Genomic DNA, 72,089 nt, shown 5'->3' with positions numbered 1-72,089 from the left:
TGAGAAGAAGGCTTTTCTGCCAAACGATATATGACGTTTGGAAAGAAGAAAGATGGTGAGGCACATGTTGTGACCTCCCATGCTAAACCTAGAAGACCCTCAGTGAGGAGGAAGACCGTGCGGCCTGCCGATAACCAGCATCAGGTGGCTCACATAGCACCTGTTTTCAGAGATAATCAATAATATCAGCATCACAATAATAATCAACAACAGCAACCTCCACAATATTAATAACAACAACACCGTCCTCAACAGCAAGCCTACCAGCCTCGAAACAATAATCAAGCCATTACAAGCTATGAGAGGAAGAGGGTCACCTTCGATCCTATTCCCATGACCTATGCCGAATTGTATCCCTCTTTGATAGAGAGGAAATTGATTACTCCACGAGACCCCTCAGCTATACTTACCAACCCTCAGTGGTGGTATAAGCCCGAACTACACTGTGTTTATCATTCTGGTGCTCCCGGACATGACGTGGAAAACTGCTACCCACTGAAGACCAAGGTTCAAGACCTTGTGAGATATGGTATCCTGTGTTTCGAGGACGTAGGTCCTAATGTGAAGAAGAACCCATTTCCCGAGCATGGGAAATCCTCTGTCAATATGGTCCAGAGTTGCCCTGGTAAATATAAAGTCAAATATGTCAGCCATATTCGACAATCTCTAGTCGAGATGCACAAACTGCTGTGTGAGTACAGTCATTACGAGCATGACCACGACAGATGTCGAGTTTGCACTGTCAATCAAAGAGTATGTCGCCGAGTCCGCAAAGACATTCAAGAAATGCTGGATGAAGGAGTCATTGAGATACTTCAGAATCGAAATGTTGATGAGGATGATGATGAAGTCAATGTAATATCTCCGATATTTCGGATCCCTGAGCTTGTTCTCATCAAGTATGATGGCAGCAAGCAGAATGATGAAGTCAATGTAATATCTCCCTCTTTGATCATTAAACCAGTTGGCCCTGTGCCATACTCTTCTGATAAGGCGGTTCCCTATCGCTACAATGTTGTGGCATTGAAGGATGGGAAGGAGGTGCCCCTGCCCTCTACTTCTGTTGTTACTATTGCTGATGTCAGCGGATTGACCCGTAGCGGTCGTGTTTTCTCGGATCCGCCGAAACCCCAAGCTGATGTCAGAAGGGCCGATGTTGTTGATTATGCTGAACGCCCGGTTGGGACTGCTGTGAATGCTCCGAATCCGGCACTTGCTGCCATTAAACCTACCTTTGTTATGAAAACTCCTGTCTCTACTGGCCAGAATGGCCATACGAAAGAAGACTGTGATGAGATGCTGAAGCTCATCAAAAGGAGTGAGTACAACGTTGTAGATCAGCTTCTACAGACGCCATCGAAGATCTCTGTATTGTCTTTATTGATGAATTCAGAACCACACCGAGAAGCTCTGCAGAAGGTGTTAGATGTGGCGTATGTAGATCATGACGTCACGATTGAATAATTTGACAGTATTGTTGCAAATATTACCGCTTGTAACAATTTGAGTTTTTGTGATGTTGATCTCCCCAAGGAGGGAAGAGACCATAATTTGGCACTACACATTTCTATGAGCTGTAAAGATGATGTCATGTCCAATGTGCTGGTGGACACTGGATCATTGTTAAATGTGTTGCCAAAATCTACTCTTGCTAAATTGTCATATCAGGGGCCTCCCATGAGGCAAAATGAAGTAGTGGCTAAAGCTTTCGATGGGTCCCGCAAAGCTGTGATAGGAGAGGTTGAGCTCTCAGTCAAGATTGGACCAAGTGATTTCCAGATCACCTTCTAGGTCATGGATATTCACCCATCATATAGATGTCTGTTGGGCAGACCATGGATTCACGAGGCAGGCGTCGTGACATCCACCCTACACCAAAAATTGAAGTTTGTCAAAAACAAGAAGCTGGTGGTGGTAGGGGGAGAAAAGGCTCTCCTGGTTAGTCATTTGTCTTCCTTTTCTTACATAGATGTTGAGGATGAAGTTGGAACGTCATTCCAAGCTTTATATATTGCTAAGCCTACTAAGAAAGGAACTTCTTCATTTGCGTCCTATAAAGATGCTAGGTTGGCCATTGAGCATGGTACAACTACTCGATTGAGGCAAATGATCAAGCTGAAAGACAACAAATCCCGGGCTGGCATATGGTATTCTTCTGGCGTTTTCAATAAGCAAGGGTTGTTCAAGAGTGGTGGATTCATCCACACTGTTCAAGATGAGGAAGCTGCTGCCATCGTAGAAGAGGATGCAGAGGAAGATTCTGGCAACTTTGTCATCCCTTGAGGGGTCTGCAATAATTGGGTCATTGTTGATGTTCCAACAGTTATCCATAAGTCAAAGTAATGTTCATTATGTTTAAAAACCCTTCTCCCATGCCAAAAGGAGGAGTGATGACATTGTTGGCTCATAAATACAATGATATTTTCATTCAATAAATTCATGTTAAATGTTTGTTTTTCCAATTATTTTCATTTTTTGCTTTTCTGCATGAAATTGGTGATCACATAAAACCCTAAAAAATAGAATAAGAACAATATTTTCATCTGCATAATGATTTGCCTTGTTTGAATTCTAAAATCTCTTTATATCCAAAATCATTATGTAGGTTGATCAAACCCATTGAACATAATGATCCAACACCATCTCCCAACTTTGAGTTCCCTGTATTTGAGGCGGAAGAAGATGATGTTGAAGAGATTCCTGACGAGATTACCCGTCTACTCGAGCATGAAGAGAAGATCATTCAGCCGTATCTTGAGAATCTGGAAACAGTCAACTTGGGGTCTGAAGATTGTGTGTGAAAAGTGAAGAATGTGCACCCCTAGAAGAATCTATTAAGAAGGAGTTGATAGAGTTGCTACGAGAATACGTCGATGTCTTTGCCTGGTCATATGAAGACATGCCTGGTCTGGATACTGATATCATGCAACATTTCCTGCCTTTGAAGCCTGAGTGTGTGCTTGTGAAGCAGAAGCTCAAAAGAACTCATCCTGACATGGCAGTGAAGATCAAAGAGGAAGTTCAGAAGCAAATTGATGTGGGGTTTCTGGTGACTTCTACGTATCCTCAATGGGTGGCCAATATTGTGCATGTGCCTAAGAAAGATGGAAAAGTCCGAATGTGTGGGGATTATAGAGACTTGAATAAATCTAGTCCGAAAGATGATTTCCCTCTACCACATATTGATATGTTGGTGGATAATACAGCTAAATTCAATGTTTTCTCATTTATGGACAGATTTTCCGGATATAACCAAATTAAGATGGCACCCGAGGATATGGAGAAGACAACATTCATCACACCTTGGGGAACATTCTATTATCGAGTGATGCCCTTCAGTTTGAAGAACGTTGGAGCCATGTATCAACGAGCTATGACTACCTTATTTCATGATATGATGCACAAGGAGATCGAAGTGTATGTTGATGATATGATTGCAAAGTCAAGAACGGAAGTTGAACATGTAGAGCACTTGTTGAAGCTTTTTCAGCGTTTGAGGAAGTATAAACTTCGCCTGAATCCTAACAAGTGCACATTTGGAGTCCGTTCCGGCAAGTTATTGGGCTTCATTGTCAGTGAAAGAGGTATTGAGGTTGATCCTACCAAGGTCAAAGCAATACAAGAGATGCCTGTGCCCAAAACTGAGAAGCAAGTCTGAGGTTTTCTTGGCCGCTTGATTATATTTCCAGATTTATATCCCACATGACTGCCACATTGTGCGCCGATATTCAAGCTCCTCTGGAAAGATCAATCTCATGATTGGACCAAGGATTGCCAAAAGGCCTTTGACAGTATTAAAGATTATTTGTTTGAGCCGCCAATTCTGTCTCCACCTGTGGAAGGAAGACCATTGATTATGTATTTGACAGTTCTTGAAGAGTCAATGGGTTGTGTCCTTGGTCAGCAAGACGAAACAGGGAAGAAAGAATATGTTATCTACTACCTGAGTAAGAAGTTCAGTGATTGTGAGTCTCGATACTAGATGCTTGAGAAGACATGTTGTGCTTTGGCTTGGGTTGCTAAGCGCTTACGCCAGTATATGTTAAATCATACGGCTTGGTTGATATCCAAAATGGATCCAATCAAGTATACCTTTGAGAAGCCTGTTTTAACTGGGAGGATTGCCCGTTGGCATGTGCTGTTGTCTGAGTATGATATTGAGTATCGAGCTCAGAAAGCTATTAAAGGTAGTATCTTGGCTGACCACTTGGCACATCAACCAATTGAGGATTATCAGTCAGTTCAATATGACTTCCCGGATGAGGAGATTCTGTATTTGAAAATGAAAGATTTCAATGAGCCTACGCTCGACAAAGGGCCAAAGCCTGGTTCCCAATGGAGTATGGTATTTGATGGCGCTGTAAATCAATATGGAAATGGTATTAGGGCAGTGATTATTACTCCTCAGGGGACACATTTTCCTTTTATAGCAAGGCTAACTTTCAAATGCACGAATAATATGGCTGAGTATGAGGCTTTTATTATGGGATTGGAAGAGTGTATTGATCTTAGGATCAAGCATCTTGATGTTTATGGTGATTTGGCCCTTGTTGTAAATCAGATTAAGGGTGAATGGGAGACGAATCAGCCTGGCCTCATCCCATATAGAGATTATGCGAGGAGGATTTCAACTTTCTTTATCGAGGTTGACTTCCATCATATTCCTCGAGTTGAGAATCGGATGGCAAATGCGCTTGCTACACTTGCTTCAATGATCGTGGTGAGACCCTGGAATGAAGTTCCCAATATCACTGTGATGCGCTTAGATAGACCAGCTCATGTATTTGCAGTAGAGGAGGTGCAAGATGATAAACCATGGTATTATGATATCAAGTGCTTTCTTCAGAGTCAGATTTACCCGCCTGGGGCATCTGTGAAAGATAGAAAGACTTTGAGAAGACTATCAGGCAGTTTCTACCTCAATGGCGATGTGCTCTACAAGAGGAATTTCGACATGGTTCTGCTCAGATGAGTGGATAGACATGAAGCAGGCATGTTAATGACTGAGGTCCATGAGGGTTCCTTTGGTACTCATTCCAATGGACATGCTATGGCTAGAAAGATGTTGAGAGCAGGCTACTATTGGCTGACAATGGAGTCTGACTGCTGCAAATATATGAAGAAATGCCATAAGTGTCAAATTTATACGGATAAGATTCATATTCCCCCGACACTTCTGAATGTTATTTCCTCACCATGGCCTTTCTCCATGTGGGGAATTGACATGATTTGCATGATAGAGCCAGAAGCATCCAACGGTCACAGATTTATTCTCGTAGCAATTGATTACTTCACCAAGTGGGTTGAAGTGGCATCATATGCAAACGTGACCAGGCAGGTGGTTTTGAAGTTTATCAAGAATCAACTCATATGTCGTTATGGTGTGCCAGATACGATTATTACTGACAATGGATCTAACTTGAACAACAAGATGATGAAAGAGCTGTGTAGCGAGTTCAAGATTGCACATCATAATTCTTCCCCTTATAGACCCAAAATGAATGGGGTTGTTGAAGCTGCTAATAACAATATCAAGAAGATTGTCCAGAAGATGGTTGTTACGTACAAAGATTGGCATGAGATGCTGCAATTAGCCTTACATGGGTATCGTACATTTGTCTGCACTTCAACAGGGGCAACCCCTTTCTCTCTTGTTTACGGCATGGAGGCTATGCTCCCAGTAGAGGTGGAAATCCCATGAATGAGAGTCTTGATGGAAGCGAAGTTGACTGATGCTGAATGGGTTCAGACTCGTTATGACCAACTGAATTTGATAGAAGAGAAGAGATTGACTGCCATGTGCCATGGTCAGTTATATCAGCAAAGGATGAAGAAAGCCTTTGATAAGAAGGTCAAGCCTCGTGTATTTCGAGAAGGTGACCTCGTGCTTAAGAAAGTTTTGTCTTTCGTGCCCGATTCCAGGGGCAAGTGGACTCCAAGATATGAAGGTCAATATGTTGTTAAGAGGGCCTTTTCAGGCGGTGCTTTGATACTTACAACTATGGATGGGGAGGATTTCACTCGTCCTGTGAATTCAGATGCAGTCAAGAAATACTTCGCCTAAAAATAAACACAGAATAGCTCGCTAAGTTTAAAACCCGAAAGGGCGGCTTAGGCAAAAATGAGCATCTCGGTGGATTGAAAACCCGAAAGGGCGATCCAGGAAAAAGTTAGAGACATAAAAATTAATATGTATCACGCTATATTGAGTACCTCACCCTGGGGAAATCTAGGCAAAAATTAGGGATTTGGCAAGTAACTGCATCCTGACAAGACTTTGTTCTACAAGCTGTCATCTGTCAAAGATTCTCGCTCAGTCATCGTCAACTGAAGCTTCAAATACATCGGATTTAGAGTTGGTGGAGAAATGGTCATTATGTTCAATATAGCCCTTTTCCAATATATATCACCAATTTCAAATTTGTAAAGATCTATGGAGTCTTTCCATTTTGCGGACTACCATTCCATCAAATAAATTTGAGCCTTTACCCAATCCTTTGTACTCTTATTTGTTTCTATTCAACAAATGTTTTGCATGTTTTAATTGAGAAATATCATTGTTTAAAATAAATAGAATTTTCATAAATGGTTTTTAAACAAAGTGAACATTCACAATGACAAAGGCATACTTGGGTTGTCTTCGGTGCTCTCCCAAGGATGGTATGATTCCCAAAAGGGTAAGACATTTGTTCATATTCCCAGCATACTTGTATCCTCTTTATTTGCCTTTCAGGTTGTTTCCTCCGTTGGCACAGAAGAAAGTTGTACCCCCACCAAATCCCAGGAGGTTTAGCATTTGTGCTATCAATTATATGGTTGTCATCCCTTATGTGGATTGACCTAAAATCCCTTATAGATCGATAAATTGAATATGCTAGTCTTTCTGAAGGAGTTGGTATTTCCTCACTTCAGGTGAGAAATTCCCCTCAGAGTGAGCAGGAAATCCCTGACGTAGGTGGAGTTTTCATCAAACTTAGTTTGTAGCTTTCCCTCTGGGGACTTGGCTACTTTTGATCTCCAGCAATTTCACTCCTCGACCATCCTCGGCAGGGTTGATCCCACTTCTACTCCCCAGTATGGTTACCATCAGGGTATCTCCAGCAGTTGCCTACGGATAATCCCCGATTCGGTCATCAACAGTGTTTCCCTAGCGGAATTGCCTGATCAGAGCCTATTTGTGGTTTCCTCCCGAGCAGGGTGGTTGATGAAGATGTTTATCTTTCCTTCCTCAACGGAGTAGTGTCCTTTTCTCCTCGGAGGATGTGATTTCTTCAGTAGTGCAATGGTGACACTGGAACTTTCTGATTGGTAGTTGTTCCCCACAGAGTTTCGTCTCCCCTTCGATAATTTCCCCAGTAGAGTTGCTTCTACGGCGGATTTTATTTGTGTATTGATCATGTCCCCAGCTGGAGTGGCGGATTCCCCTGACATGTAGACAACTTTGGTTCCTGGTATCTTTTGCCCCATCAGATTGGATGTTCTCTAGTGGGCCTGGCTTTCTCTCTCGAGATGTAGTACCGGATGTTTGTTCATTGATTTTTGGACCTGTTTGTGTTAGATATGTCTATTTTGTCAGCATTCATCATACATAAACCACACATATACATGCATAAGTTTGAAATCTAGATATTCATGTTGCATTCTTTTCCATATATCTTTGTTTCTTGTCTCCTGCTATTTGGTGATACATATTTCTCCAAGCAGATGTTTATGTCTAATCTCCCCATGTAGAGTCAGCCCCATAAGTAGAAAGTGTTTATCCTTTCCTCCATATTCCCCACTGAGCTATGCCCTCGTGGATGATTGTTGTTTCTGTTTCCTCCCAACACATATATTGGGATAGAATTCCCCCCTGAGTTATATCCTCACGGGGTTGAGTCTTGTTTCATTGTGTGTCTCTAGTTTGTTCCTAGATTGACTCCTTGTGATTTTCCCGGCACTTCCCCGGAGTCTAGATGAGTGATTTCTCAGTAACCAGTAATTGTCCATCTTTTTCCGGGCGAAGCTTCTGTGGCCTTCTACCCAGTAACTGGTAGTTATAAGTCCTATTTCGGTGGTTTTCTACCCTTATACTGGTAGTTGTAAACCCCCGTTTTATCCCTTTGCAGAGTTAACCTTATTTTGTTCATCCTAACCAATGACGGTTACTCTTCCGTGGTTTTCTACCTAATATTGGTATATGTAATCCCCTCTTTGACGGTTATCTTTATCCAATATTCGATATTGATATTCCTTCACCTTTTGAGTATATCTCCCAGTAATCGGCGATATATCTCCCGGATCATTGCCTTTGTCAATGTATCCCCAGAGGGTCATCTTTCATTTACCTTTGGTTGGCAATGATTGTTTCTCCCTTTGATTGGTCATCATTTTATACCTAGTATTCGGTATTTCGATGCCCTTTTCTTTCGGTCGGTTTATCCTTTATTAACCCAGTAACCGGTTGTGGATAATCTTCCATGCGAGTATGTTATCTACGTTCTGATGGTAATAGATAATATATCTCATGCGCTCTTCAGTCGAAGTCTTTGTTCTTCCTCAGTTGAGTAAGATTCGTATCCCCTTGTTGCGGGGTGGAATGTCCATCCTATAATCGAGTTTGCTTTCCAGCCCTCCTTTCGGATGATGAGTGTCTTGGAAATATTCCCCAATACACGCCTTGGTTGGTCACCTATTATATGCCCAGTAACCGGTATCCCTGGTGTTCCTTCCTTTATGCTCCCTACTATGACTTTTGTCCCATGTGGAGTCAGATTTCCTGAGTTGAAATATACCTTTTCAGGTCTTCCTCAGATGTTTTGGATGTTTGATATCTCTCACCCTCATACCGGTCTTAGATATTCATTCTTCCTGAGCGTGTTGTTCTCTCACCCTTATACCGGTGTTTCGATCACATGTCTCCTTGAGCTTATTACCCAGTAACCTGTAATACCTCATTCCTGTTGTTTCCTCATATGAGTCCTGTTTGGACATTCCCCAGCAAAGTCCCTTAATGGATTTTCCCCCCATCTGAGTCCGAATTTTCATCCGAAGCATCCTTTGTGGATGGTTTTTGCTGTATTGGCATATTCCCCCATACATGCATCTTTGAGTCAGCTCGAGTCCTTCCATTGATTTATTTTCATGGAATTCCTATCATGTCTCTCAGTAAGTCTTAAGTCGTGACCTGCTCATGCATTTTATTCCCTCTCCTATCCCCATAAGAATCCCCAGAGTCTCTGTCCCATTGAGTGTGTTACTCATATGGATTGTCAGTTTCTCCTTATTTCTTTTCTCTTTGTGGACATATATCCCCACAAAGTATTACCTTTTGCATACATACATTTGCATCATGAGGTCTCTTAGGGACCAAAATTTGTCTCTTTGTTATTACTTAAGCTCATTCTACCTCGTCGAGACGAAGAATTTAACCTTCATATCTTCGGCTAGAATGAAATTAAATAGGGGCATCTGTAAGACCCCAATTTTGACCCTAAGATCCCTCATGGCATCATAACATTGCATTTACATTGCCTCAAGGATCATAAGCATCTTGGCTCCTTACCCTTGGGGTGGGATCTCTTGTGAGTTGGTTTGAGATCACCAAGCATGCTTGAATTGTATATTATTGCTTTTCTCATTTTTTACTAACCAAAAGCACAAAAATATGTCACTAACATCTCTTGTTTGTAGCTTGAGCAGTCACAAGGTCTAAAGCCTCTAGGAGATCCTAGGTGCATTGATAAGGCCAATTGAAGATGAAAGCAAGCATGGCAATGGTTCCCAAATCTCTCATCCATCAAATATGCCTCCCAAGTGTCTCAATTCCTCATTTTTACCAAAGCAAATCAAGGGGTTTGAGGCTTGTTTCTCAAGGAAACCCTAATTCATCTGTTCATCAATTGTGCCTTGCTCATGAAGCAACCTCAACCCATGATCAAATACAATCAAGGTAAGTTATTTCACTCATAATTTCATACATATTTGAACTTATTTTAGTGTCCTCAATCATCAATTCATCAAGATATGAGTTTTGAAATTGAGAAGTTGATCAGTCAATTCATCTGACTATTTTGAAATACACTGAGACCTAACTTTTGATGTGTTTGTCAAATGGAGATGACCCAAAGAGAAAAAATATTCTTAAGAACCATATGAACAACTTTCATGTTCATAAAAAATTTATTTGAAGCTTATAAGTTCATCATCCATTCCAAGACATTATAGGTCATTTTGACTGAAACCCTAATTTTGGGTTAACTTCCCAAGAACATAACTCCTACATTTTTCATGATTTTGAGGTGGGATCAAATGCATTGGAAATCTTAAGATGTCTAATTCAAATGTATGTTGAACAAAATTTCAAAATCTCAAAATAAATACATGTGATAATGCAAAACATTATAGGTCACTTTGGACCAAATGCATTGAAATGTGAAAAAGTCCAACTTCAAGTGCTCATAACTTCTTCATCAAAAATCCAAATGATGCAAAATTTAGGTCCAAATTTATTTTCTTGAAAAGATATACAACTTTCATGTTGAAGATTTTGTCATTTAGAACTTGCATCACTGAGACAGAAGGGCTTGAACTTTGGCCAATTTTGAAAATCTCACATATGCATGTTTTGCACCCTACACTTCATGTCCAATTTTCATTAATTTCCAAGGCCCAAATGGAGTTTTGATCAACATAACAAATGATCCTTATGCAATAAGCTTTCCAACCATTACTCATGAAGTGGTGTTCCCATTTTTGGCATAGCATTTTCGAAAGCTTGAACATAATAGTGCATTTATGGAAAATCATTTAATTTGAATTGCATGAGCTACTACTATCCAATTTGCACGTCCATTTTGCTTTCATCATGCATCAGCTTTCAATTCCAGTTGGAATTGGTCCCTCTATGCGCCTGTACAGGCCCAGGCATGGAGGCCCTTTACATTCATGCAAATTTGAAATTGTGCATTCAGCATTGCATTGCCTATAAATACCATGCCATAGCTTCATAATTCTTCAACCTAAAGGCGCCCCAATTGCTGCTAAACTGAAACCACATCCCTCACTAAAGGAACTAGCTCATTTTGCTCTCAATTTTTCAGATCTGAACTTTGGTTTCATTGATCAATTTTCAGATCTTAAAATTCCTAAACCTTCTTCTCCTTGATCTATAGTGTGGACTGTAAGTAGTAGCATCCAAGAATTGTGACTCAAAGCCCTGCAAATTAGAGGTTTACCTCAACTGTTATTTTCTTCGAATCAACTTGTATAGTGCTTATTTCTCATTGTTATTGTGTGATCTGAAGTCCTCTACATAGAGGCAACATTGCTGTGTTTTTAATTTTCAAAAATCATGAAGTTCACATGAACACCACAGATCTTCCACTTCTGATTTCTCTCAATATAGAGATCTAGAATGGATTTGAGTGGTACAGGGGTGATGTACATCACCCCAGCTCTCGATTGATGCCTGGATCGTGCCTTTTGGTTACCATTTTAATCTCTGCAATTTTCGACTTGGTCGAAGCTTGGCCGGAGAAGACGGTGGCGCTGGCCACCGTCTGGTCTCCAGATTTGATCTGGATCGTTCATTCATTTTTCCAGATGCAATCACGTGTGTCCATTGTTATGACTTTTTTATTGGCAAGATGCGCTTCAGTTGACCAAGGCACATGGTAGGCGCACGCTTCATGACGTTATGATCTGCCAGCTCAATTAATGAGCTCAGATCAAACGGTCCATGCATTTTCCTATTTTCTAATTTCTGATTTTATTTCTTTTAATTCCATTTCTTTTTAAAAATTCACATCTCTCTCATTATTGGTCCAAAAATTATGGGACCAATTTCATTCTTCTCCTTTTAATTTCTACTTTCTAAAAATGATTTTTAATATTTTTTATTTTAGCATTTGATATTTTTTAGTAATTTTCTCTTTTCTGATTATTTTTAATTCATTTAAAATAGTTTTTGATATTCAAAAAATACAAAAATATTTTTCCAACCTCTTTGAATGATGATAGATCTATGAAAAATATTCTCATCAATTTATTAATTGATTTGAGATTTATTTGAGATTTTAGTTCAATTAGGTTATTTTTATGCATTTTTAATTGATTTAAAATAGTTTCTGACTTCTAAAAATGCTGAAATTTTTTGTCAAACTTTGTTTGACCTTGTTGAACTTGGGATAATTCACTTGGACTTTTCAAAGTTGATTTGAAGTGAGTTTGAAGTTTGACCTTTCTTTATTATTTTAATTCAAGTTTTATTTTAGTATTATAAAATGCCAAAAATATTTTATTTGTTTCTTGACTTCCAATCTTCATTTTGCTTCTGTTTTCTACTGTTTGACCTTGATCTTCTTTATCTTTGGTCAATGCTTGTTGATTATCTTATTCCATTCTCATTAATGCACTTTAATTTTCCATCTTCTTCTTCTTCTTCTTTTTTCTTTTTGATCAATGAGTTAAAGATTGGTGGTTAGCATTGATACATGGAGGTTTAATCTTCCTTGACTCAAATATAATTCATCTTGATCATGGATCAAGTGAATGGCTTTGCATTAAGGATAGGTTGCTTCCTAAATCATGCAAAGAACCTAAATCAGTACAAGATCATTTCTCATCTTCTTTTTTGGCATGGCAAGTTGTTGGAATTTGATTCACTAATCAAGACCTCTAACTTGTGTTGTTGCCTACATTATTATTGACCAGCCTCAAATGATTATGACTTCTATATAAGTCCAATTATGATTGCTTAACATAGCGCTAAATTGCCTTATGGCACACTAACTATAACACTAACCATTAACCATTAACATTTAATTCTTGCTCTTTACATTTATGCAATTTACTATTCTTGTACATATTATTCATTTGTTTTTCTCTTTGCTCACTTGAGCACATGTTTATGTTAATGCAATTTTCCTTTTGCTCAATTGAGCCCATAATTGTGTATATATTATTGTGCTTGTGTTTTGTTGTGATTGTTGTGGACCAAATGCAAAAATGGACAAATGGACTTAGTTTCTAGGATATTCCCTATGCAAAATTGGAGTAAAGGACCTAAATGTAGAAGATGGATTAGAAGGACCAACTCACTAAAACTCACTCTTGTCCATTCTTGATTTGCTTCATAGAACTTTTTGATGTTGTGTGCTCTTGTGCTAGGTGAATCCTATTTGAGCCAAATTGAAAAGCCATTGCCATGTTCATCCAAAGTGAAAGATACAAGAGACATTGGGGATCTTGTAAGAGCTTGTTTGATTATGTTGATTGCTTGAGCTTACACTTATTTTGCTTGCATATTCCAAAGGATGGGAGCTACTTGGATCATCAATATGATCTCAAGAGAGGAACTCCATTTGTGGTCTTGTTTCTTATCCTTCATCTCTTGTATGATTAGGACTTTAGCCATTCTTCTTCTTCCCTCCATTCCAACCCAAGCCAAAACTTTTGTGCAAACATTTAACACTTCTTTTCAAACATTAGAAACCTAAGTCTTATGCTTTTGATTTTTAAACTTTCTTTTCATAACACTCATTTTGAATTGAATCTTTAAGTCAACTTTGACCATATTTTGTAAATACTTTTCATTGGTAAATATAACTCATTCAAATATTTTTTTGTGGTTTCAATGACCACTCTCTTATTAAAAACTTTTCATAACCTTTAGCTATTAGGTTTGAGTTATCCTTGAGGTAGATGTAATACTCACCTATATCGTTAGTGATGGACAATGAGTCTTTCATGCTTATTATAGGGTTAACCCTTCACTAGCATGTTGAAGTTATCCTCACATGGTGGATTTATGATTTTAGGTTGAGTTTTCTCCCTTAGATAACAAAAGACCTTAAGGCTTTTGGACCAATTAATTCACCAACTTGTTTTGAGATTTTTACCCCGAACTACGAGGTTTTGATCCTAATCTTTTTCAAGATGGTACGTAGGCAATGGGTTTATCCATCCAAACACAAATTGTAAATAACTTGTATATTCTTTTCTCATCTCATCAATCATGTTTGCACAAACAAATTTTCACAAAATACCAACCTTACAACAAAATGTGAAAAGGGCTCCCTAGGAGTACCTAGGATGTTTTGGGTGTTTAAAACTTTCTCATTGCATAACCAACCCCCTTGCCCCGATCTCTGACATTTTTACTAGTTTTTGATTCGATAAAACTTTTAGGTTTTTTTCGCTTTCTAACCATTCCTTTCGATAAATAGAAGTGCGGTAGCGACTCGACTTGTATGGTTTACCTTGGATTTAGTCAATATCTCTAATGATAATGAATACCCCGCTACAGACACTTAAGTAAAGCTTCTCTCAAATCTTACATTTGAGTTTTAATATCTTTGACACTATCTACATGACTCCCCCAACGAGTGGATGACAATGATTTTGGAGTCAACCATTTCATATTATCTTTCAGTCTCTTAGAAGAATGATCAAAAATAGTATAAATATGTTGAACAACTCCAAAAAAATCTCCAACTTTAGGACAATAGTTAGTCATATCACACAATGTCAAATTAAGACTATGACAAGAACAAGGAGTATAAAAGGTTCTTGGATTTATATCTAAAAAAATCTTTTGTACACCTTGATATTTTCCTTTCATATTTGACTCATTATCATAACCTTGTCCCCGCACATCAAATATGTCAAGATCAAGATTTTTTAATTCATCTTATAAAACATCAAAAAGTCATTGACCAGTTGTATCATTCACATTCAAAAATCCTAAAAAAAGATTCTTCAACACTAACATAATTTAAAGAACATCCACACATCCTATTATCAAAGATATTTGCTCTTGGTGACTAACATCGGGAGTACAATCAGGTATCATTGAGAAATACTTTGCTTGTTTGATTTTTCTAATGATTTCATTTTTAATTGCAGAAGCAAGAAAAAGTATTAACTCGTTTTGAATTTTATGCCCGAGAAAGTGAACATGAACATTATCAAATGTAATACGTCTAACATGTTCTTGGACAATTGGGTCAAACTCAGCTAACATTTCAATTAAGCCTAAAAAATTCCCATTGTTATTTTGGTACAATCTCTCATTCGAATCACCAAAGGCCAAATTATGTTTAGCAAGAAATTTCACTATTTAAATAATTCTTTTTAAAATATTTTTTCAGTGCTCCTTTTCTTTCTCAATCAACATTTAAGTTGGTTTATCAATAGTTTGAAAATTTTGCATTCCTTTACGAAACTCATACCATGTAGTTATATTATGAACATATTCCATGCCCACCTCATGCTCTCTAAGTCTTTCACTAACATGTTTCCAAGTATAAAAACCCTCATTTGCTAATTGACCTATACCAATCCCTCTTTTAAAAAATTTACAACAAAAACAAAAAACTCTATCAAACATTTTTGAATTAACAAGCCAATCTCTATCGCATTTCTCTCCATTTGATAAAACTCTAGTATACAAATTAGCTGTAAAACGTCTAGAGGATTTATCTTTAGGACCCTTCACAATAGACACATCTTTTTTAGGATCTTTTGTTGCTAAAATATCAATCATTCTAGACTCAAGAGAATCTCATATTGTTGGATCAAATATAACTATATCTTCATCATTTTCATTAGCATTATCAATATTTGCATCATCTAAATTATCATTTTCGGTAACATTAACATTAGCATTTTCCTCCATTTTTTCAGCATCTAAATTATCATTTTCGGTAGCATTAACATTAGTATTTTTCTCCATATTTTCAACAATTCCAACATCAACATTCTAATTTTCAACGGAATTTGATTCTTTTATAATAAATTTATCAAGAGCTCCTGATTGAGATTGAGTTAACCCATCAAGTCTTGATATCAAGACTTGATATTTGAGTTAACTCATCAAGTCTTTTCTTTTTCTTACGCTTCTCACCTAAGGAATTAAAATTTCTAATCTTAGGAGGCATAGAGGAATAATGAAAATAAATTTAGACCCTGAAATTGAAATTAATCAATCCCACAACGTTGAAGTTGAATCGATAAATTTTGCATCATTGAAATTGAACCGATAAATAAAAAAATTAAGAAATAACTTATAAATAAAATTAAAATTTACACAACAAATAAAATTAACAAATAATTTTTTTTTGTAATATTTAATTAATTAAATTTAGAAAGATCAAATGAACATTTTTTAGACTAAGTTGTTTCTTAATCCGAATCGGTTATTTTAAATTTAACACCATCCAATGAAAATAAAATATCACATAGAAAATAAAAAGATAGTAACATTCTTATTTTATAGTATGAGTAATGATTTTAAAAACTCTAAAAGTGCAAAAGATAGGTTAAAGTAAACTAGTTTATGATAGCAAAATTTTAATATTGTTTTCTTAATTGACATAAAACAAGCACATACTAACAATTTTGATTAAGTTGGAAATTAATTTAACTCCACCAATTAAATCATGTATGTATAATAATAGAGATTAATAAAAACATTACAAAACTTACGGTGTATTTGACGGAAAAGTGAGACAATTTCAAATAAGAGAAATGTGATCTCTGGGTTGTGAATGAAAAGAAAATTATTGAGATATTGGATAAACTCCATTGTTGGCTATTGGAAAACGTAAAGACAAATTAATATTGACATAATTTTTATTTTTTATTTAATAGTAATAATTATTGGTTTGTTTTGTTGGGTCTATTATTAATCGGGCCTATTATTTTACAATTTGGTTAAGTTATTTTTTCTTTACTAGATCTATTATTGACTGGGCCTGTAATATAACTACCTAAATAAAAAAACTGAGACCCGTATTTTTTGGAGGCCTTGGGTTGTGGGCCTTCTGGCCTGGGTCCAAGCTCGGCCCTGTTGATCAACCTCTCAATTTTCTAAACTCTTCTTTTCTTGGTCATGTCTTTAAGATTAAAAAGGATCTCTACGGTTTTAAAAAGTCCCTCGGGCTTGGTTTGAAGGTGAGAAATTTTCTCCTTGGTTTCTTTTAAATAAGGAAGGTTGATAAATTCTTTTTATTAATAAAATCGAGCATGGAATTTTACTTGGGCAAACTTATATTGATGATATTAATGTAATAACACTTTATTGTGCAAATAATTTCATAATACGATACAAAATGAATGAGAAATGTGTATGGTGTGGGAGTTGTAGTGCTTTCTTGGATTAAATTATCATCATTAAAAGGAAGACACCTTAATAAATAAATAAAAATACCGCAAATAATTACTAAATATATTTGGCATGGATAAAGTAATGGCAGTCTCAATACCGATGAGTAGGTCATGCAACTTTGACAAAGACAAAGAAGGAAAACTAGTAGACTAAATAAAATACTGATGTATGTTAGGTTCTCTTATGTATATTATTGCTTCTCGTTCTAATATCATGTTTACTATCTGTTTTTTTTTACGTTTTCAAGTAAACTCCAAAGGATCACACCTCAGTGCATTAAACACTTTATGATGTATCTCACCATCACACCGTTTATGGGTTCATGGTACCCGGAATAATGGATTTTCCTTTAGTTGAATACTCTAACTCCAATTTTAATAGGTGAAAATTGGATAGGAAATGTACTTGTGGTACATGTTATTTGCTTGGAAACTCACTTATCTATTGGCATAGCAAGAAAAAAACAAGAATTATCTTTTCCATAATTGAAGTAGATAACGTTGTTGCGGGTATTTGTTGTGTGCAAGTGATTTGAATTAAATAGAAGTTAAGTGACTATGGAATTAATCAAAATTGTCCTTAATATAATGTGACAGCACTAGCGACATAAATCTCATAAAAAATATGGTGTATCACTCTCGAACTAAATAAAATTGAGGTTAGGCACCATTTTATTAGGGATTATGTCCAAAAAAAAGGTTGTGTAACTAGGTTTGTGTCCTCATCTAATCAACTAGAAGATATTTTTACTAAACCTCTTCCTAAAGAAAATTTATATTTCATAAGATTTGAGTTAGGAATCTTAAATCAATCTTGCATGACTTAATATACTAAATGTTCTTTCTTCTAATTATTATTCTTCTTCTTCCCTTTATCTATGTGTTATACATGATCTATGCACTCACAATATTTTTTTCTTCCTTGTTGATTATGCCATAAAGGGAGAAGTATACTCTTATGGTAAATAGAGTATACCCTCTTTATCTTTGAGGGGAGTTTAAATACTCTAAATCTTTAACCTTCATTTTCTTTGTTTACCACCTCTTTTAGAGATACATTGTCATCATAAAAAAATGGGTTAATATGGATCTATGTGGTTGTAGGTATAGTCATATGTTGGTTTTGATAATGACAATTGATGAAGTATATTTGAAGATTAACAACTCCATAATTCAAACGGTTTTTGGATGTTGAGATTTATTTGGGGTGTTAACTTCAACTGTCAAAGAAAAATTCTTGATGATGACACTTGATCAACAAGATATCTTAAGCCTAATCGGAAGAAGATTAAAGTTATAGTTGAAGTGCCAAGTCATTATTATATCAAGCAAGGGATGTTGAAGATCTACACATTTGAAATTCTGAAAGCTCCCCTGATCCTGTGATTGCCATCTTAAAGTGATTAGTTAAATTTGTAAAAGGTCAAGAGTAATTCTTGAGGTACTATGGAAATCACACATACAAGCACATAAGTTTTCGTAAAACCTCTTGAAAACTTATCAAGGCTTGTCTTGAAATGATTAAGAAGTGTTTCTAATCAATTAAGAAAGTTTTTATACGACCTAATTGATTAAGGACTTGTCCAATCGATTAGAGCAGGGAAAATTGCCTCTTAATCGATTAGCCATTTTTGTTTTTTTTTCTTGGATTAGGGTTGTCTTATTTTGAAAGGCTTTAATTGATTACTTTCTAAGGTTAATCGATTAAACATTTAAATGGACCATGGGTCCTTTCCTTTTTGAGCCAAACTTTTTCCTTTATAAAGGAATTTCTCCTCATTTTATTTGACACCAAGTTTTCTAATAGAAATCACTTCATACTTCTTCTACTCTCCCTGTTTTCATATTTGTTCCTGAGAACTATTGTAGTTCCAAAAGACCAAAACACCCTTGTGAGGGTTTTGTTGTAACGGTGTTTATTGGATTTATTCAAGAGTGTGATTCTCTTTTCAATTTTATTTGTAAGGTATTCAAAGATTGTAAGCTAATCCACTAAAATCTTGGATAAAGGTTTTTTAGCCCAGCCTGTGATAAAAGCGTTGTTTGATTGTGTAAGGTTTGTGAGTTAATCCTTCAATAACTCAAACCTAATCTTAGTGGAACTTTCAAGAGTAAACTCTTCGGGACACAAATAGGTCAGATGGTTGGATCCTGTCTATATAAATCTATGGTGCACTGTCTATTAACTCTTTTCTCTTTAATTTCTAGTGATTATTTTATCTCCACTATGTTGCTCTCTTCATATCATTTGTTCTTCTATATTTTTCTTAACCTCTAAAAAAAACTTTTTCAAAAAGGAAAAAGAATTTTTTCAATTAATCACAAGTTTTGATTATCAAAATTCACTCTCCCACTTATATTTTGAGTCACTTTGCCAACATATACTTTCTTTCTATATACAAGTTATAGGGTTTTGGAGACCTAAAATCTTATATATCAAATGGATAGTTTATAATATTATTCATTCTATAATCTAATGTTTTCGTTAAATCATGATCTTTGATCAGCGTTTTCTTAAGGCACGTATATGCTTGTTCTTGAGGTACTTAAATCTTTTTTTGGGTCCATAGCTTGAGAAGTGACTTCTTCGACCGGGTGTCATCGACATGACATCACATCAATAAGGCTAGTTTTCATTGGATGGTCCAATATCTTCATAAAGTTGTATCCTTTTTAGAAGATTTCATATATGGGCTGGATTATGGCCATTTTTCGGCCTTGCATCAAGAACTAAACATTATTAATCTATGCAAATTATTTCCTACTATTTACCTAAATGTTATTCTTAATGCTTCCTTATATTTATAGATGTTTAAATTGATTCCAAGTTGTGAATAATTACTAACCACAATTTTTAGGATTTAAGCTACCTTAATTATTCAACAGATAATAAATCTAGACATAATGTATTATCTGCTTGTGATATTGAGAGTTAACATTCTTTAAGCCATTCTTTAATTATAAACTCACCTAAGACGTTAGGGTAGTGATTAAAGAAAAGAGTTACGAACCAATACACCGGTTATAACTACCTTTTTAGTTCACCATGATATTAGGGGATCAATTATAATAATTAGACAAAGTTATTGAGTAATGACAAATAAACTATTCAAAAAAGCTTGATCATATTTAATCAATAATATTTTTTATAATTAATCATTGTTGCATAAACTTAGTTCATTAATTATTGTTACATAGAAATTAAAACAATCTTTGTGGATACGAATTTTATAAATATTATTACTTGACGATGAATTTGGTGCACTTGTCAAAAGGAAATCAAAATCTACGGGTTAGGAAACATTTCTAAACACCTTGATATTGTGTGTGATTCATATTGAGAGGAGGGAAAATTAAGTCACAAATTGATAAAATTAGGAAGTGTTTTTATGAACTTATTGACCTAATTTTTGTAATTGATATGTAATCTCACTGTGAGGCTTTTGATTAATATTGGATTAGAGAGCTAGTATCTTCCTCAAAATAGATCATTTTGATTTGAATTGTGTAAATGTATGTGGGTTCTTGTTCTTTGTTTATGATTTTTTTTACTAGTTGAAAGATTAACATTGCTTGAGATTTTTTTATATTTTAGTTGTATTTGATTTTTGTCTCACATATCAAGTTTTTGGTGTGTTTGATATTTTTTCAATTTCAATACAAATGGTACCCACCGTGCAATAAAAGGGTTAAATTTACAAGTGGGTATCATTGGTTTTCAATGGAATATCAAGTATTTTTATAGAGACATCAATTTTGGTTAGTGAAAGATGAAGATGCAAGCAATCTTGATTACACAAAAATGTGTTAAAGCATTGACAGGTGAGGAATTTATGATAATAATCCTAATACAATATTGAAAAGGTTGATAAGGCCAATAGAGTCATTATCTTATGCCTCGGAGATGAAGTTTTCACAAAAATATTTTTTTAAGGCCGCCAGGTTACCTTTGGACTAACACTCAGACTTGGGCCAAAGTTTCATAACCAATTTATTATTACACCTGGTTTTCAAATATTTGTAGTGAACCTTTTAAGAAAAATGTTTTTAAAATGTTTGAGATATTCTATCTTGGTTTATTTTTACGCGTGTTTCTAACCTGTTTGAATATCAGTTCAATGTTTTTGGTTCGAGATTTGTTTTCTTTTTGGGATTAATTTGGAGTTGATTAATAATGTTCTTTTCAAAAAAGGTTTTATCCTGAAATGAAACCGTTTGTTGAAAATATTGGAATTATTATTTATTTCAGATAAATATTTACTTAAATTTGATTTCTTTAAGATTCAGAATTGGCTTCGATGAAATAAAATCAAATCTTGCACTTTTTAGAAATGAGTTGTTTGTAAGTCAAAACCCTACTAGGCTTTTCGGTAGATGTTGTTGCCACTTAAGAACTTGACTCTCCTTGTTTGAAGACTTCAACCTTGAATAATTAAGTTTTTCATTTTCTTGTTCCATTGAGTCTTTTGTTTTGTTTGTAATACTCTAATCTTGGTTATCTTTGTTAAGTAATAAAGAAAGACTATTTGATCGTAATTGTGATTTATCATGTTGTTTATCGATATTTATAGTAAACAATCATGAGTTTGATTTACTTATGAGATTAAACTCAAAAAAAAATCTCAAGAAAAATTTGTGAAGAAAAGCGCAATGAAAAGTGTTCGTGTTTCGTCCTTAAATATTTGAAAAGTTAACAAATTGGACGTAAATCTATATAATTTATTAAATCTGAAGTGACAAATTATATCACGACACATGCTAACTTTTCTAATTCATTTGTTTCACATCATCTCACTGTCCTATGTGGCACCTCTCTACACTCATTTTTATAAGGTGAAATGCAAGAGTTATTCTTTATTAGAGGTTGCGAGTTCAACTTCTTGCAAAGACAAAAAAAATGCAAAATTTATTCTATTAGAAGTCACAATTTCAACACCTCACAAAGACAAAAATATTCTCTACCGGAAGTTTTAAGTTCAACTCCTCACAAAAATACAAAAATATTTGTGAATCTCAAGACTATTTGTTTTCTTTAGAATCATAAAAAAAACTAGTATAATATATTAAAATTGAACTATAAACTATATTACTGACAACTCATTCTCTTGCATGTCACGTCATTAAAAATCTGATGCGACACTCTTAAAAAAAACGTTTCAAAACTTCTATTATTTGTTTGAGAAAAATGTATAACATTATTTTATTTATAAATCTTTTTTAATTAAAATATTTATATTTTCACATTTTATGGATCATATTCTTTTATTCCTCTAACAAAAAGTCATTTATATCCTTTATTTCTTTTACCTTTTCATTTCATATATAAAGTTTCATATTTGTACAAATTGTATATCCACGTTACATCTAGACACATATTATTATAAATTACATACATATACAATTAAGATTTTCAACATACATCAAAACTCAAATTATTAAAATTTTATTTTATTTTCTATTACGTACACTTATTTAAATAAAAAATTAAATTAATAAATTTTCAAATAATTCGATAAAAACTATGAGAGTTTATTCAATTTCTAAAAAAATAAAATTAACCAATTTTTAAATAATTTGATAAAAATTATAAGAACTAATTTCATACCTATAAAAACGAAAGCAATTTTTAGTCTCTTAATAGAAGTAATAGCATTATCATTACTTAAATCGCTCAAAAAAAAAAATTAATTGATTATATAGAAACAGTTATAAAAATATAACTTACTTTAGTTTCATATACTAATCATTATTTTAACTTTTTCGTAACTATAGTTTTTTTACCTATCAATATTTTTAAATATAATATTCTTTTTAAATATAATTCTTAATAATAATGCAGTTATATGTTCCAAAATTTTAACTGCAAATATTAATTCTCATATCAATGTTAAAAAAAAGTTATCAAACAATTCTTTCAAATTTAACTTATAATTTTCAAATAGACAAATAAATGCCTCAAAATATTTCTAAAATATTATTTTGAATTATAATTGCATATACATATTACAAAATCAAATCAGAATTTTTTCGCAATCATTTATAATTCATTACATAAAAATATCCAATAATATATTGTTAAATTGTAAATAATTGAAATTGATGGATTAACTCAATTGAATTAAATCAATGGTAGTTGTTGCAAATAAATGATTAAGTAAAAAACAAAGACACTTGGGATATTTAAATACCAAAATCATTGTTCAATCGATAGAGACTCATTCAACACTCATACTCACTTCCTTTCTATACTATAAATTTAATATAAAATAGAGAGTTTTATTTAGGATTTTAATATTGACCCTCATGAATGGTTATATAGAGTGTGAGTAGTTTGAATGTGAAATATTTTTCATCCATGAAATGATGAAGAACAAACATTCTTAAAGACATTGAAAAAAAAAAGGAAAGAAATATTAAAAAATTATTGAAATTCTTTACACATATTTCACTTTTTAAAATTAAATTGGGATGCCTTATTTGCATATCTATAATTCAGACATATTTCTTTTCACTTAAACATTTACTCTCTATTTTTATAACCTTTACCTTATCGTCTCAATTTTTTTTTTCAAAATAAACAAAATCAAAATCTATATTTTATAATATTACTTAAAAAATTCATCACAAGTCGTACATCGCGCGAGTCTCTATCTAGTTCTAATTGAAACAATGTAAAATTACTTTAGAAAAAGAAAATAGACAATAAGACATGATAAATAACATTAAAGTAAATGATTTAATTGAAAAGAATTATAGAATGTAAAGGAAGGACGCAAACATACATTTTCTCTCACAAACAGTTTCTGTTTGTGACTTGGATACTTTAATTTTATATAAAAAAAGAACTTTGCGACTCTTGATCACAACAATGAAATCAACTTATATATTACTACAATGATAACTGTCGACACCAGTTATTTCCACAGGATTTGACATGTATCCCTCTACGTGGGTTTTAGTGTTCTAACTTGCTTCCATTCGTCTTCAATGTTTAAAATTGTTGCAAACCACTAAGCATACACACAACTGCCTTTAAACCCTCCTAACTTCCTTTGTCGGTAGTCTTTGATCGACTTCTATAGTGTTTTCTAAACACCCCTAACTTGACTTACTTATAGACTAAAAATATACTAATTCCCCAACATCTAATGGACGTGTTGAACTCGACATTAGTCAAAGTGTTGATTTTTGTAAACCTCTTCGAGATTTTGGACATGTTTTGAAGAGAGAGCGACCTTAATCTTCTAGATTTGTTCGTGAGACTCTTCCAAATCAGGCTTTGTGAGCGTTAAAATACAATATGTCCCTGATCATCTGATATGGTGGTGGAACCATCTTTAGTCGACATGGTTAATATGTGGAAGTTATGTTTGTGACTCTTGACACTTAGCATTTTGAAACGTGGATGGTACCACTCTTTGTCTAATTCTTTAGTTAGAATTTCCAAGCTAACAAATTCCCCCCATAAATTCCATTTTCGATCATGTACAAAAAATGGAAGAAAGGTGGTGTTTTTAGTAATTGCTTGAAACTATTCAAGATAACTTTCAGATGTCATAATAATTAGAAATTTTTAGTCTTCGTGACTATTTTTCACCAAACTGTCACATCAAGGACATGCGTGCATATTATTATCATCACTCTGATTTCATAGGACAATCATGGGACACAAAATTAAATCAAATTAAAAGAAATCATTTTCCCAAAAAAATAAATGTCTACTGTCCAATTCAAGATGCCACTTGTCCTGTTTACTTTAGAGGGAATCTGGAAATTTTTCTCCTTATGGCTATATATACACCATTTTCTCATTTATCTCCCCTTTTCGCTACCTTCTTCTTCTTCAGAGCCCTAGAAACCTTTTAAAGCTTCTGTGACTCTCATTCTCACTCTTTCAACAAGCTTTTCACTTAAACTTTCTAAATAAAAAAATGGCTTCATGTTTTCTTCCAAGCGTCAACCATAAGTTCCTTCCGCTGTCAAGCTCAAAGCTCATATTTTCAGAGATGGGCGCGCCTACGTCCCACACCTCCAATGCAAGAGAAAAAACATGCAATTTGGTTTTCACAAGTATTAATCCCTTACTCTATTCCAGGTATCGCTCATGCTTTCATGGGTCTTCTACCCAGGTTAAACAATAAGCCACATAACTTAGAGAGTTTATTTCCCTGTCTCTCGTCATGCAAACCCCTTGTGTTTGAGGACGAACATTTTGATTTCAGTTTCATGAAAAAAACGTGTATTATGCTTTGCTCTCTCTATAAAAAATGCTTCTTATGTTAGTTAATTGGACAGGTTTCAACAAAAGAAATAAAGAACATGGAAAGAGCGGTGTATATTTGATCTCATACAACTCTCACGAGTTAGCCCTAAGTATAACCCTCATATGTTGGTCACTAATATTTTCCACTATGTAACTTCGACCAACACATTTCATCTACCATGTGGGATGGTTACTCCTAAGTTATTCGACCTAGCAGCAACTATTAGCCTTCGACCAACTGGGTACACCTTTAACCTCACTCTTAAAACCAAAACTCAACCCAACTTTACCTTGTCACATGCTAGTTAGTGATTTCTCCAAAGATCGCAAGACCTCCACCGACACTATCAGTGCTCAGGAACACATATCTTTCCTGACCCTCTAGTTATCCTGATTTGTTTTTTGCTCGAGTTCCCTTCAGGTAGCCAAACAGTTTATTCCTCTGGCCATTCAGCTTCATGATAAAAGAAATGTTTTCCTAAGAAAATTAATTTTGGGTAACCTATACAAATCTTTGGGAACTGCCTCTCGTGACCTCAAGTTACGGGAAAACCTTGATTACTTTTTTTTGGTTTCTGTTCCCATCTGGATTTTACAGTTGTCGCTTAACACCACCTTCAAACCTTCTCTTAATGCCAATTTTTTTCAAAATTCAGAGAGAAGAGTTGAAGCCCCAATGCTTGTCATGGTCACACCAGATGATGGAAATGCTCTATTGAAAGAATTATTCTAAAACTACTTATACATGTTCCACAACTCCAAAGCATTTATCTCGACGAAGACACCTTTTGTTAGTCGAAGCCACAAACCAGAGTGGTTCAGGATGGCTTTCCCAGCCTCCTCATATGAGGACCAAAGAGAGGTTAATATTTTAAACCTTCCATTTTGTCATCATAATTGCTTCTCCTAGAAAAAGGTTTTGGGGGCTTCCTATCATCCAAATTTGGTGGCCATGTAATTTAGCTTCAGCCAATTTTTAGTAAGTCTTTTTTATGCTAAAGAAGAATCATTCTTTTTGGTTACTGATGAAACAGCTAAAAATGGTATGAAGGTCACTCACTATGAGCTATGGATAGGAAGGAAACCAAACATCAAATATTTTCATGTGTTTGGAAGCATTTGTTACATCCTTGCAGATCGAGAGCAAAGACAAAAGCTATATCCAAAGAGTGATGAAGGTATCTTCTTGGGATATTCCATATATATTAGAGATTATCATGTGTTTATCAATCGAAAAAAATCCATGATGGATTCCATAAATGCCATTGTTAATCATATCCAATCTAAAGTGATCACTAATGAAGATGAAGATTCTACCATTCTAGTGCAACATGTTATGACAAATGTTCCAGACATTAATATTATATTTTATTAACATGTTTTGCCAACTTTAGATAATGATACTAATAAAATTATGAAGGAAGTGCTAAAAAAAGAGGATCTTCCTCAAGAATACAAAATAATTATCCCATTGAAAACATAATTGGAGACACTAATAAAGAGCTTTAAGGTCAAATGGTTTGTTTATGAAACATACAGTATAATCAATAACATTACCTCTTTTACAAAAGAGGTATGACTAGAACCTGGCACGCCACTTTGACCTTTGGAAATGGCCATATCCAATAACTATATAATGAGTATAACATTGTTAGTTGTAATTCATTTTCATTCACATTTGGAGTCTAGATTTGAATTTCATTTAAAGACTCTGATAGTATATAAGTTCAATTGTAACAGATTCTGAAGTATTTATTTTTTGATTTGAAAGTTAGTTACAAATTTAGTTAAAGTTTTTCTCTCTTCTTTCTCTTCCATCATCTTCTTCATCTTCAACCATATGCTCTAACAATTGGTATCTAAATCTCCGGTCCAGATTCAGATCGGGAAACACAAGTGTACGTGAGGCATGTCTGATTGATTTTGTTTCGGAAAATCAGAGCGAATTGAAGTTTGAAATATCAAAATAGAATCACACTTATTGATTATGATGGACTTGGAAACACGAGTGTTAGTGATATTTGAGTGAACTTGCTTAGTAACAAAGATGAACGGTGGAAACGGTAGCTAGAACATAAAACTTCCAGTCTTTGATAGAAAAAATTGGAATCAATGGATGATTCAGATGTGTATGCTGCTTGGAGATCAAGATGTTCTTGATCTCGTCAATGATAGTTGCACAGTTGTTGTAGCAGATGCGACTGAAGCACAAAGAAATGTGCATAGAGAAACGAGGAAGGAGGATCAAAAGGCTTTGTTCTATATCTATCAGTGTATGGATATGAATGTGTTTGAGAAGATCGTTGAGTCAACAACGACGAAGGATGCTTGGGACACACTAGTACAATGTTATAGTGGTGATGCATCCATGAAGAAGATAAAGCTTCAGTCTCTATGAAAGCATTATGAGAATCTCTGGCTGAAAAACAAAGTGGTGAGAAGTTGAAAATTCTTAGAACTGATGGTGGATGTGAGTATAACTCTACAGAGTTTAAGAAATAATGTGAGGAGAATGGAATTGAGCATGAGGTTACTGCTCCATACACTCCTTAACACAATGGTCTTCTTGAAAGAAGAAATAGAATATTACTTGATGTGACAAGGAGCATGCTTTAGGATAAGCGTTATTGTCCTATCACCAACAAAGTTGCTTGATATGACATGTTCTTATAAGCACTATTGTCCTATCACCAACAGAGTTGAATTCAACAGAGATGTCATTATGAAAGAATCAAAAGCGTGCGATTGAAGCAAGTCTCAATCCAAATCTGGTGCAATGTATATAATCAAGAGTATTTTATAACCTTTTTCAGTTGGTTTCATTGGAATTTCATGGAAAAACCTTAACTTTAGTATAGATAATTGGTTTTTAGTTTTATCGTGTAAATATCATATAGTTTGATCGTATTTATTTCATTTTGTAGGTTTCCTTGCATAGTTGAAGCATTGGGCACTTAAAAGGAAAAAGAAAAGCTTCAAGATGCATTTTTTTATGGAAATCAAGATTTTTAGTTTGGGCTCAACACTGTCAAAGCGCGCTTAGAGGAGGCCATGAAGGAGGTTGCACGCTCAGCGCAGCGCTTAGCGCCGTTTGTGGCGGTTTGATCTTTTTGTCATGTAGTCACGCTAAGAGAGCTCTGATGGAGCTTAGCACGGTATGCTTTTTCAGCCTAGTATATATGCTTTTGTACTTCATAATTTTAGCATACAATACCCATTTTGAGAGAAAAACACACCAAAAATATTAAAGGAACTCAAAATCAAGTCTTTGGACATCAATCTTCGACTTTTTGACACTGATGCTTGTGAATCTCTTCTTCTCTTTTATGAAGCAAACTAACATGATGTGTAGCTAAACCCCATTTTGTCAAGACTAGATGTAATTAATCTAAATAGTATGTATTTATTTTAATCTTTTGTATGTGAACTAGTTAATGATCAATATAGATGATTATCTTTGTTTTTATGTTATATTTGTGGTTTGAATCATTATTAAGAACTATCTTTCAAGTCTTAGCCTAAATTTTCATCTATCAAAGACCAAAGTCTAGACATAGATTTGGAGTTTAATATTCACTTATATCAAGTTTTAATTGTTATTGTATTGTTTAATAGGCTGAGAGATTGTTGATTAAACAATACGGTAAAAATCGTAACACCGGTTAGACATAAGCGGTGTTGATGAGTCATACGTGATAATAAATCAAGTTCACATGCTAGATTAGTTGAATATATATGAGCTAGGTTAGTGAACTCTAATCTTGACACTTAAATCGTTAAAGTCCGAATCTTTTACCATTGTTACAAATTCTAGTGTTCTTTTCACAATCGAAAACCCTTTGAAACCCTTACTTAAAACATTGTTAACTATGGAACGGCGGTGATATCGCACTAATCCCTTTGGAGATGATATAAAATACCTACCCATCAAAAACTATTTCAACAAAATGGTGTTGTTGTTGGGGATTAACGTTTAGATATTGCAAGCATGTCAACAATTTGTATTGTTTTAATTCATTTTGTACCGTTATAAACTATTATATTTATTATCCCTCGTGTTTGTTAATTTGTGTGATTAGTGTTCCAGAAAACTATTTATGCGAGGAAAGTTACCGAAATATCAACTTCTTTTTGATCCTGAGATTGAAAGAACAACTCGAAAGCTCAATAGAAAAACCAGAAAGAGAAAGCAGATAGCCAAACAAAGAAACCAACTTAAAGGAACTTCGACTTCTTCTTCTTTAACAACTCCTCTTGGTGAAGAAGTTATGGCGGAAGAAGTAATCATAAGAGGACCTTGTGTCAATAACCCAAGAAGAAATGCTCATATTTTCAGACCCGCACATAATGCGATAAATTCAGAAATGAAGACCGGATTGTTATAAATCGTGTATGCAAATCCTTTCATCGGGCTTGACCATGAAGATCTATATACTCACCTTACCAAATTCTATGAGATTGTCGGTACACTTGGAGTCTCTAGAAGTAGATGAAGAACGAGTGTTCATGAGATTGTTTCCACATTCATTGATTAGGAAAGCAAAAAAGTAGTATCTTGATTAACCAACTCAGACTATGACAAATTGGAATGTACTTGAGGAAAATTTCAGGTTCTTTCCAAATAACAAATTTATGAAGGCCAAAATCACAATTGTCGTGTTTTCTTAAGGTTCAAGTGATTATGCACAAACATGTGATTACCCAACACCTACCTTATCCAAGAAAGACAATGTAAGGAATTATGCAAGGTTTCTGGATATATTTAGTCGTTTGCAGATAAATATTCCATTTTGTGAAACTCTTGAACAAATGCCAAATTATGCTAATTTTGTGAAGGAAATTCTCATAAAGAAAATGAGGTATACGAATCAAGAAACCATCAATCTTGATGCTGGTTGTAGCGTCGTCCTTACATAATGCCTTGCATTGACTAAATAACCACAAACATGTGATTATTAGCAATGCATTATCCAACAATGAAGAACAAAAATTGATTTAAGTTTTCAAGAAAAATAAAAAGGTAATAGGTTGGGCACTTTCTGATTTAAAAGTAATAAGTCCAGCTTATTGTATGCATAAAATCATGATGGAAGAGTATTACAAGTTGGTAGCTTAACCACAACGTTGTTTGAATCCTACTATGAAATATGTAGTAAGGAAAGAAGTAGTAAAATTATTAGAGGCTGGCCTGATTTATCCTATTTTAGATAATGCTTGGGTGAGTCTTGTGTAAGTGGTACCCAAGAAAGGAGAGATGATAGTGATTACAATGAAAAAAACGAGTTAATTTCGATAAGAGTTGTGACGGGATGGAGGATGTGTATAGATTACTGGAGGCTGAATCAAACCACTAGAAAAGACCATTTCCCTTACAGTTTATGGATCAAATGATTGAAATACCGTCAGGTCAAGAATTATATTGCTTCTTGGATGGTTACTCCAGGTACAATCAAATTACCGTCAACCCGAAAGATCATGAAAAGACGGATTTTACATGTCCTTTTGGTGTTTTTGCTTATAGAAGAATACCTTTTGGGTTGTGTAATGCTCCTACAACTTTTCAAAGATGCATACAAGCCGTCCTTTTTGATTTAATCGAGAAATGCATTGAAGTCTTCATGAATGACTTCTCTGTATTTGGTCCTTCTTTTGAATTATGTTTGAAAAATTTGGACACCGTTCTGAAGCGGTGTGTGGAAACTAATTTGGTTCTAAATTGGGAGAAATACAAGTTCATGGTGACCGAAGGCATAGTACCCTACCACAAAATCTCTTCCAAAAGAATTGAATGTAAAAGGAGTTAGAAGCCTTTTGGGACATTTAGGATTCTATCAGAAATTCATCAAAGACTTCTCAAAAATTGCCAAACCGTTGAGCAATCTGCTCAACAAAGATAATTCTTTTGATTTTGATAATGCTTGTTTAATTGATTTTGAGGACTAAAAATAAAAACTAATAAATGCACCCATAATCATTGCTCCTGATTGGAAAATTGATTTTGAACTAATGTGTGATGCACGTGATTATGTGGTTGGTCTAGTTCTTGGTCAAAGAAAGACAAATAATTTTCATGTTATACACTATGCGAGCAAGGTTTTGAATGAAGCTCAAATTAGTTATTCTACCACAAACAAAAGAGTTGCTTACTATAGTGTATACATTGGAGAAATTTAGGTCTTATCTCATTGGTTCAAAGGTTATTGTTTATCCTGACCATGCATCAATAGAATACCTTCTCACCAAACCTGACTCAAACAGAGGATTATGATATAGATTCTTTTACTGTAAGAGTTTGATCTAGAAATTTGTGACGAAAAGGGTTCGGAGAATTTGGTGGCGGATCATTTATCTAGGTTGGTGAATGTTGAGGTAACCAAGCAGGAAAGTGAGGTTATGGAGGAGTTTCCATATGAAGAATCACTCATGGTACAGGAAACATTATGGTTTTCCGATCTAGCAAATCACAAAGAAATTGGGTTGATACCAGAGGATTTGACTTGGAACCAGAAAAATAAATTCCTTTCTGATGCAAAATATTATGTTCGGGATGAGCCTTACTTGTTCAAGATTGGAGTTGATAATCTTCTAAGAAGATGTGTTACAAAAGAGGAAGCTAGAAGTATTCTATGGTACTGTCACAATTCACCTTATGGTGATCATTATAATGGTCTAAGGACGGCAACAAAAGTTCTTCATTCGGGCTTTTATTGGCCTTCCTTGTTCAAAGATGCACATATGCATGCTTAGAATTGTGATAGTTGTCAAAGGGACAGAGGAATAAGCAAACGAAATGAAATTCCTTTATAAAGCATTGGAAGTGGAAGTTTTTTATTGTTGGGGTATTTATTTTGTTGGTCCATTTCTTGCGTCCTTCTCAAATGGGTACATTTTGGTGGCGGTTGATTTCGTTTCCAAGTGGGTTGAAGCAATTGCTTCACAAAAGGCCGATGGCAAAATGGTGATCAAGTTTCTAAAGAAAAATATATTCACTCGTTTTGGTACTTCGAGAGTGTTGATTAGTGATGTAGGTTCACACTTTTGAAATGCACAGTTAGAGAAAGCCTTGGAACATTATGATGTTAAACATAAAGTTGCATCACCATGCCATCTGAAATTAAATGGCTAAGCTGAGGTGTCCAAAAGAGAAATAAATAAAATCTTTGAGAAAACAGTGTCTGCTTTAAGAAAGGATTGGTCTTTCAAGCTTGATGAAGCTTTATGGGTGCATCGTACCGCTTACAAAGCTCTAATCGGCCTTACACCTTTTCAGATGGTTTATGAGAAAGCTTGTAACTTTTCGGTGGAATTAGAGAACAAAACATTCAGGGCATTAAACTTTTTAAACTTTGATCCTAAGTGAAGGAGAATTGCGGTCCAAAACGCAGCGGAAATTAAAATTTTCTCCTTTAGAGATCCTTACGAATGGTCATGATCAGTGATAGAATATTTACCTCTTGTGACGACTGAAACCTTTGGTGCAGATCTCTTGTGACGATCAAAACCTTTGATGCAGATCCACGGAGCGATCACGAACGTTGAACGATGACAACGTCTCTACTCAGTCCACACGAACGGATTCCTTCAATCTCAGTGCTAGCTGGTACGAATGAAGGCTTTGAGTAAGAGAGAGAGAGAGAGAGTGAAAACGAAAAGAATGCAACCGCAATTTTTGCTTCTGCACAAGGGTTCTATTTATAGAACCACTTATGTGGGCTTCAAGCTAAAAAGCCCACTTAAGTGTATTTTGGCCCATATCTTATAATATGCCCAAAATCACTTAAGCCCATGGTACCTTACCATATTTCGTATTCTACTCAAGTACACCGTACCTTACGATGTTCTATAATTCACTTAAGGGTATCGTACCTTACGATATTCCTTAGTTACTCTATCTCTCATCAATCTGTCCTTTGTGTGTGACCCTGTAGGTTTTCGTGACGTTGGCAATTATATTAAATCACGCATTTAACATAATAAACAGTGAGCGGTATCTAGCAACACATCACTGCTACCCAAGACACGAAAATGTCATGTGATCTGACAAAACCATCTGTGATAATAATTATGTGTATAATTACCCTTTTGCCCTTATGTCTATATTGAACACAAGGCATAGACCGTGTCATCCTTGTCCAGTTCAATATTGGGCCCATAGACATTTATCCTGTTATGCAGGATGGGCAAATTCCATCTAGGTCACTCATGTCCCTCAGCATGCTTTGTGGAGTACCCATCAACTGTCTTTATGGTTATCCAGTTACGGACAACGTTGGATCAGCAATAAAGCACTTGACTCTACATCTAGGGTCCATAGTGGTTTCAGGTCGAAGAGTGGAACACACTATTATCACCATGAGAATAACTTATGACACCTTGCATAACTTTCTATATAGTATTCTCATAGCGGGTCAATCCGGTATAAATATTACTCCTAATATTCATACCTATGTTTAAGACTTGATAACTCTTTATCCATGATCCATGAGATATGATCATCAGTCTACAAACATAATAGTCTTAATGCTTTAATGTTATCCCACTTCACACTAAAGCTCGACTACGGATACTTTAGGAATAGTGTCCTTATGTTTAATGTGTTCTCATGATTAAGTCACACTTAATACATTAAACGGACTATCTATTCCAGGGACTTTATTAATCAACCATAATAAAGAGAATGCCTTTTATTATTCGATACAAGTACCAACATGTATTGGCCTCTAGGGCTTACACCAAAACTAAGTTATTTGGAGAAAAGAGGAAGTTATAGTTGCATGAGATTGATGAATTGAGACTTCAAGCCTATGATTTCAATAAGCTCTACAAGCAGAAGGTTCAGAGGTATCATGATAAGAAAATTATCAAAAAAACTTCAAACATGGGCATATGGTACTATTATTCAATTCAAGATTGAAACTGTTTTGGGTAAATTAAAGTCCAAATGATCGGGTCCTTTCTAAATCAAATAGGTGAAGCATTACAGAGCAATCATGTAGGAAGATCCTATTTCGAAAGAAAGTTGGACAGTGAATAGTCAAAGATTGAAAATATACCTTGGCGGGGATATTGATCGGTTGACAACAACAATTCCTCTTGGCGATCCTTGAAGTCGCCATAGAACCGTCGAGCTAATTGATATTAAACGAGCGCTTGTTGCGAGGCAGCCCAATTTTGTAAATTTTATTAGCTTTCTAGTAGTAGTATAGGTATGTCGGGGTGAAAATGGGGTGAAAATCAGGACATCTTTAGGCATTTTTAAAATTTTGCATGCGCTAAGCGCAATCTGGGACTTTCTGAAGAAAAATAATAATTTGCTGAGAGCGTGATCTACGAGTGCAGTCATTTTTTTAAAATTTTACCGGGTCTTGCCCAGTTCACCCAAGGCCTATTTGTGTGAAAAAAATCTTTCAAACCAAGAGTCCACACTCAGTTCACTCATTCCCATAATTCTTTCACATTTGAAACCTTAGCCCTCATTCTCTCTACTCACATTCTCGAACCCATTTCCATTTTTATTCTTAAGATCTTTGCATTCATCCTCTCTATATCAATTCACAAGGTATGTTTATGTTATTTTTGTATTTAATCATAAGTTGTTCGTATTGGTATGTTAAGTTTGGATTTTTTATAGTTGCATGTTACAGAATTTTCCCCTTGTGCTTGATAATCCATGTTTAGGTAAAAATAAGGTACATAACTGTTGAAATTAGTTATTATATGATTGTTAGCTTTGTGAATAGTTGTGGTTAAGAATGTTTAGGTTGAGAAGCTTTGTGGAAACAATGCACAAAAGCGCATTTTTGCGCTAAGCACAGAATGTGGCGCTTAGCGCACCTGCTGCTACTCAATTTCATATTTATATACTTTTTGTGATGTTTGTATTCGTTTATGATGGGTTTGTGCTGGTCTTTCTGATTTTTGCGAATGGGTCCTAAACTTAGCGCTTCCCAAAAGAAAAAGACAATTGTTGGGTCATCCTCTGTACAAAGACCAAGAGTTGGTCCTTTTAACCATAACAAGTTTTTGGGGCCTGGCCAGGAGTAAATGTATAGAGATTTAGATAGCCTGAGTATTTGGTCGGAGAGGACATTTAATATCCATCCCAATGGTCAGTTTAGAGATTGTTTAACTCTTATTGAGGGAAATAATCAGGAAAAGTTGATGACTCCGCCAACCAGCTTGAACTACGAAATTATCCGGGAGTTCTATGCTAACGGACTCCCATTGAAGGTGTGCCTTACTCCTTTTGTAGTGGGGTATTCGTTACCTTTAGATTTATTGACTAAATCAAAAGTAAATCATATAATTCGAGTCGCCACCGCACTTCTATTTATCCAAAGGAAAGGTTAGAAAGAGAACAAAAACCGAGAAGTTTTATCAAATCAAAAACTAATAAAAATGTCACAGATCTGGGTAAGGAGGTTGGTTATGCAATGGGAAGGTTTTAAGCACCCAAAACATCCTTAGTACTCTAAGGGGGCCCTTTTCACCAATGTTATAAGGTAGGTTGGTATTTGTGAAAAATATTTGTGCAAACATGATTGGGGAGATGAGAGAAGAATATACAAATTATATACAATTTTGTGATTGAATGGATAAACCCATTGCCTACGTACCATCTTAAAAAAGATTAGGATCAAAACCTCGTAGTTCGGGGTAAAAATCTCAAAAGAAGTTGGTGAATTGATTGGTCCAAAAGCCTTAAGGTCTTTTGTTATCAAAGGGAGAGAACTCAACCTAAAACAACAAATCCACCATGTGAGGAGAGCTTCAACATGCTAGTGAGGGGTTAGGCCTATAATAAGCATGGAAGTCTTATAGTCCATCACTAAGGATATAGGTGAGTATTATATCAACCTCTAGGATAACTCAAACCTAATAGCTAATGTTTATGAAAAGTTTTGGCAAAAGTGGCCATTGAAACCACAAAAATAATTGAGTGAGTTGTATTTACAAATGAAAAGTATTCACAAAGTAAGGTCAAAGTTGACTTAAGGATTCAATTCAAAATAAGTGTTATGAAAAGAGTTTTAAAAATCAAAAGCATAATGCTTAGGTTTCTAATTTTGAAAAGAGTTGTACATCACCCCTGTGCCATTGGTTTCTACTCTAGACTCTCATAGAAGGAGAAATCTGAGATAGAAAATTATGGAGTTCAATCTGAACTTGATGAATTTATGAAATTAAATGCACAGATCAATTGCCTCTTATGAGAGGACTTCAGAGGAACCAACAAACACAAGAAATGAGCAAGATCCAAGGAGTTTCGAGTTAAAAAAGTTTGAACAACAACCTTTGAAGTGCAGCTTTACAAGGCACGATATCTTCCAACTCTTTAGTGCAGTGTGATCTTGAGATGGCAAAGTAGCTAGGCTTAGGAATTGAAGCTCAATAATCAACCAAGGAAGTTGAAAATTGAACTGAAAAATTGAAGAGAAAACTCAAAATTCCTTTAGGTGAAGGGTGGGATTTCAATTCTGCAGAGTGTTAGGCGCCTTAAGGTTGGAAACGAATGAAGCCAAGCACCTGTATTTATAGTAGAAGCTGATGCAAACAATGGCAAACTCGTGTGCATGTGGAATGAGGGCCTCCATGCATGGGCCTGTACAGGCGCATGGGAGGCCCAAATGCAATTGGTTTAGCATGCTGAAGTGTAATTGGAGTTTTATGGACGTTCAAATATGATTGAATTGGCTTGTGCACCAAGTTTTGATATGGTTTCCATAAATGAACATAAATCTTTACCTCTTCGAAAATGCACTTTGCCAAATTGAAACATGGCCTTGTGGGTAATGGTTGGAAAGGTATTGACATGAGGAAAAATTGTTATGTTGAACAAAAATACATTTGGAGTTGGGAAATTAATGAAAACTGATCATGAAGTTCAAGGTGCAAAACATGTGTATGTGAATTTTGCCAAAATGGACCAACTTCAAGCCCTTCTGTTTCAATGCTAAAGGCCTCAAATGACAAAACCTTTAACATCAAAGTTGTAGATATTTTCAATACAATCAATTTGGACTTAAATTTTGCATCATTTGGATTTTTTATGAGAAAGTTATGGGCACTTGAAGTTGGACTTTTTCACATTTCAATGACTTTGGTCCAAAGTGACCTATAATGTTTTGTATTATCACATGTGTTCGTTTTATGATTTTTAAATTTTGTTCAACATAAAAATTTAAGTATACATCTTAAAATTTCCAATGCATTTGATCCCACCTCAAAATCATGAAAAATGAGTGAGTTAGGTCCTTGGGAAGTTGACCCAAAATTAGGGTTTCAGTCAAAATGACCTATAATGTTTTGAAATGAATGATGACCTTCCAAGATTCAAAGAAATTTTTTATGAACATGAAAGTTGTTCATATGGTTCTTAAGAACATGTTTTCTCTTGGGGTCATCTTAATTTGACAAACACATCAAAAGTTAGGTCTTAGTGGATTTCGAAATAGTCAGATGAATTGATTGATCAACTTCTCAAGTCCAAACTTCAAATCTTGATGAATTGATGATTGGAGACACTCACATAGACACATATATGCATAAAATGATGAATGAAATAACTTCCCTTGATTGTATTTGATCATGGGCTGAGGTTGCTTCATGAGCAAGGCACAGTCAATGCACAGTTGAATTAGGGTTTCCTTGGGAAACAATCCTCAAGCCCTTTGGTTTATCTTGATCAAATTGGCAAATTGAGGTACTTTGGAGGCATATATGATGATTGAGAGCTTTGGGAACCATTGTCATGCTTGCTTTCACTTTCATCTGGCCACTTCATTGAGCATAGGAGCCTCCTAGGAGCCTTGGGTCACATGATTGCTCAAGCTACGAAACAAAAGATGTTAATGACATATTTTTTTGCTTTTGGTTAGTGAAAAAAATAAGAAGAGCAATAATATACAATTCAAGCATGCTTGGTGGTCTCAAACCAACTCACATAAATCCCAACCCTAGGGTTAAAGAGCCAAGATGCTATGATCCTTGAGGCAAATGCAATGTGCAATGATATGATGCCATGAGGGAATTTAGGGTCAAAATTAGGGTCTTACACCTTTCACGACCATGGTGAGAGGAAAGCAAGTTTCTTTTTCTAGGGATGCGATCAATGAGTACCTAGGAAACCCTCTTACCTTGGAAGATAATGAGTTGTGTCAATATACAAAGACGCTTGCCCGAGGGGATTAGAATTTTGAGTTGATTAAGGATGCTTTGGTGCTCCCAGGTAGGACTTATGTTACTAATGCTTCAGGGTATCCTACGAAATACAGCGACAATTAAACTCGGATATCGTCTCAAGGATTCTTGTTTGTAATAATTAAACGTAATCGAATAGGGGGTTGATTTGGTGTTCAATTACAAAAATGCAGAAAATAAGTGATTATGAAAAGTGATTATTTGAATAAGCTGAAACAAATCTACCCACTATATCATCTTCCGACTTATCATTGATCCCTATAAAATTCCAATTCCCTAAACGAGTCTGATCCTATTCGATTACAAAAGCTACTAACAAGCGCAATAACAATTATACGAAGTCTGTCCCTGAATTCCGAGTAAAGCAAACGGATTAAAACTATTGCGGATTAAGCAAACGCAATATGATCGAACGCGATAATGCAAAAGCTACACTAATCATGAAATTGATTCAAAAGCAGACAACAATCAAATTAAAGAATTCTATCATGTAAAAACAATTAAATTAAGCAAGTAATTATGATTATAGATATAATTCAAAGGAACAAATTAATGAAAAATTATAAAAGAACCTCAAAGTGGCATCCGATTACAGTGAATTGATTCTTGGGAAATTAGTTCACCATAGTCATTCTTTGCAAGCTCTCAAATTCGTACATGAACCGTGATTTTCCCGTTTTACAACTCAACTATGTCGACCCAGCCCACTACAAATGACCCAACAAAAATACAAATAAAATTCTGCAACTTCAACAGACTTTCTGGCCCTGCTACAGTCCGATTCAGCTCTCGACTTCTGAAAATAAGTTGTAGATCTTTTTCTTAGCTTTCCATCGACTGGTAGCACGTCTCAATCCGATACTCCTAGCTCAAGATATGATTTTTCTCACGAAAGCTGCTAATGCTGAAAATTAAATACGAAAATTAAATAAGTGCAAAAATAACATAAATTATGAAAACACATTAAAACATAAAAATAATCAAAGCAAACCAAAGAAATGCTTGAGTACAAACATGAAAGAGCGTGCACCAAAATGCACTGATCAAATTCTCCCACACTTGAACTTTTGCACTCCGAGCAAAATGAAAAATAAAACAAAACACAGACACATCAACGATTACTCATTCTAGGCTACAAGTCATCTTCGGTTAAGTTTGCTTCGATAGATACTAATCTTGCACACTAAGGACATTGTAAGAACACTAATCCACAGTTATGCAAACATAAACCTCCTGAATACACAAATCAACTCGAATCATGTTATTATATTAAAGCTTAACTTACTCATCCTTCTTTGGCTCTTTTTCATTCAGGCGCAATCACATTAAGCCCGTTATCTCCACACACTCATAGCAAGGCGACCGGTTAGTGACTCTGATCCTTTTCTGCACGGGGTTCTGGTACTTAAGTGGCATAACCTTTGCTTACTCAATTGCAATTGCGGGGGATCGGACCGTAATCCGCCCTACCAAGTTCAGCACCAGAAACCGCGGAAACAACTACAAAAGAGTCTTATTTCCAACTTTTTGTTGAAGGTTCCATAACCGTTGGGTTAAGTGACCGGGTGAGGGTCGCCAAACTTAGAAGGTGCATTCCTTTATTTTTTTTCTCTTTTTTTTCTTTTTCGGAACACTCACTTATATTCATCAGCTTCCCTGCGTAGAGTGCGTGTGAGATGGTGCTGACTGCTGAAATAAACTACTCAAGAGCTGTCAGAGGATGAGAATGTAAGGCTAAAACATAATAAAAATTCAACTCAGTTTCCATATGCAGGAGACTTACGGTGTTAAAACAATACCGATCTTGTGAATTTTTCCCAAGTCTCCGCAAACTCGACTCAAAGTAACCTATAGCCTAAAACTTTCAACAAAAATGGCATTTTTTTTGAAAGAAAACAGAAACAAAACAAAACAAAGAAAATAAAGTATTCCCTCCCCCACACTTAAAATATGCATTATCCTCAATGAAAGAAACAAACATAAAATAAGAGAGAGAAGAGAGAGGAAAGAACACACCCGAGTAGTCAAGGAGGATAGGTGATCACATAAGCAGCCTTTCCCAAAGAGATATATTCTACATTTTCTTCTTCCAAAGTGGGGCTGTCATGGAATAGCTTTGGGTAATGTCCATTGAACTTGAAATTTTTATTAGTATCTTCGCCTTTTATTCCAGAATCAAAGAATCTTCTAAAAGTAAAAGTGTCAAATGGACACGTGAAGGTGATCTGATCTGGAATGTCAGCCAATGTCCAACCAAATGCCTTTTTATGCTTCCTTAAAACCTGCAAAAGTTTATTTTCTTGATCGAAATCAAGGTTAGAAGAAATTATAGCCGGTAGTTTTTCATTCATCTCTAAATAAGCATATTTCATATTTTCAGGAAGTTGCTTCAGCTCGAGGGAAGGTGGCTGCTCAATAGAAGGAGTGTTTGGGGCAGCCGGGATGTCAAGAGCTTTATCTACATGAACAACTTTATTTGCAACCTCATCTGCAGTAAGAATATCAACTTGCAAGGCAGCCTCAATTTCAGCACAAACAGAGCAAATTTTAGTTTCAGTACAAATATCACAAGAATAAACATCATCAAAACCAAACAATGATGGAAAATCAGATGCAAACAAATCACTACAAGTATCATCAACAATTTAAGAAATCAAATCTATTTAAAAAACAGAATGTTCTTCCAAGGGTTGTTGGTTTGATCCTTGAGCTTGCTGCATGGCATTCACCAAAGTGGCAAGTTGCCCAATCTGTGTTTGCAAAGTCTTTAAAGTAGAATCTACTTGTTGAAACTGGAGATTATTTGCAGCCATTTGTTTGACAATATCTTCTAGTGAAGGTCCAGAAGGTGCAGAGCACACAACCTCAAATTCCTTCGGATGCTCATGCGGATCCTCACCTGCAAGACCATTAAACTTTGGCAACAAGTGTATCAAACCAGATTTTAGTTCAAAAGGAGTGTCAGTTTCAGGATATTCAATACACATGCCATTATAATTCACATCAGGGACAACTAACTGCCTTAAAGTTCTTTGGTCAGTCATAGTCAAAAACAAACACAATGAAGGAAAACGATTAAAATAAATTTAGAAAAATAAACTAACACCGAAATTAATCTAATGACGTTAATTAAGAATTTTGAGAATTTTTTCAGATTTTTTTAAAACTACCAAAACCGAAAATAAATCATTAAAAATAGAAAAATAAGGAATTTCGGTTTTTTAGGGCGGCATCCATTATTTATTTCATAAATAGAGGCTTTTGATTACTGATTTTTTCCTAATGAATCGACAAAAAATCGGAATAATCTAAGACAATTTGTTTAAAAACAGATTTTTTTTTATCCCAAACCGCAAAAAAGACCAATACGTAAGTTGGACGAAACTGCGAGGAAACTAGGACCTATACGCTTAGACACTAAACCTATGACTCTAAAAACGATTAAAAGAAACAAGAATCCCCGGCAACGGCGCCAATTTGATCCGCGGTCGCTCGCGGATCAAAAACGAGTGGTTTTTGTAAAAACGTAATATAGCGACAATTAAACTCGGATATCGTCTCAAGGATTCTTGTTTGTAATAATTAAACGTAATCGAATGGGGGGTTGATTTGGTGTTCAATTACAAAAATGCAGAAAATAAGTGATTATGAAAAGTGATTATTTGAATAAGCTGAAACGAATCTACCCACTATATCATCTTCCGACTTATCATTGATCCCTATAAAATTCCAATTCCCTAAACGAGTCTGATCCTATTCGATTACAAAAGCTACTGACAAGCGCAATAACAATTATACGAAGTCTGTCCCTGAATTCCGAGTAAAGCAAACGGATTAAAACTATTGCGGATTAAGCAAACGCAATATGATCGAACGCGATAATGCAAAAGCTACACTAATCAAGAAATTGATTCAAAAGCAGACAACAATCAAATTAAAGAATTCTATCATGTAAAAACAATTAAATTAAGCAAGTAATTATGATTATAGATATAATTCAAAGGAACAGATTAATGGAAAATTATAAAAGAACCTCAAAGTGGCATCCGATTACAGTGAATTGATTCTTGGGAAATTAGTTCACCATAGTCATTCTTTGCAAGCTCTCAAATTCGTACATGAACCGTGATTTTCCCGTTTTACAACTCAACTGGGTCGACCCAGCCCACTACAAATGACCCAACAAAAATACAAATAAAATTCTGCAACTTCAACAGACTTTCTGGCCCTTCTACAGTCCGATTCAGCTCTCGACTTCTGAAAAAAAGTTGTAGATCTTTTTCTTAGCTTTCCATCGACTGGTAGCACGTCTCAATCCGATACTCCTAGCTCATGATATGATTTTTCTCACGAAAGCTGCTAATGCTGAAAATTAAATACGAAAATTAAATAAGTGCAAAAATAACATAAATTATGAAAAACACATTAAAACATAAAAATAATCAAAGAAAACCAAAGAAATGCTTGAGTACAAACATGAAAGAACGTGCATCAAAATGCACTGATCAAATTCTCCCACACTTGAACTTTTGCACTCCGAGCAAAATGAAAAATAAAACAAAACACAGACACATCAACGATTACTCATTCTAGGCTACAAGTCATCTTCGGTTAAGTTTGCTTCGATAGATACTAATCTTGCACACTAAGGACATTGTAAGAACACTAATCCACAGTTATGCAAACATAAACCTCCTGAATACACAAATCAACTCGAATCATGTTATTATATTAAAGCCTAACTTACTCATCCTTCTTTGGCTCTTTTTCATTCAGGCGCAATCACATTAAGCCCGTTATCTCCACACACTCATAGCAAGGCGACCGGTTAGTGACTCTGATCCTTTTCTGCACGGGGTTCTGGTACTTAAGTGGCATAACCTTTGCTTACTCAATTGCAATTGCGGGGGATCGGACCGTAATCCGCCCTACCAAGTTCAGCACCAGAAACCGCGGAAACAACTACAAAAGAGTCTTATTTCCAACTTTTTTTTGAAGGTTCCACAACCGTTGGGTTAAGTGACCGGGTGAGGGTCACCAAACTTAGAAGGTGCATTCCTTTATTTTTTTTCTCTTTTTTTTTCTTTTTCGGAACACTCACTTATATTCATCAGCTTCCCTGCGTAGAGTGCGTGTGAGATGGTGCTGACTGCTGAAATAAACTACTCAAGAGCTGTCAGAGGATGAGAATGTAAGGCTAAAACATAATAAAAATTCAACTCATTTTCCATATGCAGGAGACTTACGGTGTTAAAACAATACCGATCTTGTGAATTTTTCCCAAGTCTCCGCAAACTCGACTCAAAGTAACCTATAGCCTAAAACTTTCAACAAAAATGGCATTTTTTTTTGAAAGAAAACAGAAACAAAACAAAACAAAGAAAATAAAGTATTCCCTCCCCCACACTTAAAATATGCATTGTCCTCAATGAAAGAAACAAACATAGAATAAGAGAGAGAAGAGAGAGGAAAGAACACACCCGAGTAGTCAAGGAGGATAGGTGATCACATAAGCAGTCTTTCCCAAAGAGATATATTCTACATTTTCTTCTTCCAAAGTGGGGCTGTCATGGAATAGCTTTGGGTAATGTCCATTGAACTTGAAATTTTTATTAGTATCTTCGCCTTTTATTCCAGAATCAAAGAATCTTCTAAAAGTAAAAGTGTCAAATGGACACGTGAAGGTGATCTGATCTGGAATGTCAGCCAATGTCCAACCAAATGCCTTTTTATGCTTCCTTAAAACCTGCAAAAGCTTATTTTCTTGATCGAAATCAAGGTTAGAAGAAATTATAGCCGGTAGTTTTTCATTCATCTCTAAATAAGCATATTTTATATTTTCAGGAAGTTGCTTCAGCTCGAGGGAAGGTGGATGCTCAATAGAAGGAGTGTTTGGGACAGCCGGGATGTCAAGAGCTTTATCTACATGAACAACTTTATTTGCAACCTCATCTGCAGTAAGAATATCAACTTGCAAGGCAGCCTCAATTTCAGCACAAACAGAGCAAATTTTAGTTTCAGTACAAATATCACAAGAATAAACATCATCAAAACCAAACAATGATGGAAAATCAGATGCAAAGAAATCACTACAAGTATCATCAACAATTTCAGAAATCAAATCTATTTGAAAAACAGAATGTTCTTCCAAGGGTTGTTGGTTTGATCCTTGAGCTTGCTGCATGGCATTCACCAAAGTGGCAAGTTGCCCAATCTGTGTTTGCAAAGTCTTTAAAGTAGAATCTACTTGTTGAAACTGGAGATTATTTGCAGCCATTTGTTTGACAATATCTTCTAGTGAAGGTCCAGAAGGTGCAGAGCACACAACCTCAAATTCCTTCAGATACTCATGCGGATCCTCACCTGCAAGACCATTAAACTTTGGCAACAAGTGTAGCAAACCAGATTTTAGTTCAAAAGGAGTGTCAGTTTCAGGATATTCAATACACATGCCATTATAATTCACATCAGGGACAACTAACTGCCTTAAAGTTCTTTGGTCAGTCATAGTCAAAAACAAACACAATGAAGGAAAACGATTAAAATAAATTTAGAAAAATAAACTAACACCGAAATTAATCTAATGACGTTAATTAAGAATTTTGAGAATTTTTTCAGATTTTTTTAAAACTACCAAAACCGAAAATAAATCATTGAAAATAGAAAAATAAGGAATTTCGGTTTTTTAGGGCGGCATAAATAGAGGCTTTTGATTACTGATTTTTTCCTAATGAATCGACAAAAAATCGGAATAATCTAAGACAATTTGTTTAAAAACAGATTTTTTTTTATCCCAAACCGCAAAAAAGACCAATACGTAAGTTGGACGAAACTGCGAGGAAACTAGGACCTATACGCTTAGACACTAAACCTATGACTCTAAAAACGATTAAAAGAAACAAGAATCCCCGGCAACGGCGTCAATTTGATCCGCGGTCGCTCGCGGATCAAAAACGAGTGGTTTTTGTAAAAACGTAATACAGCGACAATTAAACTCGGATATCGTCTCAAGGATTCTTGTTTGTAATAATTAAACGTAATCGAATGGGGGGTTGATTTGGTGTTCAATTACAAAAATGCAGAAAATAAGTGATTATGAAAAGTGATTATTTGAATAAGCTGAAACGAATCTACCCACTATATCATCTTCCGACTTATCATTGATCCCTATAAAATTCCAATTCCCTAAACGAGTCTGATCCTATTCGATTACAAAAGCTACTGACAAGCGCAATAACAATTATACGAAGTCTGTCCCTGAATTCCGAGTAAAGCAAACGGATTAAAACTATTGCGGATTAAGCAAACGCAATATGATCGAACGCGATAATGCAAAAGCTACACTAATCAAGAAATTGATTCAAAAGCAGACAACAATCAAATTAAAGAATTCTATCATGTAAAAACAATTAAATTAAGCAAGTAATTGTGATTATAGATATAATTCAAAGGAACAGATTAATGGAAAATTATAAAAGAACCTCAAAGTGGCATCCGATTACAGTGAATTGATTCTTGGGAAATTAGTTCACCATAGTCATTCTTTGCAAGCTCTCAAATTCGTACATGAACCGTGATTTTCCCGTTTTACAACTCAACTGGGTCGACCCAGCCCACTACAAATGACCCAACAAAAATACAAATAAAATTCTGCAACTTCAACAGACTTTCTGGCCCTGCTACAGTCCGATTCAGCTCTCAACTTCTGAAAAAAAGTTGTAGATCTTTTTCTTAGCTTTCCATCGACTGGTAGCACGTCTCAATCCGATAGTCCTAGCTCAAGATATGATTTTTCTCGCGAAAGCTGCTAATGCTGAAAATTAAATACGAAAATTAAATAAGTGCAAAAATAACATAAATTATGAAAACACATTAAAACATAAAAATAATCAAAGCAAACCAAAGAAATGCTTGAGTACAAACATGAAAGAACGTGCATCAAAATGCACTGATCATGCTCCCAGGTAGGACTTATGTTACTAATGCTTCGGGGTATCCTACGAAATTCTACATGTGAGATCTATACACCATTGCTCAGGTATTAATGACTTTGGTCCTTTACAACATAAGGCCCATAAGTCATACTTCCTCTATTCCCATGGATATTGCCTATTTTTTTATATTACATTCTTGATGAGAGGCAGGTTGATGTGGCAAGGATAATTGCTAATGAGATGAAAATGATCGCTTCAAAAGGTCATCATTTGGGTAACATAACTCCTTCCACATTGGCTTTTCCAGGTTTGATTATGGGATTGTGCCAAAAAGCTTGTGTTTCACTTCTATTTGTAGTTCATGAAACCATTGATGGTGAAGTAAATGATGGGTACATAGAGAGGCATTGTGTGCCAAGGAAAGAATGTGTTATAAATGCACATGCCCCTCCTGCTCAGCACCAAGTTTTTGATGAGAGAGTTGTTGTTCTTACACATGGGACATGCTCAAAGCTAACCAAAGAGCTTTCATGTTTATGCATGATTTCATGCATCAACTGCAATTGCAGATCAGGGAGCCTCATGTAGATCATAGCCTTGGTACTCGAGACAAATATCGGGCTCATGCTAATTGGCCTGAGGGCAAGCCATTTCAACCGGAGGGAGCAGTTGATCTTGAAGTGGAAACAACTAGGGAAACATATGAAGAAGAAAGTGAAAAAGGGGAAAGCATGAGTGATTGATGATGGATAATCCTTTTGTGATGACTTTAGCTATTTTTATGTTTTGTTTTATGTTTTATGTTTCCTAGATTTATTTTGGTCCATCCTTTATATGGACGAGGATTTGTAGTACTTTGGTGGCATTACATGTCACCTTGACTTTTTGGACACCGTAATTTTTGTGGTGGTTTTTGGTTTAATGCAATTAAGTTATTAGTTTAATTTGTATAGTTTTTTTAATTATTATAAAGTTTGTTTCAAGTTTGATTGACTTGAATAAATAAGGTTGTTGCTTCCATGATTGATAGTGATGCATGCAAATGTAATGGTAATGATAGTGCTTGAAAAGATGTACAAAGGCAATGTACATGTTTATTGCTTTCTAAAATATAGCATGGATGTGAAACTTGTAATTTGTGCAAATAACATGTCTTTCATTATTTTTCAATTCTTATTCATTTTTTGAATTACTTTACCTCATAGCCTAATTGTTAAGAGACCTTCCATTATATTATATGCACATGAGACCAACAATGCTTTTTTTAACTCGATTTTCTTATGTTTAATCTTGCATTTGTTTTGAATTGTATAAAGCATGAAAATGATCAAGTTAAATTTTTTATTTTTAGCATAACCATTTGACCAATAGTAACGTACCCTATGAGTGAGCGAGAATTCGTTAACCACTTTGAGCCTTTTTGTCAGGATCCATATCGGTTTTTGAACTGTGAAAGTTGTGCATGAATAATTAGATCATCACCGATTTTTGAATGGATTGTGAATTTCTTTCTTGAAACACTTGAACCATCAACCATAAATTATGGTTGGAATTATATCCCTTTGCCTTAGAACGTTTGAGAGCATTCTAGTTATAATGATTGGTTGTATTCAAGTTGGGGAGAAAAATGTTGGTTTCTAAGTTGTTGAAAAAGAAAGAAAATTGTGAAAAAAAAGAGAAAAAAATAAAGAAAAGTGCTTGAAAGACAAAGTGGCAAACATTTTTGTGCTAATAATCATCATCAAGGGTATATCCCATGAGCAAAAGAAAAATGGTTAATAAAGTCGTAAAGCAAAAAAGAATGTGATTTTTGAATGCTCTCTTAGGTTTTGACAACTCTTTTTCAATTACCTTGAGAAATGACTTTTCCTTGTTAATCAAGCCACATCACAATCCTTGAAGTCCTTTGTGATTTGTGCTTTACGTTTTTTACTTTGAATTTCTTGGATGAATGCATAAGTTGACCAAGATGTTAGCAAGATTGTTGTGTGTTAGTCAAGTCCCTCATTTTTGTTCTTTATCCATGATGAAGATGAATGTTAAGTGTGGTTCATATTTGAACTTGTGTTGTTTAAGAATTTTTTACATGTCTTTTGTGGATAGAATTTGTTTCATGATCATGATGTTGTTGTAGTATAGTGGTAAGCATCGCTTTGCTTGTACTTTTGGAATTTGAACCATATATTTGTTTTCTTTTCTCAAATCTTGTTGACCTTGAGATTTTTGAAAGTTGCTTGTTTCCTTAGGTTTTTTCATGATCATGGTGTTGCTTGTTTCCTTAGAGTGAATTGAAGAGTTACTCTCTTTCAAAGAGTAGGTCGATTTGATTGAACTAAGTAAATAAATTCTATATACCCATCACTTTATTTTCTTCTTCTTTCTTGGTTGTATGAATTTGCTTATATTGTTTGACAAAATGATTAATTTTTTTTGAAGCCATTTATATTAAGAATTATTATTTTTTATCCCACATATTAATATTCTTGATTTAATTTGGTTGATATTATCATATTTCACGATAAAAAAAGCTTCGGTGTATTTGAACCTTTCAAGTTTACAAAATCATGACAATCAAAAAAATATTTATCTTGAATTTCCATCTTAACTAGAAAAAAGACATTCAAGTCACCAATAATTTAACTTCCAATCTTTGAATGACTTCACCTTTCCTAAAGAAGTTATTTCTGATCTCACTTGAATGAAAAATTCGCATCCACTAATACTCCTTAGAATGTTTCAAAACACTTCTATATACCATGTAGAAATTTGGATCAACTATAGCAAAACATTGATTCATGTGTCTTAACAAGTTCAAATCTACAATACCATCTCCTTTGGAACAATTTCTTCGTTGCTCAAAACCACTCTTTGTTTTTGAATGTAGAACCATTTTTCTTGAAAAAGGTAGAAAAACACAATCAATGATATCTGAATGGTGAAAAGTAAATTCCAAGTTGTTATGCCTTTTGATGTTTTTTCATGGTAAGCTGCTAAACCAATATAAACATTCAAAACACCCAAGAATGTGACTGCAGTTCCAAGTATCCAATGTGAAAAAAACCAAACACTTCTTCTTTTAGATCCCCTGTGAACAACAAGAAAATAAAATGAAGTGGTTATCAAGAAAATACGACCTAATGGTATGAAGTTCGGCCAAAAGATAACTAAACGACAATCGGTGATCTATAAAGCACGAATATCAGAAATACGACACCAACATTGACATTGATATGCGACATATACAATAATTTTAAAAAACGAATAAATTAAAAGTAATCATAAGTATTGGTGTCATTTTCGAACACCGACACTATCTCAAACATACATTTTTTCAGAATTATCGATACTATGATACTATAAAATTGGTGATCGTTCCAACAAACAAAAACATGTAAGTGCACATTTTCGGAACAAAAAGAGGATTCAAATCTCTTACCTTTTGGGTCTAAAGATACCAAAAAATACTTGTAGCCATATAATACCATAAAGTGCAACCCCTAATCTTTGATGATTATTGTTGAAGAGGTTGTTGAAATTTTTTATAGACATAATTGCTCCTGCGGTTGCAAGAAGTACAGCAATCATCTGTTGAACACAAAACTCAATTATATATACATTACATTAACAATGAAAATATCATCAATGAAGATAAAGTTTTCAACTTCCGGCGACTTTAAGGGAGACGTGAATCCCTAAATAAAAGAATAAAGAGTATTCACTTCATAATAAATTAAATGATATTTTGATTATTTAATCCGTATATTTTAAGAAATATAGTTAATTTTGTATTAAAAAAATAGAATTTATAGAATTATCCTTTATATTGATAATACTAAAAATAAAAATTAAATAATTAGAAGAAGAGTGAGTAATAAACTAGTAATGATTTGAATTGAAGCATTAATATTTTATTAAAATTATAAAGTAATTTATAATTTAAAATAATTTTTTTAACAAAAACTACTTAATTAAATTTTACAAAACAACTATTATAAAATATTAATATCTATTAGGGGTGGAAAACGATTGTATCTACTTCGTTTAGATTATTTAAAAAAAATAGAGTGAACAAACATAAAAAAGGGAGCCAACGTATGATACACTTTTAAAATTTAAAAATGACGAAAATTCATGTTTACTTTGTTGATGCCCGCACCCTTAAAAAATTAGAACAGATAGTTTAGATAGTCAAAAATTATGAATAAAATAGATGTATTTAAGAAGCAGAACTTGTTATGTCATCCCTACTATCTACTATTTTTTTTAAAATACAAATTATTTTTCAAATTTATTAAATAATCAATATATTAAATTTATGAATAAATCTAAAGGTATAATTGATATCTTGAAGTTAATAATAGATCAAATATCAGATTAATTATTATATACTGTCAGTGTAAAAAGTTTTACACCGTCGGTTCATCACCATCACCCGTTTGTATTACTTTATAGATTTTTAAAATAAAAGTCAAACTTCTTTTGATATCCAATGTCTATAATTAACTGATGGTGTAAAACCCTTTTACACTAACAGTGTATTTCAATTAATCTCGATCAAATATATTGTCAATTTAATTAGTTTAAAAAATTACATGTATCTTATAAAAATAAAGGGAGCAAGTAACTTTTTTAATAAAATATTTTCTTGTTTTCAAAGTATCCATCGTAGTCCTTGTCAAAAAGGAGGCAATCACCATTGCATGATCTCACTAGTAACTAACAAGCTTTATGATAAATTAACTAAAAATGAGGAAATCTTGCTAATCTAATGACCTTATCTTCATTTCATGCCATCATTAAAAGTTAACAATGGGACAAATGATTTTATTAAAGTATTTTCAAAACATTGACAGATCCAAATGGGGACAGAGCAACCATAACTTTCACCATTTAAAGGTTCAAAAATAACCACAGAAAATCCTAATCTATGACACTATACTGTCACTTATTCTGTACTAACTGTAACTTTTCTTTTAATTACTAATTTAACACTTAATTTCTAGTTATACAATCAACCCTGTTAGAAACTATAAATAATTAAATGTAATTGGATGTGAAGTAAAAGGAAAAATAATTATGAGTAATCTTAATCTTATTTATAAAAAAAAAAAAAATTATATATATTGAATAATCAATATAACTAAATAAAATATATAAATCAGATAGATTGATTATTCAATAAATAAATAAAATAAATAAATAAATCTTATAAATAAAATGAGAGCCATAAATATATATAGAAATTAGATATACTTGCCTGGAAAATTGTATGAACATAGAATAAAATTCTAAGCCACCTTGGATTTTCTTCTCTATTTGATAGTCTAATAGCAAGTATACCAAGAGGCATTAAGAATCCCATTGAAGCCCAAAGAAGAAATCCATGTAATGTAATTTCAAATTCAAGTCTTGGACTCATCTTCATATATCAAACAATCACAAAAACATGAAACAAAATTGAATGAAAAAATTATAATAATTAAAACGACATTAACAACCATTTTACCATACTAAAAAAAGGATAAAACTCATAAGATTGAAGATTAAGAGAAGAAGAATATGCAAGAGAAATGAGATATAGATACCTTAATGTGGTTGTTATCTTTAATTTTGTGGTGAGGTTGTGAAGAACTAACAGTGGGAAATAAGAGCAAAACAAGACATGTTTGAAAGAGGAAAGAAATAAACTTTTTTTGATGGATTCTCATTAAATCTTGCTTTTTTTTTTCTTTCTGAAAATTGGAAGTTTGGTCAACTCAATCTCCAATTAATGCTAGTGAAGATTTAAGGGGGAAAAGGAGCATTAGAAGAACTCTATGTGGTGGCACATAAAGCAAGCACAGTTAAAGGTTCTTATGATTCTGTTTTAGTGTGTGAGAGAATACTGAGAAGTGAGCACTCTTATCTTTGTTGTCAGAGAGAGAGAGCAACAAAAGAGTTGTCACATGTTGAAGAATGAGTGAGATCAATATGATGTAAGAGTAAGCTCCTCATAGAATTTAGTATACCCTTCTTAATACTATTTATAAAAGAAAATTAGTTTTTTAGATTCATTACATAATAAACATGTTTTGTTTATTATAGAGTCAAAATATATTAGTTATTCAATAAGTTTAAAAAATAATTTTTTTCTTATAAATAAGAATACACAGAATATCAATATTTCAAAAAAGTAAATAATATTTTTTTGTCTTTAAATATGTTAAACAATACTTTTTGAATTTATCAAAATAATAAACATTTTAAAAATAAAATGTTTGTTGCATGTTATTAGAAACTAGCATAGAAATATATCTTCGGTTAGTAAATATGTAAAGACATCAAAATAAAGAAATTAGAAGATGAGAGTCGAACATTGACCAAAGAAAAAATACTAACCTAACAAATCATGTGAGTGCACAAAATGAGATCTCAAACTTGTGGGGTTTCCTTTGACAGGCTTTTTGTGATAATGGAAAAGACTTTGGACATAAAGCATGTGAAATTTCAATGTAGTGATGGTGGAGGGTTAAAATGCATATATAGAAAGACAAAGTGAGTAGTGTGGTAGATTTTGTAAGATAAACATTATTTAATGCTTCCACTATTGAATACACATTATTACATCGTCCTTCAATTATTCAGATTTTGGAGCCATTAATATATCACATCTTTTTTTTAGCTAGCCAACTTAAATTATTATCATAATATCATTACCTATAAATAATAACAGGATGTTACATTTTTGTTATATTTTAATACATTTCTCACAAAAGACCAAAAATATAAAAATAAAAAAGAAATAAAAAAAACAAGAGTTCCAGGGTCATCCCTCACAACAAGGAGAGAAAACCATAAATAAATAAATTTCTTTTACATTTTATTGGAAGGACACGTGTTAGGAATAGTCTCAACAAAAGAACAAAAAATATAAATTAAAAAAATTAAAAAACAATTTGTTCTATCAAAGTTGCAGTTTTTAATGGGCCCTCACCCAAATTTTGGCCTTGTGAAGGGGTTTATTCCTGAATTTTTTACGAAAATAATTCTGTTTTTTTTTTTAAATTCTAAAATAATCATGTTTTCAAAAAAAAAATTTAAGTATCCTACTTTTAGGAGGAGGTGTCAAACCAATTGGCGTCTCCTCTTAAAAATAGAATGGAGGCGCCAATTGAATTGGCTAGGGCACATGGTGCAGTCAATCCAATTGGCGCCCGTGTGTATCAGTTGAAAGGAGACGCCAATTGGATTGGCACCTCAGTGTAAAATATAATTTTTTTTGTTAAACGGTCCATGTGATACATAATTTCGAAATAGGACCAATTGATATTAATAAAAATTCTCGTTTACATAAAAAAGTCTAATGACGATGATCGGGATCACCTAACCGACCTTCGGTCCCACATCCCCTAACTACCCTAACACGTGGCCCTAACCCGCGTTGATGATTCACCTCTGGTGTTTGAGAATTTGAGGGGCCAGGAGCATCACTACCAACTACAGGAGATGGCCTGTTGAGGTAGTCAGATAAATCGGCATAGTCTTCAGTATGCATCGAATGTGTACCGCCATAGTTAAGTTCATGACCCATGCCAGAGTAGTTGGGTTGTGTTTGACTCATTGGTGGGCGATCGGGACGGTTGAAGGGAGACATGTGTGTGAATGATGCGTCAAGGAAAGGTTGGAAAGATTGTTGGGGTGTTTGGTAGAGATATGGTTGTTGGAGATTTTGGTTTTGTGAGGTTTGGGCTTCTTGGCTATGGTAGGAGGAGCGGCGGTTGGTGTTGAAGGATCGTTAGGTGTTCTGGCTAAGGCGGCTTTGGTAGTGTGATGTGTTGGATGCGAAGCGATATTGGGTCTCTGGTTGATGATCAATTTGTTGGTGGTGGTATGAGGTATGCTCTTGGTATTGGGGTTGGGTGTATGGCATGTTTGGGTTGTATGTTTGTGTGTTTGTGGAACAGAAAGTTTGACGGACAGGGGCTTGTGTGTATCCGGTCTGAAAATATTGTTAGGGGTTAGATGTTGAGGTGTCTGGTGTGTAAGTTTGTTGGTGTGGGTCGTATAGATACATATCCTCGGCGATGAACTGAAAACCAACCGATCTGTACCAAGCCATATAAGTACGACTTGGTTTTTCTTCATTTGGCATCACTGCGTCAGTTAAGACATGGTCATGGTGGTGCTTCCATTTGCGACACTCAGATATTGCGAAGCTTTGCCATGGATTGAAGTTCCATTAGTCGTTAACTTTGCGCATATGACATTCTCCTAGGCTTGCTGGGGGATCTGGGATGTTTTGGGGCATACCGAACTGCAACTTCACACGATCATTGTTGTGCATCTCCATAATTGTGAATCTTATTATCGGTGTGCATGCAGTCCATACGGCTGCGTCTTCAGCGTTGACCTCATGATCATGATCCAAATTTAGGTATGGACGCCAAATGAACTGAAATGTGAAAGTAACTTGGATTATAAACTTGGTAGAAGAAGTTAACAAATTATGACGAAATAATGAGGTTGTTATCCTTACGTCTGTCGGCTGAAGGTGATCCAACAGATTGCGATACTGGGTAATACAGTGTCTAGGACATCTGTTACAACTCATACCACGTGTTGACCATCTGCACCAAAAAGGTAAAAATATTAGTTAGAGATAATAATCATTAAAGAAGTAAGTAAATATATAGCAATTTATACAACTTACTTTTGTGCATACGGGAAAGTGAAAGGGTTATTGTTGACGGGTGCTAGGAACGGTAGTCTTGACCAACCCCATGCTTTGAGCAAAACAACACATCCAGAAAATGTAGATGTGTCTTTGTGTGAGTTTTTACACAAAGAGATATAAAGATAGGTCAGACAAGCGGATCCCCAACTGTAACTTCCTATTCTATCTACATGTCTTAGTAAAGGTAAATACATAATATGCATACTAGAATCACTACCTTCGGGAAATAAAAAAGAACCAATTAAAAGCATAATGTAACACCTAGTTTTTATTATTCGAGCATCTTCGGTAGAATGCTCAACTAAGTGTAAACTGTTATAATATGACTTAAGGAGTGAAAGGAGTATACTTTGACCTCTTGAGTTATCATCTAACAATTCAGTCTCCAAGAGGTCCATCCAAATTGAATTTGCATAGTTGGTTTTACCATTTACAGCCTTACCTTCAATGGCAGTCCCAAAAGCATGTATACATCTTCTAACGTCACGGTACACTCACCGGTTGGGAACCAGAATGTGTGTGTCTCGGGACGCCACCTTTCGCATAAAGCAAGAATGAATTTATTATCCATCGACCAAGACATAATTTTGCTTATATGTCCAAAACCGACGAGTTCGACATAAGGTTGAATCATCGGGTCCATGTGGACACATTCGTGGACCCGAGTACGGAACCTTGAAACATCCTATAAAAGAAAGAAAAAAACTTTACTAAGTTGATATGTTATTAAAAGGTACTCTATTAAAACAAATAACAAAACAATAAAACGCTTACATAAGTTGCTATGTTTGCAACTGTTCCTATGTGTGATTCGCCCATTGTGAGGATAGACATCTTTTCGGAGATGAAAGTGGTTAGTGCAGATGAAAGAGGTTATTACAGATGAAAGATTTGATATTGTAGAAGAAGTAGTGAGTGATGGTGTAGAAGAAGTGTTGATGGTGTGGATGAATTTATAGGTAAAACTTTGGAGCATGGAAATTTGTGTTTGCACGTGGTAGTCAAATGAATTGGCGCCCATGTGCATTTTGTACATGGTATCGCCATTCAAATTGGCGCCTCCATAGATACATGCATGAAACACCTAGGTATGAATGCTTGGTTACGAGGTCTGCATGCATGCAAGATATGGTGTCGCCAAATGGATTAGCGCTCATGTGCAAGGATTGTAAGGAGGCACCAATTCATTTAGAGTGTGTGCTTGCATGTGTGACACATGGCTTTCTTCTCTTTTGCATGATGGACATGTCACTTCAGACTAGCTTGCATGTTTCACACATCATTTTGGACTAGCTTGCATGTGTGGCACATCACTTCGAACTAGCTTGCATGTGAGACAAATCACTTACCTATTTAAATGTCTTACTATCAACGTCCAACACTCAACACACATTCATCTGCAGCAAGAAAATAATTTTCATCTGCACCAGAAATATTATAATTTCATCTTCACCGAAATATAGTGTCAATGTTCACTACAATGGTGAAACATACGAGTCTGAGTTATACGAATTTTGTTTTCGAAACACCGATATCATTCAACTTACGATCAAGAGAAATGCAACATTCTTGCATTTGAAAAAAAGAATACAATCATGTATAAGATCGGGTATTGTGTCAAAGATCACGTATCAAAATCTAATATTTTTTTAGAACAATCAATGCAAGTTTTTCCCGCTTAAGGTACGGGATGATGAAGATGTTGAATACATGTTTGTTAGTCATGAACATTCAGACTGCGATAGTATTGAGTTGTATATTACTCTTCAACCATGTATACCATCTCAGCAGTCTCAAATAATAAGTCAGGATGAATCTGATGAATTTGATCCACAATGCTTAGATGACGTCAACCCAAAAGCAGAAGTAGAAGTGAACGTTATTGATGAAGAATAAGAGGAAACCAAGATACAGGTCGATCATATGTTTAACAACGACATTGAAGATGATGATCAACCACCGCCAATACCTCCTAGTCATGTCTACAATCTGCTTCAACACATGACAAACATGCATCTGCATGACGATGAAACATCCAACAGTGTTTTCTATAACATGTATCCACGATCAGAATGCGAGTTAAAGGTGGGAGACATGTTCCACACCAAAGAAGAATGTGTGCGAGCTATCAACAAATTCCACAGGAACAATTTTGCAGTGAAACGCACTGCTTTGAGAAGGTATGTCATCGAATGTCATAACATCCTTTGTAAGTTTCGGTTGACTGCGTCTTACAAAAAGAAAAATGACTCTTGGGAGATATCTTCAATAGACCCACCTCACAGTTGCATTGCAACTAACGTTGAACAAGATCAGCGTAAATTAAGCGTTGCATTGATATGTCAAGACATTCTGCTGTTGGTTAATAAAGACCCATCAGTGAAGGTGACTATAATTATATCCCATATCAGAACAAGATATAATTATACTTCATCTTACAAGAAAGTCTGGATTGCAAGGACAAAGGTTGTTGAACAGGTATTCGACAACTGGGAGGATTCATACAAAGAATTGCCACGGTTTTTATGGGCACTAAAAACATATGTCCCAGAAATTGTGGAAATTTTGGAGACATTGCCAGCAATGATGCCAGACGGAACCTGTGTCACAGGTAATAGAATCTTTCACCGTCTCTTTTAGGCGTTTGACCCATGCATCAAAGGTTTCGCATTCTACAAACCTATTATTGAAATTGATGGCACTTGGTTATACGGCAAATACAAGAGTATTTTGCTTATGGTGGTTGTACAAGAAGGCAACAACAATGTCTTTCCCATTGCCTTTTCTCTGGTTGAAGGTGAAACGGATGGTGGATGGGGTTTCTTTCTTCGACATCTCAGAACGCATGTGGCTCCACAAGCCAAACTTTATTTGATTTCTGATAGACATGTTGCCATTGAGAGTGCCTACAACAACCATGACAACGGATGGCATGATCCTCCTTCTACCCATGTCTACTGCATTAGACATATTGCATAAAACTTCATGCGTGCAATAAAAGATAAGAATCTTCGCAAGAAGGTGGTGAATGATGGGTATGCTCTAACTCAGCCGTCATTTCAATATTATCGTGATGAAATTAGACTGTCTAATAAAGACGCAGGAAGATGGCCGAATAACATACCAGTAGAGCAGTGGAGAATGACATTTGATGGAGCTTGTCGATGGGGCCACATGACAACAAACCTTGTGGAATGCATGAATGGGATATTCTAAGGAATTAGAAATCTGCCAATAATCGCCTTGGTAAGATCGACCTATTATAGGTTGACTTCTACGTTCACAGCCAGAGGTGAAAGATGGAGTGCGGTGTTAATGTCTGGGCAAGTATTTAGTGAGTGTTGCATGAAAGTCATGAAAGAGGAGAGCATCAAAACTAGCACACACGCTGTAACAGTCTTTGACCGTCATAGGCAAAATTTCAGCATCCAGGAAACAATGGACCACAACGAGGGGAGACCAAATTTAGCTTATGCTATTAGACTAAACAAAAGTTGGTGCGACTGTGGAAAATTCCAAGTCTTCCGCATTCCTTGCTCCCATGTCATTGCAGCATGCACATATACTCGTCAAGACGCTTACAACCATTTATCTGATATGTGCAAGGCCGTCACCGTCATGAATGTATATAATAAAAGCTTCTCGGTGCTACCAATGGAGGAATATTGGCCTCCATGCGAAGGTGATATAGTTTGGCACAACGATGAGATGCGTAGAAAGAAAAAAGGAAGGCCAAATAGCACACGTATCAGGATAGAAATGGATTCGACAGATAAAATGATAAGACTATGTAGTATCTTTCGTCAACCAGGACACAATAAGAACAACTGTCCCAATCGAGGAGCATCATCTGGGTTATAAGCTTTTTGTAACATTGTATTTCTGTAACCTTCAATTATTATATATCATAAAGTTTTTGTTATAACGAGGTTCACAACAAACATCAGTACAAAATAAGCTAACTGAAAATAGAAATATTTCTAACTGATTACAACAATTAAAGTGATGTCATCTCGATCGAACATCATTTCCCTAGCATCCTTATCAATTTTCATTCGCACCCAACCAAAGATACCGTCGAGTCTCTCAATACTTCTAATTTTTCCCCTTCTGGTATTTTCCTATCTAACCAACGAACCAAATCCCTCTTCAGTTGATCGAACATAGTGATGTTCCAGAAGAGCATCAGCATATGAGGTTTGTCTCTCGCATAAATCACCTTTCCGTATCGACGACGAACACCAAACATGATTGTCAAATGATGAAACGAGATGTGAAAAAATGATTCACACAACACATCTATTTATAACCAAAATAATTGCATTATACACTGAGGTGCAATCCAATTGGCGTCTCCTTTGTAAAAATACACATGGGCTCCAATTGGATTGGTTGGACCATGTGCCCTAACCAATCCAATTGACGCCTCCACTCTATTTTTAAGAGGAGTCTCCAATTGGATTGACGCCTCCTTCTAAAAGTTGGGTACTTTGGAAAAAAATTTGAAACCAGAATTATTTTAAAAATTTTCTTGAAAAATTGGATTATTTTAATAAAAAAATCTTTATTCCTTAGAAAAAAGAAACTTTTTTACCTCTTCTTCCCTACCTTCCGCAACTTTATTTTTAGTTTTTATTTCTTTCTTTTGGTATTCAAATATTCAACAATTATTCTATTTTTTTTTCTTCCCATATCAACTCTCTACTTATAATACACATTTAATTGCATTTACTTTCTAATTTGCATGACAATCTAGATTGTCAGTGAAAATATAGTTAATTTTATTAATTGTAGAAGAATATGTTTGTGAATAAGTTGTTAACTAATTATTTACTTTAAATATATTAATATATTATTATGTAATTAATATTTCCGGTCTAAATAGATATAGTAATAACAAATATTTATTTTAAAATTAAGTATTTCGAATTTTCTGTATTAATATATTTTGTCTTAATAAAATAGTTTTTCTAATATATTTTGTCTAAAAAGTATATATTTGGAAAAAATTTAAAATCAATATATATTTTAAAGTTGTATATATTATGTTATTTTAAAAAAACTGTATATATTTGAAAAATATACTTATTTAAGAAACAATTATATTTTGAAAACAAATATGTATATTCTATTTATATATAATAATCTTTATATATAATAATCTTTATATATATATATATATATATATATATATATATATATATATATATATATATATATATATATATATATATATATATATATATATATATATATATATATATATATATATATATATATATATTATATATATATATATATATATATATATATATATATATATATATATATATATATATATTATTTAACGATTGATTTAACGACAATTTTAACAACAATTTTGATATTAGGAACCAAAAATATGAATGAATAACTTTAGGAAGATCATTCTTTGAAGGAAATATTTTGAGGTACTAAAAAATGAAAATTTTGAAATATTTAGGAGAGTCATTCTAGAACTGGATCTCTATGCAATTTGCCATGATAATCAGATGTGCTACGAGTATGACTACTTTCTCTGAGCTAGGTCGGTGTCCCATATATATATATATATATATATATATATATATATATATATATATATATATATATATATAATTGTAGAAATATATATTTTAAATTATTTAAATAATTTTTTTAAAATAAATTAATGTATATTAAAAAAAATTAAATATATGTTTGTTAGAATATAAGTTTGTAAGTAAAATTTTTTACAAGAATAAATTAGTTTAAGTTACTATTTTAGTTAATATTTGTTTTATTTATCAACAATAATTTTAAAAAGAATGTGAAAATATTAATAATATATTTTTATAATATTTATTATAATGTTTATTTATTATAATTATATTATTAAGAAAGTTAAAATTAAAATTTATTTAAATTTTTATTATCATATAATTATAATAATTTTTTATATATTTTTGTTTACAATTTGCGAGGGGCTTAACCTCAACCATAAAGTCTTACTTAAACCCCTAGAAAAATATGTCACATTACCACTACGTTGCACCACTAATCAGTACATGTTTCTTTCTTTCCTAATTAACTAGTCTGCTAGCTTATTTATTTTGTGAGGGGTTAATCCTCCAACAACTTTGTGAGGGAATAATCCCCCTACAAAAAGTTGTGATGAAGTCTATAATGAGGTGGTTTGGCCCCTAGAAAAATTTGACTTTCTAAGATAGTTTTTAATGTTGTGAGGGGTTTATCCTTGACAAAAAAAGAGTTTCTTATAGTGTATAATTTTATTTTAAATGTTTATAGGGTTAAATATGATTTTAGTCTCTATAAATATGTCAACATTCAACTTTAGTCCCTCTAAATTTTTTATTCAAACAATGATCCTTACAATCTCTTACGTCCCTAAAATTGGTCTCTCTCATTAGTTTCCACTAAATGATGCTTACTTGTCATGTCAAAAGTGTAATTATTTGCTGACGTGTAGATTTTTGTTTCTCATTCTCCAGGGTGAAATTGTTGATAACGTTATCTTATAACCTTACAAGTGAGATAATGTTAAACAACTCTTTCAGTTCATAACTCGAGTGAGTACCCTAGAGCAAATCTTCATTTGCGTTGAAAAAAGCTTATGTGTGGTCCAGGAACAAATCTTTGTTGAAGTGGTCCCAACAACAACTTTGTCGTTGCTTTGTTCCCTCATTTCACTTGCAATCTTTTTAATGGTCATACTTAGTCAATTTCGGTGGTCCCAAGTAACTTATTATGTTGCATATTAATACAATGTCTTTTGATATTAATATTGATTTTGTAACTATACTCGTATATAAGTAGTATTTCTACTGCATACCGTATTTGTTTGACCAAATTTAGTAAATTTTAAACATAAGTTAAATTTTGGAACAGGAAATGGATAAATTTAAGGTTGTGTTTTACTCAAAGGGTTGTTTTGTAAAAGACCCTAACATAAGATATGATGGTGGAGAAATATATGCTTTTACTGGTCAAGATCCCAATTATTGGCCTTTCTTGAAAGCCTATGACTTAGTTAAAGTGATTGACCTTGAGTTTGATTTAAATTCTTTAAAATATTGTGGAAACATGAGGAGGGATCTTTTGAAGAAGATTTAAAACCATTTAGGGACGATGGAGATGCTTATGAGTTTTATGTGTATGCTGTTTGAAATAATTGTGAAGTTGAGATATTTTGTAAGCCAAAACCAGTTACAAGAGATGCCACTTTTACAGATAAGGTTAAAGAGAAAGGAAAGGGGAAAACATGTGATGAAGATGATGACAAATTAAGTGAAAGTATTGGTGTCCTAATGATGAATCTGTGAGGGGTGTAAACTTTGATGATAGTGAGGAGGAGAGAATAAAAGGGTTTCATGAAGGGCTTGATGAAATGGTTGATAAAGGTGTTGATGGTGAACTTATAACTAAACTTGTTGTTAATAATGAGGCCCCAAGTGAACCAGTCAAGAAGATGTTTATCACATAAGAGATGGGTAAGGAACATGTCACTGAATATCCATACATGACTGATGAACTGGATAGTAGAGGTGATGATGACAGTTGTGATGAAAGGACATGTGTAATCAGGTCCAATGAAGAAGATACTCTAAGTAAGGATTTTGATTTCAAGGTTGAAATGGAGTTTTCTTCATTGAAGCAGTTTAAAGATGTTATACTAGAGCATGATGTTTTGAATGGTAGGGATGTGAGGTTTGAAAAAAATGATGCCAACAGATGTAGGGTGGTATGTAAGGACAACGGAAAATGTAACTATATTGTCTTGTGTAGTAGAGTTTTAACCTCCACAACATTTAGGATAAAAACATTGTTCACAAAACACAAATGTGGAAGACAATTCCTCAACAAAAGTGCTAAAGCGGAGTGGGTTTCCAAGGTTATTATTAATGGATTTAAGAATAATATAAAGATGAAGTTAAATAATGTGGTAGCATATGTTAGACTCAGGTATGCCACTGCAATCCCATGTTATGGAGCTTTCACAGCAAGACATATTTCTAGACACATTATTGAAGGAGACTCTAGCAAATAATTTAGCTTATTATGGTCTTATGGTGCTAAGTTTGAGAAGGGCTTCAGCAGGTAATACTTTCAAAATCAACACTAGTGTTCTAGCTCCAGGTTTGAAACCTAAGTTTGAGAGGTTCTATATGTACTTTGATGGGACTAAGAAAGCTTTGACAAAAGCATGCAGACCATTCATTGGCTTAGATGATCTTCGTTTAAAGCATAAGTATTCTGGTATATTATTGATTGTTGTAGGGACATATCCTAATGACCATTATTTGCCTATTTCTTTTGCTATGGTTGAGACTGAAACACAAGATTCATGGAGCTGGTTTATTAAATTTCTTCTTGAAGACATTGGAGAGAGCAGATGGTGTTTCATATCTGACCAACAAAAGGTAAGTTTGAATCTCATTAAATGTGTATCTTATCTCGATATTAGTTTTTACTAATTCATTTTTGTACTAATTCACTTGTTATTTTGTTGGAAAAGGGTCTGGTTAAAGTGTTTGAAGAGGAGTACCCAGGTTTTAAACACATATTCTGTCTAAGGAACTTGTATGTTAACTTTAAAAAGAAGTTTGGAGGAGGAACATTGTTTAGGGATCTTATGATGGTTGCTGCCAAGGATACTTATTTTGAGGTAAATAAATCAAAGATGCTTATTGAAGGTGAGAAAAACAAGAAAGGGGGGGTTTGAATTGTTTGAAAAATAAGCGCTTTTGCAAAATGAAATCACACAATGATTTTATACTGGTTCGCTTATAACACAAAGCTACTCCAGTCCACCCGGCCAAGGTGATTTCGCCTTCAACAAGGACTTAATCCACTAATCTTGAAAGATTACAAACAACCCCTAAGAGAAAAGAAAATCTCTTAGTCCTCTCAAGTCTACAGACTACAACAGGTCACTTGAGGAAATCAAATAAAAATAGATACAAGATGTGTAATCTAGAGTGCTTCTAAGAAAGCAAATATTACAAACTTAAGAACAAATTTTTCACTTGATAAGCAACAGCTTAGTGAAAATCTTTGAAGAACAAAGATGTTTTTCTTGAGCGTGATATAATTTCAGTATAGTTTTGGCTAGTGATTTCTTGGTGTATGCTGAATGAGATTTCTTCTCTATTTATAGGAGTTGAAGTAGAGTTGAAGTAGCGTTGAATCTGTTGGATATTGAGATGTAATTACGCCATTCCATTAATAGCTTCTGCAGTAGACTTTTTCACTTAGAAGTGACTACTTACCACAATTAGTATCTTTTCTCTTGGAAGTGGAGATTAACGTCTCTTTCTAATTGAGGAAATCCATTTGCAGAACTTTAACTTGGCTTAAACGTTACTTCATCATGATTAACAATTCTGATTAGAGTCTTTGTGTATCTGGAGAAATTGGCTTCTGATGTTATCTCTTGAAAGTTCAGATGACGCTTGATAACTTCAGACTTTGCAGAAGGCATTTGTTCAGAGTCAGAGCTTCTAGACTTTACTTCATGTTCAGATGCTTCTGATATTTTGTAGTTTTGTCCAGAGTCAGAGCTTCTTGAAACGAGATTTCACTTTAGATGCTTCTGATACTTGAGATTTTGCATCTGATCTTGTTTTGCATCTGATGACATCATCAGATTTATTTCTTCTTTCTTTAGAACCCTGCACACTTAGAAACTTTTCGTTAGGGTGCCACTTTTGGTTTCATCCTTTGTTATCATCAAAATCATGGAATCTATTGTAGAACTATTTTTGTTCTTACAATCTCCCCCTTTTTGATGATGACAAAACAAATAAAATTATCAGATGAAACATGAAAAATATTAGATCAGATAGACAAAAGCTCCCCCTGAGTTAGCGCTAGGGAGTTCAGAAGTTCTTACCAGAGCTTTCCAAGTAATTAGATTTCTGAAAACTTTCTGCAAATGCTTAACTTTAGAGTTAGAGTTATTTAATCAGAGCTATTATTTAATCAGAGCTATTTATATCAGAACTATTTTTACAATTGTTGCAGAATGCTTAAGGTTTTAGACATAATTTTCATCAGAGCTATTTAATAATTTCTCCCCCTTTTTGGCATAATCAAAAAGGCATAAAACATAAAAAGAATAATAGAGAGAAAAACACTTCATTAAAAAGCACAAAGGCAAACAGCAGTCAAAAACAACAGATTCAAAGAAATATCAGAGCTAAAAAAGAAAAGACAGAAGCAAAAAACACTAGGCAAACAAAAGAAATCCTAAGTGCCTAAGGGTTTGGAGGAGGAGGAAGTCTCTGTAGTAGCATGGCAAACATATTCTGGAGGTTTTCATTCAGAGCGTCTTGTTTGTCCATCCTTGCCCGGAGCTCACTCTGATCTTGCTTGATCTCTTTCTGATCTTGCTTGATCTCCTTCAGAGTGTTAAGAATCAGAGGGATCGCAGAGGAAGACTCCCCCTGAATCAGAGCCTGCTGAGTTTCAGCTTCAGCAGCAGCTTGGGCTTCTGCATCTGCTTTAGCCTTGGCTTCAGCTTCCTGAATTCTCAGAAGTTCTGCTTCCTTTGCCAGGCGTTCTTCTTCCAACCTCTTAGCTTCTTCTTCAGCTTCCTTAGCCAACCTTTCTTCTTCCAATCTCTTAGCCTCAGCTTCTCTAGCCAGTCTCTCTTCCTCTAACCTTCTGGCCTCAGCTTCTCTAGCCAGTCTTTCCTGGAGTCTTTCCTCAGAGTCTCTGATGTAGCCATTTCTGACTTGTTCAGAGATACTCTTCAGCCTATAAGACTCAGAGGTCATCCAACTAATAACTCTGTTCCAGTGTGTCCTAACAGATTTAGGATCATCACTGACTTCAGAATTTTTAGCCAGAGACTTGATCTTCTGGACTGAGGATTCTGCAACCTGTATAATGGCCTCCTCAAGGGTAGGTGTGATAATTTTAGGTTCAGGTTCAGGTTCAGGAGTATTAGTTGGAGAGTTTTGAGGGCTGAGATTTAGAGGTTGAGGTTCAGTTTCTGGTTCTGGCTGGGGTTCAGATTCTGCTTCTGGTTGAAGTTCAGAATCTTGGTCTGGTTGAAGACTGGGGGATGAAGCATAGAGTGGGTTTACATCTAATGGGTCAGAGTCTGGGCTAGGTACAGCGGGAATTAATGGTGGAGTGATATAAGGTTCAGATGGGCGAATTACAGATGGTTGAGTTTCAGAGGGTGTGGTGGTTGTTTGTGGTGGAAGTGAAGTTTGATTTTCAGAGGTGATGGTGGTTGTTTGTTGTGGAATAGAAGTTCGGAGGGGAGAGGTTACTTCAGTTTGTGTTTGAGTTTGTGGGGCGAAATTTTTAGCATAAATTTCAGCTATTGTTGGGGAGTTTGGGTCAGAGTGTTCTTGATCAGAGGACTCATGATCAGAGAACTCTTGGTCAGAAGAAGGTGAGAGGTAAGGGGGTGATTCATAATCAGAGGATGATGAAGAACTGTGGTGATATAGTTGATTAGGGTCAGAGGTTGTTGTAAAAGTACGGGCAATTTTTAGAACAGGTGGAGGTTGAGAGGTTCTGATGGTAGATGGTGGTATTTCAGCGGTGGTATATATTGGTTGAGAGGAGAGAGGGTTAGAGGAAGCCATTACAGATTCAGAAGAGACAGGAGGAATGGACTTACCAGAGGAGACATTCAGAGGTGCTGAAGCTTTGGTGCCAGAGGTTTCTCCAATTCTGGCTTTCTTTGCCTTCCTTGCTTCCTCAGCTATCTTCTTCTCAGAAAGGCCTCTTTTGTATCTGACCAGATCTTCTACAGAATCCAGACAGTCTTCTAGGCGAAAATCAGAGATATCAATGCCTTCATCCAGACGATCCTGAAGGTAGATAGCAATGGCATCTCTGGGTTCGTTCTTGAAGAACCTTTCAAGGCCATGAGGCATCTTCCTCTGATCCTTCAGAGCTTCCCAGGTCACATTCATAGTGGGCTTGACTCTGATGTCCTTGATGATTCCCATACTCCTCAGATTTCTGGCATTCAGAGGCTTTCCAACGTCAATTGCCAGATCATCCATACATCTGGTCTTCTCCAGAGCATCTACCAGCCCATGCTCAATGAAGATGTCAGAGAGCAATCTTCCCAGAGGAATGTAGGATCTGGGCTTCATATTATTCCTTGTTTCTCTGACTGAATCCCTCAGATATCTGAAGAGAAGAACAGGGAGGTTGATTGGAATACCCTTCTGAATACAGTAGAGGATGCACTTCTGATCAGCATTTATATAATCTGAAGAGTTGGAGGCTGGACGATGATGGATTGTTCCCAGAATAATCTTCAGCCAAACTCGGAGGTTCTGATGAAGCTCCTTGTTCTTAGATGGGTTTCCTTCAACGTTTGCTTTGAAGATAGTAGGGTTAATGACTTCTGTGATGCGCTTGGACCTTGGAGGAATGTTGTAAATCCTTTTACCTCCAGCCTTTTCCATATTCAGCAAAGAAGCAATAGACGCTTCTGTGATAATGATCTTCACACCCAGAACAAAAGAAACGATGAACTCATCATCAGCATCTGCACATCTCCAGAATTCTTTCACCAGAAGAGGATAGATTGGACCATACAATCTGTTGAAGTAGGTTTCCCAACCTTGCTTGCGAAGATCTTCAGTTAAATCAACGCCATTTCTTTTCAAATTTTCAAAATCCACGAGCGATTCACACAGTACATCCAAACCTTCAAAGGGAGTAGAAAGATGAATGTGTTGTTCACGTTCCAAAATGTGAGGTTCTTTGTAAACTGGAGTTGTGGTAACATCTACAACCATGGGTGTTTGAGTGTTTGAGGTTTGGGGGTTAGAAGCAGCTTCCATTTGTTGGGAGAAGTTAAAAACAGCTTGTTCTTGAGGATTCATGATGAAGATTGATGAAGAAGATGAAGAACTGAGAAGGTTGCAGAGAAAACTTCGAGAGAGGGTTTAGGGTTTAAGAGTGAGTGAGAGTGATAAGTGTGTGAAATGTGAGAAAAGTGTTTATATACTAAGGGTAAAAACACATGCAAAACGACACACATACCAGCGTTAGCACAAAAACCAAAATAGCACGTTTGGGGGAAAAATGATTACAGCTCATTAATGAATGTCTAATCCCAACAGTAAGCACACTGCTCAAGGAGATTTCAAGCGTTCTGACCTTTGATTTCTTTTGACAGCTGTCTAGAAGTTCTAAGGTTAGACGCATGTTCCCCACGTGTTGATGTTTCTGATCTTCAGGAAAACCAAAGGATTTCTGAAGATTTCTAACTCAGATATCTTCTTAACTTGGTAGAAGTATCAGAGTCAGAGGCAGAAGTATATTTGTTTTTATCAGAGTCTCATTTTACATGTTCAGAGCCAAATTTTACTCAGGACAATTTTTAATGTTCAGATTTTCTAAGATGAAACGAAATCTATCTTCAGCTAGAGGCTTAGTAAAGATATCTGCCCATTGATGTTCTGTATCAATGAACTTCAGCGTTACTATCCCTTTCTGAACATAGTCTCTAATAAAATGATGTTTATTTCTATGTGTTTGGCTCTGGAATGCAAAATGGGATTCTTACTCAAACAAATAGCAGCAGTATTATCACAAAGGATAGGAATGTTACTCTCAAAGATTTGTAGATCTTCTAGCTGATGTTTCATCCAGAGCATCTGAGTTGTGCATAGTGACGCTGAGATATATTCTGCTTCTGCAGTTGATAGAGCAATTGTTGACTGTCTTTTGCTAGCCCAGGAGATTAAGTTGTTTCCCAGAAGCTGGCAATTTCCAGATGTACTTTTTCGTTCTATTCTATCTCCTGCATAATCTGCATCACAATAACCAGAAAGCCTATACTCTGATGTTTTCTCATACATCAGGCCCAGGTTAGGGGTTCCTTTCAGATACTTAAGAATTCTCTTAACAGCTGTTAAATGAGATTCTCTAGGATCTGATTGGAATCTGGCACAAAGACAAACGCTAAAGAGAATATCAGGACGAGTAGCAGTCAGATAGAGAAGAGAGCCTATCATACCTCGATAGAGCTTCTGACAAACCTTGTTGCTTACCTCTTCCTTCTCCAGAATGCAAGTTGGATGCATGGGAGTCTTTGCAGAATTGCATTCAGACATATCAAACTTCTTCAGAACGTCTTTAATGTACTTGCTTTGATGAATGTACGTGACTTCTGGAGTTTGATTGATTTGAATTCCCAGAAAGAACTTTAGTTCTTGCATTAGACTCATTTCAAATTCTGCCTGCATTAACTTAGAAAATTCTTGGCAAACAGAGATATTAGCAGAACCAAAAATAATGTCATCAACATAAATTTGGCATATCATGAGATCATTTTTATGATTTTTACAGAAGAGTGTAGAATCAACTTTCCCTCTGATAAAATTTTGTTCCAGAAGAAAATTACTTAAGCGTTCATACCAAGCTCTGGGAGCTTGTTTAAGTCCATATAAGGATTTCTTAAGTTTGAAAACATGTTCTGGAAAATTTGAGTTTTCAAAACCAGGAGGTTGATTAACATACACTTCTTCTGAAATATAACCATTTAGAAATGCACTCTTGACATCCATTTGGTATAATTTTATAGAGTGATTAATAGCAAATGATACAAGAAGACGAATAGACTCTAACCTTGCGACTGGAGCAAAAGTTTCATTATAATCAATACCTTCTTGTTGACTATAACCTTGAGCTACCAGTCGTGCTTTGTTTCTGACAACTTCTCCTTTCTCGTTCAGTTTGTTTCTGAACACCCATCTGGTTCCAATGACATGAGTGCCTCTGGGTTTAGGAACGAGATCCCAGACATCATTCTTGGAGAATTGATCTAACTCTTCTTGCATAGCTGCCACCCAATCATTATCTTGAAGAGCTTCATCACAGGACGTAGGCTCAATCAGAGACACTAGTCCCAGAGGAATATCTTCAGAAGTTCTGAAGGTAGATCTGGTTCTAACAGGTTCATCTTTGTTTCCCAAAATCAACTCTTCAGATACGTTGCTACGACTCTTGACTTTCCTTGGAATTTCTGGAGATTTAATTTCTTCAGAGTCTGGAGTGACAGTTGCTTCTGGAGTTTTCTCAGATTCTACCAGAGTGATCTCTAAATCTGCAAACTTTTCAACTAGCTTTGACTTTTCAGGGTCAAGCTTATCATCAAATCTAACATGGATTGATTCCTCCACAATTTTGGTTTCTGTGTTGTATACTCTATAGCCTTTAGAGCGTTCTGAGTATCCTAACATAATACCTTTCTGTGCTTTGGAATCAAACTTGTTCAGATGTTCTTTAGTATTTAATATAAAGCAAATGCATCCAAAAGGATGAAAATATGAAATGTTGGGTTTTCTTCCCTTACACAGTTCATAGGGAGTCTTATCCAGAATAGGTCTAATAGAGATTCTATTCTGAATGTAACACGCTGTATTTACAGCTTCTGCCCAAAAGTGCTTTGCTACATTTGTTTCATTGATCATGGTTCTGGCCATTTCTTGGAGTGTCCTATTCTTCCTCTCTACAACTCCATTTTGTTGTGGAGTTCTAGGGCAGGAGAAATCATGGGATATTCCATTAGAATCAAATAGTTCTTCAAAATCTTTATTTTCAAATTCTCCACCATGATCACTTCTGACTCTAACAATTTTAGAGTCAAATTCTTTTTGCACTTTAGAACAGAAACTGGTGAATACAGAGTGAGACTCACTCTTGTGCCTTAGGAATTTTACCCATGTCCAGCGGCTGTAATCATCAACGATTACAAGTCCATACTTCTTTCCATTAACTGATGCTGTTTTCACAGGACCAAATAAGTCAATGTGAAGAAGCTCCAGAGGCTTGGAGGTAGAAACAACATTTTTCTTTTTAAAAGATGTTTTTGAAAACTTTCCTTTCTGACAAGCTTCACACAGAGCATCTGAAGAAAACTTCAGTTTAGGTAAGCCTCTGACTAACTCAAGTTTAGTTAGCTGAGAAAGTTTTCTCATGCTAATGTGGCCTAAGCGTCTATGCCATACCCATTGCTCTTCGTGAACTGACATTAAACATTTAACATTTTGATCTTTTAAATCAGAAAGATTTATTTTATAAATGTTGTTTTTCCTCTTGCCTGTGAAAAGGACAGAGCCATCGTTCTGATTAATGGCTTTACACGTTTTTTGATTAAAGATTACATCATAACCGTTATCACTTAATTGACTTATGGATAACAAGTTATGCATTAATCCTTCTACATAAAGAACATCAGATATAGAGGGAAGAGTACCATTACCAATAGTTCCGGAGCCTCTGATCCTTCCTTTCTGATCTCCTCCGAAGCCTACAAAGCCAGCGTCTTTAAGTTCCAGGCTTTGGAACATAGACTTTCTTCCCGTCATATGTCGCGAGCATCCAGAGTCCAGGTACCATGACTGGTGTCTGAACTTTGCTGCATAGGATATCTGCAACATAGATAATCTTATCTTTCGGTACCCAGAATCTCTTGGGTCCTTTCAGATTAGTTTTCCCAGAGTTTCTTACAACTTTGGGTCTTCTAGCATTTTTAAATTTGTGTTCTTGTGTGTGTGTATAGTGGTATGAAAAAGGTGATTTAATTTGGTTACTGGTAGAAGTTTTATCAGAATCAGAATCATACCCAATTCCCCTTTTATTATTCTGACCTACTCCATAAATCATGGATGCCATAATACTCCTATTTATCCCATTCTTCAGAAATTGTTGAAAGGCTTCTTCATATTTATAAATAATTTCATTTGAAGTTTGTGGTGCTTGAGACAACACTTCTTCTAATTTTAAGCTTTTTGTTTTAGCTCCATCTCTTTCTAACGTTAAAGAT

At 34.8% G+C, this 72,089-nt stretch overlaps 2 protein-coding genes across 2 annotated transcripts; both read right to left on the bottom strand.

Annotated features, from left to right (window-relative positions):
• Window positions 1–15,157: 15,157 nt before the first annotated feature.
• LOC127081034 (uncharacterized) lies at window positions 15,158–15,526 on the bottom strand. The gene has a single exon (XM_051021325.1). It carries the CDS (start codon window positions 15,524–15,526, stop codon window positions 15,158–15,160), a length of 369 nt encoding a protein of 122 aa, XP_050877282.1.
• Window positions 15,527–49,110: 33,584 nt separating this feature from the next.
• LOC127085113 (cytochrome b561 domain-containing protein At4g18260) lies at window positions 49,111–52,558 on the bottom strand. Its single transcript, XM_051025692.1, has 4 exons — window positions 52,131–52,558; window positions 51,803–51,964; window positions 49,982–50,130; window positions 49,111–49,630 (listed from the first exon to the last, which is right to left on the bottom strand). The coding sequence occupies exons 1-4, from the start codon at window positions 52,251–52,253 to the stop codon at window positions 49,363–49,365; spliced, it is 702 nt and encodes a 233-aa protein (XP_050881649.1). The 5' UTR covers window positions 52,254–52,558; the 3' UTR covers window positions 49,111–49,362.
• Window positions 52,559–72,089: the final 19,531 nt, after the last annotated feature.

The sequence above is a fragment of the Lathyrus oleraceus genome, chromosome 5 (assembly GCF_024323335.1).
Source record: "Lathyrus oleraceus cultivar Zhongwan6 chromosome 5, CAAS_Psat_ZW6_1.0, whole genome shotgun sequence".
In the NCBI taxonomy this organism is placed as follows: Eukaryota; Viridiplantae; Streptophyta; class Magnoliopsida; order Fabales; family Fabaceae; genus Lathyrus; species Lathyrus oleraceus.
This window is presented reverse-complemented; position numbering and strand designations above follow the sequence as displayed.

Excerpts from the sequence above, each read along its gene's own strand:
- LOC127081034 (XM_051021325.1), bottom strand. The coding sequence starts at position 15,526 with ATGATTGATATTTTAGCAACAAAAGATCCTAAAAAAGATGTGTCTATT.
- LOC127085113 (XM_051025692.1), bottom strand. The coding sequence starts at position 52,253 with ATGAGAATCCATCAAAAAAAGTTTATTTCTTTCCTCTTTCAAACATGT. Across the intron at positions 51,965-52,130 it reads AAGATAACAACCACATTAAG|ATGAGTCCAAGACTTGAATT; the intron begins GTATCTATATCT and ends TGATATATGAAG. Across the intron at positions 49,631-49,981 it reads GGTATCTTTAGACCCAAAAG|GGGATCTAAAAGAAGAAGTG; the intron begins GTAAGAGATTTG and ends TGTTGTTCACAG.